General features: G+C 40.7%; 1 protein-coding gene across 1 annotated transcript; it reads right to left on the reverse strand.

The window, feature by feature from the left end:
- Positions 1-1,410: 1,410 nt before the first annotated feature.
- Positions 1,411-33,979, reverse strand: pde1ca (phosphodiesterase 1C, calmodulin-dependent a). Its single transcript, XM_028569288.1, has 17 exons — positions 33,746-33,979; positions 24,661-24,711; positions 24,041-24,200; positions 22,152-22,265; positions 19,226-19,408; positions 18,564-18,630; positions 18,048-18,164; positions 16,265-16,405; positions 15,335-15,435; positions 14,864-14,992; positions 13,370-13,471; positions 11,171-11,291; positions 10,939-11,020; positions 8,811-8,931; positions 8,117-8,280; positions 3,751-3,975; positions 1,411-2,179 (listed from the first exon to the last, which is right to left on the reverse strand). Exons 1-17 carry the CDS (start codon positions 33,828-33,830, stop codon positions 2,019-2,021), a joined length of 2,124 nt encoding a protein of 707 aa, XP_028425089.1. The 5' UTR covers positions 33,831-33,979; the 3' UTR covers positions 1,411-2,018.
- Positions 33,980-72,089: the final 38,110 nt, after the last annotated feature.

A 72,089-nucleotide genomic window follows, 5' to 3' on the forward strand; every position in this document is an offset into this window, starting at 1 on the left:
CTATAGTCCTAATAGCAATATATACAGGCTTATATTGCAATATCTTAGGCCTACATGGTGTAGCCTACCTACATTTAAATAAACACACAGTAGCGGAGTTTATGCAGTGTCTTTTATTTCACTCATGTCAGAGTCAGAATGAGGCAACAGCTGTGAGGGAGAGTACGTGTCCTCTTTTAAAAGCGAAGAATAATATCCTGTCTCCTTGGTATAGCCCCCAGTTGGGGCTGGGCTGGACACTGGGTTACATCAAGTCATCTGGCTCCATCTCTACATTTATGGCACCCTGTTTTCCGAGGAGATGTTGTGCAGAACCCCACAGGCTAAAACAATGTTGCGAGCCATCTGCCCTTAATCAATCCAATGGAGCGCTCCACCGTGGCCCGTGCACGTATGTGTGCACTGGGAAATAGAGGTCTTCTTAAAGAGCCAGATCTGCCCATATTGTTGCTCATAAGTGATCAACTGATGACTTCTCCTTCTCCTGTTAAACTGATTATTTGCTGCACTGCAAGTCCACACTGACTCGAAAACTTGCGTACACAAGTTCAGACCAGACGTGACATTTTATGCAGCCTACACTCACGTTCAAATTGATAAATGCCTTGCTTTGCATAGGAATCGGCGTACACCCGTCCTACGCCTGTCTTAGGTCGTAAGCATGTTTCATAAATGAGGGCCATTTACACTACTGAAATGCTCTCATATACACTACTGGAACGCTCTCATATACACTACTGAAACAGGATTTGGCTTTAATAGTGAGGAGACGCTGGCTTGTTTCTGCCAACATCAAAGTTTTAAAGAATTTGCCAAATTTCTAGCTATGGTTGATTTCTAGCTGGAGTCCCATGCCTCAGCCCACCTGCTGCACCATCTTTTCTTTTACTCACCATCCAGTCGGACATTCGGGTGGTCACATACTAGTTGTGGCTAATGTTGCCTGGCATAGATGAGGAGTGGACTACAGAGGCCTGGTAGGCTCATTTCTTTCTAACTCCACACCCCCAGGTTGGTTTCAACTTTTTTTAACATATGCAGTCGTACTTCCCAAGACCTGTTAAAAGATGATATACAAAATCTGTGGAGTTCCCCTTTACATGGAAATGAGAATTTGTGGAAACACTTTACTTGAAGGTATCTACATAAGAGTGACATTACACTGTCATGAACACATGACACTGACATGCCAGATGAACCCTAATCCTAACCCTAACTCTAACCCTAACTTGTTCATGACAGTGTCATGTCACTCTTATGTAGATACCTTCATGTAAAGCGTAACCCAAATTTCTGTCACCTCTACCGACTAATTTTAAATAGTATAACCCAAAACATTTTTGTATCAATGAAACTTTAATTAATCAAACAAAAAAATACAAATAAGAATTATTGATAAAAATGTATTTTGCAAAAGAAAACTTTGAGATGAGATTTAAAATAAGTGGTTGCTCCACACAAAGGAGTTGGCAGTTATTAAGGGGAGAGATGTCACCAAAAGCGGGTGGTGGTGATGAAGCAGCAACAGTTACCTATACAAGATTAAATCAAGCAGAAGATCAGCCTGCAATATGCAAAATATAAACAAAGACTGATGATTGACGTGACACCAAGCTGATGTCACACTCTATACTATAACAGAGTTTGTGCAGGTTACCCCCAGTCAAATTGAAGACTTTTAAAGACCATTTTCACAGCACCATCTAAGCCCTGAATTAAGTATCGCTAAACTTGCACTTCCCCATAGCTGAAGAATAAAATCAGTTTCATGTCTGTGGTAACGCTGATTTTCTTCAATATAAGTTGCATGTTGGTCTTGTTTGTAGTGTAATACAGCAAAATTATAATTGGACTAGCCAAAGAAAGAAGTAATGAACATAGGAAAATTAAGACCTGTTATTAAATTATTTAAGACCTATACCACAATACTTCAGCAAATTTAAGGCCTAAAATTTAGATTTAGAAATGTTAGACTTTTTACGACTTTTTAAGACCCCCCGCAGAAACCCTGTATAAGGTCACTTTCGGCGACGCAGGGATATGCACTGCAGTCGCCTGGCTTTCCCCCTGGCATCGATGGGTCGCATCTCAGTGACCTTTGACCTGACCCGCCGGAAGGAGCTGGCAGAGTAGCTGGGTCTCTTGCAGTGATGGATCAGAGGGAAGTCAGGCTGAGGGCCTGCAGAGAGAGCAACATCTAAGTTTGCGTGGAATTACATTCTTCTCTTTGAGCTGTGTCTGTGTGAAAGGGGGACCATATCAAATCATAGGTTAGTTAACTCTAACAATAATTAAAATAGCCCCACATCACCACATAGCCTTCACCATACCTAGAGATTGGCATGGGGTACTTTCAATAAGATCATCTCTCTATGCAAATCAAACCAGCTATTAGGCTAACTGAAATAAAACCAAGCCAATCTCTAGGTATGGTGAAGGCTATGTGATGATGTGGGGCTATTTTAATTCCAAAGGCCAAGGGAACTTTATCAGGATGCATAGTATCCTGGATCCATGAAATAACTGGCCTTTAAAAATAAACATCTGCCTGCCTATGGGGATTTAACATAGGGGTGTACTGACTTATGCACCCTGTATTTTAAGGAAGAACATTTATTTATTTACGATACATTATTCATTCACAAAGAAAATTGGTGTCCTTAAAGGTTGGATTTTTCCTCATTTTTTAATTAAGGCATTAACATCAATTTCCAAAAGATTTATTTTTTATTTTTTTTTATTTCTTTTTATTCCTCTTTTTAGTCAACTTTAGTAGGGGTTCATAAACTTATGAGTGTCACTGTACCTATCAGGTTTAGTTTCAAAGCCTTGTAAATGCAACCAAGGAGCATTAGAGACTGATTACATTTTGTCTGTTCAAACCACATTCAGAAGTTCTCAGATTATTTATTTTTATACCACATTCCCACTTCCCCAAAACCATTAATTGTAATTCTGTCTGTCATGCATATTTTCCCCATCGAATTCCTGTTTGCTGCAGAGCATGTTCTGATTTGCTACCAATGCCAAAGGGTATTGATGTCCAAATAAGGCTTAATGAACTATTTCTTTTAAGGGTTGAAGGCACACTGAATTGCCATTGCTAAAGCCTTTTTTAATTTTTTTTATTTAAACAGAGCGCCATCTAGTGGGGTCAACAAATACAACCAATTGTTCATTTGGACATCACTACCAGGAAGTAGTTTCTTTAAACAAAGCAACTTCACAAGGTGAAAAGCTTTGTGTTTGTGATTGCAGTGGTAGCGACAAAAACTCACAATCACAATTATTTATTTACTTTTGATTTTTCGATACTAACCAAACAGTGTACAGGACCAAAACTATGAGTATTATCACCAAAATGTATTTGTACATGTGAAATCCTAATCAGCACAGTAACTAGTAACTTCATCTGTCAAATACATTTTAGTAATTTAAAAGTACATTTTTTTTCCTGTAAATGTAGTGAAGTAGAAGTATAATCAGAATAAATGTAAAATACTCATACTTTTTTTTTTTTTTTAATTTAATTGTACCCAAGCAAAGCACTTTAGTCGATGTACGTAGTTATGTTCACAGTAAGGCTGCATCATATGAGGAAAATATGCAATATGCTGTAACATTGTTGAATATTGTGATGACTATATCACTTGCGATAAATAAACACATTAAAGCCAGTTCACGGTGTGTAATGGTTCCCTTCACACATCACAGCCGGATTGAAAGTGAAAAGGTCATTGGGATGCTTACCATTCTGCCACCGCTGCTGCTTCTCTGTGTGGCCGTCAGGCTTCTTCTTGTCTGTGTTCTTTGGGCGCTCCTCCTTTTGCCTCCTGTTCTCCACGTTCTCCTGTCCCTCCACATCTGTTTTCATCTCCTCCTCTCCTGTGTTGGGTCCCCGTGACTGTTTATCCTCTTCTGTGTCCTTCTCTTCCTGACTGCCTTCCTTTGCCTTCTTACCCTTTTCCTCTAGGTCTACCAGCACACACACACACACACACACACACACACACACACTTTAGAATGGTAGAATTATCTTTATAATATTGCTCTTGTTGCTCTTTTATCCATCACTCAATGTAGTGCACTAAATTAGCGAACCGTCAGGAGAAGTTAGGGTACGTTTAGTCTCTCATTGCCAGACCTTCCCCCACACAGCACTCGGGAAGGGGAGAAAAACCTGGCTCTGGTTTATTGGCATTTCTTTAAAGCAATCCCAATTTTCATGGGCGGTGCTAAGCTCTGGACGGTGCCTCTGCAAAATAGCCTCGGGAAGGAACTTGTTTTGGTGGAACATGTGTAAGTTCAAAAGTAGTTTTAGTCGTGCAACAGAAAACTCCGATTGGACAGATAGTTTAGCTAGCTGTCTGGATTTACCCTGCAGAGATCTGAGGAGCAGTTAACCATAGTCCTCAGAAATCCACCCGAGTTTAAAATTACAACACAAAGAGGGCGGTAATAGACATCCGGTCGAAATGACTCGTCGTCGATATAGACTAGGGTACGTTAGTCTGGCTCAGCAGACGTACATTGCTGGGATAAAGCCTGACATTACTCAGGCTTTATCCCTTGCGCTATCTACACAATCTATATTGAAGGCTACAGCTGCTGCCCTCCAGAGGTTATCAAATGCAAATGGGCCAGAGCAGTTTTTCCCTATCCCAGAGTGTTTTTTGTTGTTTTTTTTAAGATAATTTTTTTGGGGCATTTTTTAGGCCTTTATTTGACAGGACAGTCGGAACCCGATCCTCGCCGCCGCGAGGACCGTTCCACTGCACATGGGGCGCACGCTCCACCAGGTGAACTATCCAGGCACCCCCTATCCCAGAGTGTTAACGTGGCAAAGCTAGACCCAGGGACGTCACTAGGATTGAAAGACGGGGGGGGCTTAGCCCCCAGGCTTTGCAAAACTTTCCCTTGCAAAATCTTACTTACGTTATTCTAGTGTTAGCTTTTAGATACATCAAAGCTGCATGGGGGGGAGGGAACGTACTTGGACCAGACTGTGCTCCTGCTGAGTTATTCTGTAGGCTATGACTTAAATGCTATCCATCTGCTCATGTGAATGTGTGATAAAGTAATACCACCTAATTCCTCTCTCTATTAGATAATTTGCAGGTCAAAATAACACTTTTTAATTACACTAATTACTGTTACTGCATGGTAGAGGATAAAAGTTCCGATGTCTTTGGTATGTTTGTGACAGTGAAAATTGAAGAAAAAAAGTTACGATTATTTTACATACTTTAAAAATAAAAACCGTGGTGACTGGTTGAATTCACATGAATTATTGCGATCGCGACATCACAAATTCCTGAAGGCACTGAGATGTAGTATGTATGTATGTTTGTATGTATGTACTGTATGCTCATGTATAGCCTAGCCTACAACATCTACATAATTGTTTAATTTATTACAGCAAATGAATGCAGAAGGTTAAGTTGGTCAGAATATAGCATATATAATAAATATCATAAAATAATTTAGTTAAGGCTTTGCCTTAGTGTCTAGACCTGCCAAGAAATGCCTGTTAGAAGAAAACAAAACATCCCACACTTTTTTAGCCCTGTAGACCACAGGTTCTCAAACTTTTTGACATCAAAGACCCCTAAATTAGACCACGGACCCCCATTTGATTCGATTTTGCTTTTTAGATGTTTTATTACAGAAAGTCTATGAAACATTTTGTTAAATACGGATGGAATTATAGTGAAAATAAGTTATTTCACTTCTTGCTGGGAACCCACTGGAATCTCCTCAAGGACCCCTGGGGGTCCCTGGACCCCACTTTGAGAACCATTGCTGCAGACCACTTACTGACCTCAATCAAGCCACTTCCCTCATAATCAGCTGCCCTGCCAAACTCCTGCTTCTGTCTCTCCCTCTCTCTCTCTCCCTCTCTCTCAAAATATCTTCCAGTATCCATCTGCTCAATAAATGGAAGGCTATAACTGTACAATAGCATTAACAGTGACACTATGACATTTAGTTTTCAGTGACAACATTCTGTGGTGACTGATATTGGTTTTAATACTAGAGATAGCATAGATTCTATTATAATAGATATTATAATAGAATATTATAATAGAGAACTTTGCATAGCTAACTAGGTTAGTCATTTGTAAAGTGTTACCCTTGTCTTTCACTCATTCACTCTAGCTAGACTATTGTTTCCATAGACAGCTGAAATATCACTTTATCTTTACCTCAAGTAAATGTAGCTAAAGTTAAGCAAGTAAAAGTCATTAACGACAATTTACAATTTTACTCTGTATCACTCTGTGTGTACAGTAGCAAGTTCAGACCAAAGAAAGACACCAATGAGACAAGATAGAACGGTATATCATCTTCATAGCCATCGACTCTTTGTACTTCTGTCTAACTTTCGACTTTCCAGCTTTTTTGTAGCTGGATATATTATTTGTTGTTTCTAAATATGAATTTGGATAACATTAGCGATAGTGAGATGCTTGATACAGTTGCATTTCGAGTGAGAAATCGGCGAAACCGTTTTATTTACTAAAGGATTTACTTTATTGTTTTATTATTTACTTTTAACTTTGTTTTAATGACGCCAGGCGCTCACTCTCTACCTCGCTCATCCATGTACCGTTAAGTGCACGCGGGCTCGTTGAGCCTGTTCGTGAAATATAAATAAAACAGACAGACTGCAGTGTAAGGCGACACAAACAGACAAATGGTGACGGAAGATTGATTCAAAAGTATTGAGTGATACAGAGTGAAATAAAAAATATATTTTTCTTATTATTTGGGTGGGTCTTCAGCACCCCTAAAATAGGCCTAACGACGTCCCTGGCCAGACCATTTGACTAATATGATATGAATTGCATATGCTCCTCAAGTTGTTTGACTTGTAAAAAATGTGGCTTGCATTGTGATGTAATTTCCCTGAGCGGTAGTGTCGCTGCATGTTCTTCCCACTACTTGGCACCTCCTATGAAGAGCAGCACACTGCTTTACACTTCCAGAGTCCCAAACAGGGTTCTGTGTCTGTCAGCCAGTCTGAATAATTAGAGGGGATCCTATACATATCAGCAGGGCTATAATCATATTTTTTATTAAATTCACTCAACCGGTATTTATGAAGATGCATATAAGCCTGGTGTTTCTGTTCACTCATTTGAGAAACTAACTCCACACTGGGCTGCGGCCTTTTGTGAAATCATGTTGCTCCTATTTGCAAATATATCTTTAATAAAATACAAAAACCCAACTTGGTTTTAGTCTCAGACTGTCTTATTTGTTTCAATTTACTAAACTCAAAAAACTTCTCCCATGCTGCAAAGGAAACTTCCACTACAGGGGCCACATTCATTTTCAATGTCGGAGTCAAATTACAAAGACAAAAACAGAACAACACAGAAAACACAATCATAAGAAATATAATAAGACAATAAAACTTGCTGAATTGGAAAATGATTTGATAAATAAATTAGGATAAGAAAGATGTAAAAGAAAATAAATCAATTACAATTAGAATTTTGCAGGCACAATTGAGTTGATTTTAAGAATCAATGAATCATTGATCTAATCAGGTGCCACATGCACATTTAAATGGGTACCTTTTAAAGCTAGCAAGCTACACACTTAAAATGGCAAGATATAATGGAGATTTGGATTGTGCAATAAGGCAGGCCTGCTTAGTTATTTAAGGGAAAGATTTACAAAGAATATGTCTACGGCATTTCCTCTCTAACTGGGATGTCTTGGGACTGATTGGTGGGATTGCTGTTGAGGAAGTACACACCGAGATACACTGGTAAGAGCAAATAACATTTAACCATGTATCCAGCTAATTTAAATGGCTAATATTACTGTATTGTGTCAACAGTTGACTTCATTTAATATTGTATGTGGCAAATGTTCCACCAAAAGAAGTTCCTTTCCGAGACTATTTTGCAGAGCCAAAGAGTTTATTTTTCACCTATCCCAGAAGGCATCTGTTATGTAGCCAGACTTTACTCCACAGCACTGTGGAGATAGGGCAGGCCATGCGAAACTAACTCAGAGCTTACATGCCTGAAAACGTGAAACTCCGTTCCCAGGCTAATATTGGAAAGAGTCAGAGATATAAAGAGGTAACTGCGGAAGCTACCTTTGGCTGCCTGGGCCTTCCATGTCTCCCTGTTGCGATGAATGTCTTTGTTCCATGCGGCCTTGAAGCTCTTGAAGTCCACTGTGGTCAGACAGCAGCTGGCCTCTGAGCCTGTGCTCTTCACACTGGACTTATTTTCATCACTGCCACTGATACTGTTGAAACTGTGGACAGCGTAGACACGTACACACACACACACACACACACACACACACACACACACACACACACACACACACACACACACACACACACAAGCCAGGAGTGATATTTAGTCAAATGTTATTGATAAGGAATAGAGTGCCAGGGCATGGCAATACACACAACAGATTCAGCTGGTATGACCTTGTATTTTTTATTTTTTTTTTATCAATGATAAAGTTCCATAATAAGACAAAATTCTGGGCCATGTAGAATGGAATTATCTATGGGCCCCTCTCCACATCCACAGCTTTTCATTCTAGCATCTTTTTGGGAACTCCTCACATGAGGGCCCTAGGTACTGAGTCCAATTTCCACCCCCAGTCCGACACTCCTGTCCATAATATACCTGGCCCAAAATTACATAGTGACTTTACGACTGAGGTGTGTCAGGAATGATTTTTTTTCAGGATAATGTCAGTAATGTCTAAAAAAAAAATGTGAGCGAGTGTCAGGAATGTCATGCAGAACATGCTGTTATTTTGTTTGTCACCTAGAGCGTCTGAAGCCAGACAATCCAGAGCGAGCTGCCTCCTCAATAAGCGGCGTCACAATCTTCTCGGTCATTTCAGTCAAAACAGTGAATGTTGGCTCCACAATGAAGTCAATGAATCCTGTGGGAAACAGTACCAGCGATCAATTTGTAGCTTTTGCTTGTTCTTGTTAATACCAGGAAATCATTAGATAACTTAAGGCTGCATCTGTAGTTGACTTGAGATGAGAGAAAAACCATCAGAGACAGTAATGATTGTTTCCCATAATTATTCTAATTTAGTATAGTTGACCATGTAAGCGGATATGACATTGGCCAAACTAAAAAAACAAAGTAAACATCAAATTAATGTTTCCCAAACATGGGTTATGCGATTTTTAGATTGGTCTGAGCACGCAGATATTCATTTTGCTGATACGTTTTGTTAAAGTAGTATTGACCAATTATGTTTGTAGTGGGCTTTGGTTGCATGCAGGTGGAGAGCAAAAGAGGCAATGGTCGAAATGCAATCTCGGAACTAGTCGGCTATCGTCTGATGAACATTAAAGGTCCAATATGTAATATTTGTACTGTAATAAATCCAAAAATGACACCAATGCCTCATCAGATATTAAGGAAACATGTTAAACTGAAATACTATCTTTTCTGACAACAATGCTAATGTCAGTATTTTTTCTTTTTGAAATTTACATTCCGTGACGGAATTTATGTTTATGTTTTGATCTGTGTGTTGTTATCAACGGCCCAGTTTGACAGGCAGGCCGGGTTGCCAGATATACCTGTAAAAACGTAAACCCAGCGCGCTACAGCTGTAACGGTAGTACAGCCATGAAAGCAGCAAACAAACGAACAGGATCAACGGAGATAGATTCTACATGACATAAAAAAAGAAAACAGCATGTTTCTAACAGTTGCGTGACCAGAGACGTAACAACCCCCTGGTAAATATTGGAGATGTATTTGAAAGTTGGAGACAGCTTAGATCCCAAAAGGACGCAGAGTTGGCTTATTTTCTCCTGAACAGGTAAGCATTAGCTTCAGGCTAATTTATCACAGCTACTAGGGATGGGCATTTTTTGTCATTTCAACATTTGTGTACTCACATTGAATTATATAGCTAGAGTAACCGAGTTGGTTTCTCGCAAAAACAATTGAGACATAGCCAGTAAAGTGATCCCGACTGGTCCTGGCTAACGCCGCCATGCTAACCCTGCTAACTGCTAACAGTTAACGTTACCGGGAGGACCAGGCAAGCAGCCCATGGCTGTTTACAGCGTGTAGCCTCTTCAGCGGCTGGAGCCGACAACAGTGAGTTATTTTAAGCCACGAGAGGGGGGCTGTAAATCGGAAAGAGAGGACTGTGAGTTTGCAGTGTGTTTAGCAATTGTTGCCGTAATTCTAAGCCAATGAAGTGTGTTCCGTTGGCAAGGTAGTGGTATTTTTAGCGTTTCATATTGTAATTCTAAGCCGAGGAAGTGTGCCTGACTGGTGTGTGGAGAGGACAGTGAGGTTGTTGTGTTTTTAGCGGTTCATACTGTAATTTTAAGCCGAAAAAGTGCGTCTGTCAGTTGGTTACAGAACTCCGTGTGAGCACGGGCTTTTATGCCTGTCAATATAGCCAGAATCTAACGTTAGCTACTCCGCTGTGCTGTGGAGTAATGTCTGGCTATGTGAGACTAGCATCTAACGTTAGCTACTCCGCTGTGCTGTGGAGTAATGTCTGGCTATGTGAGACTAGCATCTAACGTTAGATACTCCGCTGTGCTGTGGAGTAATGTCTGGCTATGTGAGACTAGCATCTAACGTTAGCTACTCTGCTGTGCTGTGGAGTAACGTCTGGCTATGTGAGTAGAGCGTCTAGCAACATTGTTGTGAATGCTGCAGTCTCAGCCTGGCAACCCCCGTGAACTTGTGGTCACATAAATGAAAACAAAATGCAGGATCAATTCTCAAGGGACACAGTAAACAACGGATTATCTAACACAGAACTGTGATCTGTTATGTTGAAACCTGAACTGTACAATTGCTAAACATCACTGTTGATCATTTAGTAGATACACAAACACTATGACCCATCCGGACTACATATAAATTAACTGTATTGCTATGTGCTATTTGTATACCTTACCAATCTGGGACTGGGCCACCAGGGTGGATTTGCGGTCGCAGAGAGGGGAGAAAGGTAGACCCAGCTCTGCTTCTTTATCACCCTGAAAACAAATTCAGCATCACAATGTGCTGTCACCCCGGGGTAACAGGTTCACTAGTCTAGCATTGTCAGACCTTCCTCCACAGCGCTGCGGAGGAAGGTCTGACCTTGTTGATATAGACTATTGGTAGATTAGGATTTTGGTGGCTACCTGTCTGAAGAACTCCTCCAGCAGCGATGTAGTCCAGCGGTGATGGAGGTCCCAGTTTTTGGCAGGGTGGCTGATATCAGCAGTGTGCAGCAACAGGGATAAGGCCTTTGGTTTGTCAATTCTGGAAATACAAACCAGTTAGTCACTGCTGGGCTGCTGTCAATGACACAACACACTGCTGTCCAACACCTAAAAAGTACTTGATGAGCTTGATGAAGTTGATGTTCTTGCATGATTCTTGCAATTTTTGTCGTTATACTCACATGGTTGAAGCGTCAGCTACATAAATGTAATGTATTGTAATGTCATCATGAGATGTAATCATGTGATACCCTGTAGTTCTTTCTTTTTTAAGATTCAATTTTAGGCATTTATTGGATAGGACAACATAGATGTAAAAGGGGTGAGAGAGGGGGAATGACATGCAGCAAAGGGCCGCAGGTCGGAATTGAACCTTCTGCTGCTACTGCAAGAACTCTCTGTACATGGGGCGCGTACCTCACTAGGTGAGCTACCTAGGCACCCCATTCAGTTGGGTTTTTTTTTTAAGTAATGAAGGTTTTAAAAATGACCCCTCAAAACTAATCATTTGGACACAAAAATTCACAAAATCAGTTTGCAGAAAGTGTGTAAGAACTGGCTTAAAAATGAATCACCATGCTGGTAACAGTTGGCAATCTTGTTATCTGAGCATGTCAGTAGTAAAACAGCACTTGTAGTTGACATAAATTGAATGTGCATAATTGCCCATTAACGGTACATCACAGCTTGTTTCGCCACTGCCAACTGCAGTGGTCTTGCTTAATACTGGACCAATGTCAAAGATTGTTGTTCCAATCAGTCTTTTAGACACAGAAACATGAAAAAATAGGATCCAGGTTGAAAAATAAAATATATAATATATGGTCCAAATTTATATATAAAAATGACAATACAAAATGACATAGTAACTAGGGGTGGTACAGTTCATGAAAAAACACCCGAACCGCTCGGTTCGCTAGTCTCGGTTCGCTAGTCTCGGTTCGGAGCGTGTGCGTACCGCACGGTTCGTCAGTACACTGTTAATGTGCACTAACCTCTTACTGCCGTAGTGCCCACTTTCGACACCAATGTTAAAACACTTACTAGAAATGACGAGCGGGATGGGCGTGACAAACGCAACCCATGGCAGCTGATTGGACGATTGCGTCACATGGGTCTGGCTGGTCCCTAATTTCAAAACAGACTGTCATGGCGGCTCGTTCAGAATACGATCTCATATTGTACTAAAATAGTTCACCGAAACGTGTTTCTGAAAACATTTTAAGTGAGAAATAGGCTGTGCAGTTGCTGAATCTGTCTTCATTTCAGATCGACAAAGGTCAGTTTAAAAGATTTTCGTCAGATTTTGAGAGACACCGAGCCGACCGCTCCTCAAGTGGAGTGGGGTGCCGCTGCAGGTCACGTCACGTCACCTGCAGAAATGTCGAGTGGGAGAGAGGCTGCCCCGAGCTGGAGGATGCGCCAGCGTCGTTTATAGTCTGCTGTGTGGGAACATTTTGGATTTCATGTTACGTATGATGAAATAAAACAATATAGAACTGCCACTGTGTGCATGTTTTGTTCAACATGCATTCAATATGCTAATTTTAGCTATATGCTGAAGTATATTCTGGAGTGTTAAAGATTAAAAGAATAAATAACAAGAACCGTACAGAACCGAAAACTGTGACCCTAAAACCGTGATACGAACCGAACCGTGGGTTTTGTGAACCGTACCACCCCTAATAGTAACACATCAATACACAATAAAATGTGACCTTTTGAGATAAAAGCACTGATATAGTAATTATTAGTAGTATTGGTAATATATTATGTTTAAACATATAATCAAGGTATATTTAGAGGCCCAACAAATCATTTTTCTCAGGCAAGGACAATTTTCACTCAACTCATGGAAAAAGTCAGTGCAAGTCAAATCAGATTGTATTCAGCTAAAATAACACCACTACAAAGTTATTCACTTGCTACACCACAAACATGTTCACTGTAGTGATATCTAAAAAAAATATGATGTTAAACTCAACTTTGCCTCATGATTTGATAGTGTCAGCATCCCCACTAAGGTGTTGAGATGTGTGAAGGACCTGAGGCCGGTTTATAACTTTGGTGAATGTCAACAAAACCGACTCTGACTCAGAAGTGAAATACAGTACTCACGCCTCAGGTTGCTGCAGGACGCTTTTCATGGCTTTGACTTGCTGGAAGTGGCAGGACATGTCCGTGGCCAACACCATCTCCACGACCAGTGTCCGCAGCTCTCTGAAGCAGTCAATGAGAGTGAAATATCTCAACAGCTGTTGGATGGATTGCCATGAACATTCATGTTCCCTTCACAATTGATTAATTGCTTAGCAAAAGTTAAATCAGGAACTTTTACATATCTTGGTCAAATTAAATGCTTTTAATGCCGAAACTTTACATATTTTTTAGGCATCACACTCTGAGATTGGCCCATAGGGGGCGCTACAAATGCCAAAAGTTTATATCTTATGAAGGGCTCATCCGATTTTTACATAATTTGGAGGGTACCAACTAGGGACACTCTTGAGGTAACGCCTTCAATAGTATACCGAATAGTCAAAATGGGTGTGGCCTATTGCACCCCAAAAAAGATTTTTTTGGATTGGCCTCTTACTTAATAGGGTAGATTTACAATCCTTCAAAGACCAGGCGCTACAATCAACGTAGAGGCAGTTTGGCAAAACTCACATATTACACATCGCACATTTAAAAACCTTACATTTACACATTCCTTGAATTGAGCTGAAGCACATAATATAGGTCACAGGCATTTCTGTGAAGAAGTTGTTCTGCAAAATCTCGAAAATGTGCAAAACCAACATATTCAAACTCCTCCTAGGCCATGCGTCTGATCTGCACAAAACTTGGCACATAGCATCTTCATGCAAGACTGTCCTCCAGTCTGTTCAACCAGCAATTATGACCTATATTCACGTTTCTAGTGGCGGTGCCCTCTACTGGTCGTATTAATTATGACCGGAGCAAAGTGTGAAGTACGGTGATGAAAAATATGAGCGGCAATTTCCGCGTAAATCACAATCCTTTTCTAAACATAACCTAAGTAGTTTTTGTGCCTTAACATAATCGAGCTGAGACCATTTCACATGGTAAAGACATGTTTAAAATTGCACCCTTTACGTTGAAAACTGCAAAAAACATTCTCTGGTCAAGATATTGTATTGTTCCTTTTTCTGCTGCCATCAGCTGTCATTTCAGTATCAGATTGGGTGAGGGTTAGGGTGGGCCTCCTCCCCTCTAGCCCCTCTAACTGTGGCAAATATTTTCATACATTTTTGACCCCACCTTTATCCCCAAAGAGGGGATATTATTCATGTGCAGTGATATATAAAGTGTAGGTTCCCTCTGAATGAGTATTCTTTTTGTTTATTGTTGTGTGTATTATTAGTCTTTTATACACCCAGACCTATTTGGTACTCCTAAAATCACTGTGGCCCCAGCCTGGCCCCTCCATTTGAAATGGTCTCGAATCGCAATTGTTTCGAAATAAAAATGTATTCAATCGAGGGCATGAATTAAGTTTTATTTCTCGCCATGTCACCTTCCGGGGCTCTGTACGCTTGGGACGAAACACCTGTAAAAATAAAGACACATCAACCTCGGCTGTCTCACCTCCAGTCATCTTTGGAAAGGTTAGTAAGGATGTTCATTTCATCATCACCCTGCAGAAGGCGATAGGCAGCACTAACGTGGTAGTTCTCCAGAACAGCTCGGTCATTGTACAACATGGCTGTGTCTGACCTGCAAATCCCACACAGCTACATTCATCGGAAGGCTTAAAATGAAAAATAGAAATAATAATAATAATAATAATAATAATAATAATAATAATAATGATGATGATGATGATGATGATGATGATGATGATGAATGAAAAATGATGATGCAAGAAAAATATATCCCTGGTGATGGCTGGATTAGATTTGGGTTAAATACTTAATAATTAGAAACTTTTTAGCATTTACCCTCTACATGTCTCTTGACGTTCTAATCATGGAAGCTTTTCTAAGCTGTCCTCAATGTCCTCAGCAATTGCAGTGATTTAAATGATAAAAATGACAATTTCAATTACATGAAAATTACCTGGTCTGAATATGGAAGTTATTGGTGGTCCCTGTATGTTCAAAGTCATGGATGGCAGCTGCAAAAATGATGGCAAAGATCTCCAACTCAGTAAGCCAGTGCTGTAGGGGAAAGAAAAACAGGTCAACTCTTGTTCATGTTCTTTCTTTGCTGTCACAACACCACATTGTGAAAATGAAAGTCAGAACAAACTAAAGTATTTTAAAATCTGCTTGTTATTTGCCTCCAGACCAAACATTTGGAGGACAGATTAAAAAATGTTCAAAAACTGTCAGGCAGAGGCAGAGATATACTGATTTTCAGTCCCTAATGTGGGTCAAGCTTGCCATAAGGCAACTCGATAGTCTTTTCATCAGACCCTACCTCGCATTGCCAGACCTTCCTCCGCAGCGCTGCTAAAGAGGGACTGGCTAGTCCATATAGCTACCCGGGATTGGAGAAAAACATGCTCTGGTTCATTGGCATTTCTTTAAACCAATCACAATCGTCATCGGCGGTGCAAAGTACCATACGGAGCAAAGTTGTTTTAGTCGTGGAACAGAAAGTTGGACATATAGTTTAGCTAGCTGTCTGAATTTACCCTGCAGAGATCTGAGGAGCAGTTAACCGTAGTCCTCAGAAATCCACCCGAGTTTAAAAGAAAGAGGAAGGTGAGGGACATCCGGGCGGCACCTGAACAATTCCTAAAATGAAACAACGTTGATATAAACTACACCCTACCTGCCTGGTAAACACCCATATCTATCAAACTTCACATCTCTAGTTTGTCATGCAAGTCCAAGCTGAGATAACTTGAATTACATCACTATTAAACTACACTATTTATACTGCCCCACATTTCAGAGACACAATCTTGTTGAATTGTTTTTGAATTTTAAGTTATAAAAAGCTCTACCTACTCAGTGGCTGGTAGAATTCACTGAGACTTACAACTATGCCAGTCTTGAGGAGCAGGTAATGAATGGTTTGTGTGACGTCAGCAGCATGCATCAAGTTGTGGTAGGGATTCTTGTGTTTGCTGTAACCCGCCTCCAACGAGTCCAGAAATGATATGAGAGCAGAAATAGGGACCTGCAATAGAGGAAACAACAATGAAGCAAAATAGCAAATTGCAAAACTTCAGTATTAAGTTGTGTAGGCAAAAACTATGAATTATTTCGCAAACTTCAATTTCCCATCCAGACTCTTCTTCACAAGCTTAAAAAAGGTGAAATACAACAAGTCTTGTTCTGAATATTATTAAATTACTTCAAAATGATTTGACCTTTTCGGAGTCCATAAAGTAAGACTGGTAAATGAGTACTCCACCAATAAGGCATTGCATTCCTATAACCGGAGTTGCACGTAACTACGCAGCTAAGCATTTGCAATAAAAATCATAAATGCGTATGCTCAATTGTTTTCAGAACGCGCATTTGTGGACAAGGCAGCAACTGTCTAACCTGACGCACCAGATGGTTTGTTAACACAGATGCATGTAAGAGGCCGTCATTGGAAATGGTTTGGGAAAGGGCACGTACTTTAAAAAAATACCTGGCACATGACTGGACAAACCATATGTCTATGTCCGCCATTGTTGTTTTGAATTAATAGTGGTGGTCATCACACTAACCTAAACCACGTCCGCAGCTCCTCGCAGTATGCCTGTTCAGGCACACTTTGCATTGTTGTGTCCAATGTCCATTGTGAGTCCCAACATTTTAAGTGACTCACAAAGGATGAAATTGATGAAGTTGAACCGGATGTCATCTTTTATTTCTTTTTTGTCAAAACCTACATTACCCACAACATAGTATCGCATTGCCAGACCTTCATCCACAGCACTGCGGAGGAGGGTCTGGCTAGTGCACACAGCAATCTGGGATGGGAGAAAAACAGGCTCTGGTTTATGGTTTATTGGCATTTCTTTAAACCAATCACAATCGTCTTGGGCGGAGCTAAGCGCCGGACGGAGCCACGGTGTCTCTGCAAAATAACCTTGGGAAGGAACTTGTTTTGGTGGAAAAAAAAGTAGTTTTAGTCATGCAACAGAAAACTCAGATTGGACAGATAGTCTAGCTAGCTGTCTGGATTTACCCTGCAGAGATCTGAGGAGCAGTTAACCATAGTCCTCACAAATCCACCGGAGTTTAGAACGCCAACACAAAGAAAGAAGAAGGGGACGGACATCCGGCCAAAAAGAGTGACATCCGGCAGAACCTCCAGCGGCACTGGAACTATCCCGTAAATGAAACGTTGTCGATATAGACTACCCACAATGCAACTCGACCACTAACATGCTTGGTTGTAGATTCAGGTGTGCTGCTTGTAGTGGCTAATGTAGCCTCAAGCTCATACTCTTTTATTTTTATTTTTTTACATATGCAGTCGTACTCCTGAAGATCTATAAAATAGTTTGCTGTGTAAAATCAATTCAATGTTTGTGTCACCAAGGTGAGAGTACATTTATAAGCTCTGTATAAAGTCAGAGATACCTCCACAGAATGAAGAAGCTGTTCTACCTTATGTTTTTGTACATTCTTAGTTCAAAAGATCAAACCATTCTTCTGCAACGTCATTAATCTCTTCTTCGATTCCACTTAGGAGGAGTTTTATTACCATTAATCAATAAAAGAGATGACCATCTAGTTTCCCCTTTTACACATTAAAAAAAATATTGCACAATCACAATTCTTGAGTAACTGATAAAGGCAATAGGAGTTTATTATCATACCTTGAAACGATTGATCAAGCCATATCTGGTGAGCAGGTCATAGAAGACAAATTTCAGAGCGTGGTCTCCACTAGCATCATTCAGTGCAAACACATCAAATGACCACATGTCCACATGCTAGAACAGATACATAACAAACAAGTGTCATTAGCACATGAATATTAATATGCTTGTTCATCTGTTAATTGCTACACTGTTAGAAACATCCTTAGAAATATGGGCTAATATTCTGTATTACTATGAAGGAATTTTCTGTAATGATTTTTTCAATGGTTTAAAGAAAGGAGGGATTAAAGAGACTGGCAGAGTATACTATATAGAATACAGGTGCAGCAGTCATGGGCAGTATGAGAAAGAAATGTTAAAATGTGTTTTGAAGATTAAAGTATGTAAACATGTTCTAGTAGAAACACAAAATACAAGTATGAACCTGAAAATGCTTTATAATAGTTCCCCTTTAATATATTACACACTTTTTCACCATACACAAACAAACATACATACACACAGGAATACCTTGAGCACAGTGATGACATTTTGGGGATAATTAAGACCAGCTATGTTGGAGCTTCGCCGGTACATCCTGTCAAGGAGATATAACATACATAAGACACAACACAAAGCAATGTCAACACAAGCCAACACACACTGAATGCTACACTCACTAGTATGGCTGGTACTGACGATTAGCTGCAAGTGTGTGACAATGTCAGCTTTAGTAGCACATGTTGCATCGTAAGCAGTCACTCTGAGAGTCTGCATGACGGAATGGAGTTTAATCCCTTTTAGACTTACCAGAGTAGTCGGCCATGTTTATCAAAATTCCCTGACCAACCATTCTTCTTACTGGTTGATGACGAAATGCAGTTATGTTGATTGCTACCAGCAATCACTGGGTTTGCTGTTATTGCATTTCCGTGTGGATGGCACACTGCATCTTAAACTCTCTTGGAACACTCGATGTGGATTGAACTCTGTCATATACTGTATGTAAACTGCACTTTCAACTGTGATAGACATTTTCTTTACTAATTTAATTTCTGAGGATACCATTCAATAACTATGCAGTGGCTTAATGGGAAAACCACATTTATTTATAATCATTCATGATTAAATCAGTATCAAGGGCCAACAATACCAGAGGTCTGTTACATCAGGTACACCAAACATAACCAAACCTTTCCACAAAAATGCCAGCCTGCACTGCATGGACGATGCTGCGGAAGCGCGGCTTGTCCTCGTTACGGCGCAGCATCAGACCCCTCTGCCTGGTAAAAGTGGAAGCCAGCCAGTCGCGAACCTCTGACGGCACCGAGTCTGACTGGATGTCACTTAGCTCATCTTCAGGATTGGCCAGCCGCCTGCAGGCGAGAAAAAAACAACTCCATATAATCAGGGCTTTAAATGAACTTTTTTGATCACTTCAAATTACTAGCCAATCAGATTTTCAACTAGCCATGTTTGTTTTAGTTTTTTTCCTAACTTTACTTTAATTTCAACTCCTCGTTTGTTGTGCACCGTTCAGTTTGTCCTCTCCGTTTCAGCGTAGCTCGTAATCAATAGTAGGCATTTAGCCAACAGTCGTAGGACACCACGTCACAACATAGTATGTATGTGAAATGTAGGATTAATTCTACAAGCAGTTTTGCCAGATAAATAATATGTTTCCAAGCCAAACACAAAACCCCCCCAAATTTCTGATTTGTTGCATCGTTTCTGCTAGCCTGGTCCTACCAGACTCTACCAAACTTCCTTGAAGGCGGGTACTCTGTTGAAGTTTAAAACTATTGCATCTGCCCAGAGCCACTCTGGATCTGCCATAACCATGACGTATCTCATGCGCAACAAGAGGAGAGACCGACTAGGCTTTTATTTAGCATTAGCATCGCTTTGGCCAACTCCTTCACCACTAACGGAGCGAGCTGGAAAATCAAACTTTTCCCGAACCCCGTGGGGAGGAGGGCCACGACATCATGGCCACCAACAAAACTCAGCAAAGATTGTTCTTGCTCGGGCTTTAACTTCTGGATATTCTGCAGCGTTGCCAAAATGGACCGAATGGCTTCGCTCGCATCTTTCTCCGCCGCCATTACGGAACTACAACTCTAGCGCACGGCCTCAACGTCATCGTTCTCAGCCACTCCCTCTGTTCGCCGATTGGACCACCAAAAATTTGGCTGGAGAAAGCCCAAGACTATACCGCAAACCCAGACGTAGTACTGATGGAAAATGAAAATTAAGCGTAAGTACCTAGGAGGGCGGAGCCAGGCTACGTTTCTGCAGCCGGCCGATTCAAGCAGACGCAGAGTTGTTAGCTTCCTTATGACTGACCAAACTGGATACTAACTTTACAATGTTACCCGCCAAGTTATATTTTTACCCACATTTGGTTGGTGGTGAAGCCCTGCATACAATGTATCATTTCTGCAGGCTACTTTACGTTAACATACAAATGATTAGCTGACTTAACGCTGTTGCTCTGCTTATTTAATACACTCTCTCCAAAGCTATTGATTAATGATTTAAATTCATCAGGAAAGAAAATGTTTTTTGTCTTGATTATCTGTTCTGCCTTTGTTGTTCAATGAGTTGAACAATTAAGCATAATTCAAAGATACAGTTTATTAAATTAAACATTTCTTTTTGGTTAAGATACATTTCTCATTATTTCTAACAGGTATGGATTTGTCAACAGTTTTCGAATTAATGCAGCACTCATATCACACTCATGATTTTGTGCTTTATGTTTGGTGTTTAACCCTGAGCGCAGTGTTGCTAGGCAACTGACACAGTAAGTACTTTTTTTTTTTTAAGTGTGAATGAGTTTGTTACCTCAGTGGGCTCTGTGAACTCTGCGTAACTGTATCGTAAATCATCTTCATGCATTCGTGAGTGTCATAAATAATGAGGAGCTGAGCTGTTTGAAGCTTTAGGTAAGCAATGGTTTGTGTATAATATATAAGTATAGTATATACGTAAGTATATACGTCCTAATCTTTATTTACTCACAATTTGATTACATGTGGGCAATTTGTTCAAGTGTCCCTAGTGGCCTTGTGTCCCAAATGTAGACATTTGTGTGCAGTATGGTGTCCAAATTCTGGAAGTGTCTCCAGAGCATAGGTGTAGATTTTTGGAGAGATACGGGGAATATGTCTTCCCCCCACCCCCCTCCCCCCCCAATATGTAGAAGAGGTAGATTTGTCCCCCCACAAAAAAATATTAAATATGAAAGAAGGTAAAAAAAAAACAACGGGACGGGCCGCCACTCGCGATCCACCCGCGCAGGGGCACACAACAACGGGGAAATGAAACGCCGCACGGCGGCCAAAACAACGGGACGGGCCGCCAATCGCGATCCACCCGCGCAGGGGAAATGAACCGTCACACGCAGGACACGCCGACAAAGGAACTGCAACACGCGGGACAAAGGTACTGCCACACGCGGGGCGCGATCCCCGGTCTCCAGGGTGAAAGTCCTGTGTTTGCTGACCCATCCACCACCCCGACCAACCTCCCTACGCGGACTTTCGCTTTATCAACTACTCGTTACCGTCAGCGTTCTGGGATCACGAAATATGCTTCCCATTAAATAGCATTGCTTTCAATTTTGTAATCGCCACATGAAAAAAATGGCATTTACGTAACCTGTCCACGACTTAATAGATTACAATAACGTGACTATATAACGACCTGGCATGAGACTGGGCTGGGCACAGCATAAGTCCATCCATCCATCCATCCATCACCATCCGCTTATCCATGGTTGGGTCGCGGGGGCAGCAGCTCCATCCGGGGACACCAAACTTCTCTTTCCCGAGCCACATTAACCAGCTCTGACTGGGGGATCCCGAGGCTTTCCCAGGCCAGGGTGGAGATATAATCCCTCCACCTAGTCCTGGGTCTTCCCCGAGGCCTCCTCCCAGCTGGACGTGCCTGGAACACCTCCGTAGTGAGGCGCCCAGGGGGCATCCTTACCAGTTGCCCGAACCACCTCAACTGATGCCAGCTACCCTTCTATGGAAACCCATGTGAGCCAATTGTACCCTATGTACAGTGTAAGTGTGGTTTGATAAAAGCAGAACTGCGATGAAATTGTCTTGCCTAGTCTCCTCATTGTATAAAGATTCAAGGACCGAGGCGGCGTACTCCAGGTTTTTCTTCAGGTCTGCCACAGATGCCTCCCCCCTCTCCAGCTGCTTTATGAGACATCGCAACCTGCAACACATAGCCGCCACATCAACATCAGCATCACCACTTCATTTAAATAATGCCATAAGCTTGATTAAGGGCGTAGAATAAAATTTACCAGACACCCTACAATTGTTCCTTACATTGACATAAAGGGCTTCAACCTTTCATCTTTTATCCATAAGGTAAAAGATTTTAGGTGCCTAATCTTAGAATACCTTTCATATACTGCTGAATATGCTTGTGTCCTTATCTCCAGAATGAGCTATAAGCAAGGAGGCATGGTTGTTGGCCTTTTAAATTAAAAAGTCTCATTTAAAATGAATCTAATTCCGATAGGAAATCTGTATCCCTAGGCCACTTCACACGTTACACAGAATTTGGGATTAATTGAAACGGGGATTTGTTTTGAGGTAAGCCTACAGAGTCATGACATGCCTCCTTTCCTGCAAATAAAAACTTTGCTATGCATTTTACAGAAGACACCTTTGAACCAAACTTTTTTAGCCATTCTAGCATCATGGCTCTAGGAATGACAATGTCCAGCCGTCGGCCGTTACGCCACTTGGATATCTCAGACATCTATTGTCTACAGAGGATGAATTCCAATGACTTTAGGGATGTCTTGACTTTTTTGTCTCTTGCTAAAGAAACGGCAATTCTACGCCATTGTTCAAATTAGTGATAACCAAATGAAGCTTCATGAAGCATTTTCTTTATTTTCTGAACACTAGATGGGGCTCTTTGTTCAACAAATGGTTAAAAGCACACTGAATTGCCATTTCTTGAACCTTTTTCTTAAACAAATAGCTTCTTCTAATGGAGTTGACAAACACAACTAATGGTTAATGAAGCTTCATTCGGACATCACTAGTTAGTTTTTTTTTTTTTTTTTGCTAAACGACAGTGTGCACAAATGGAGCCACATGTGCAAAACTTTAACATACATTCATGTGAACCAAACTCCATTTCGTTTTTCATTGGTTGAACACAGTTTTCAAAATTCTACACACTTATCTCATGACTTTAACCACAACAACACAACACTGTGGATTCACAGCACTTTGTTCAAATGCAAACACACTGCTGTCAAAACTGTTAACCACACATTCAAAACAGAATGGATTTCAGCCCGGTGCATTGCAATTTTAACTGAAAGCCTAGGCAGGTGTCTTGTTTTAGGCTTGTTAGTGAACATATACTTTATATAGTGGGAAAGCTCAGAAAGCCGTTTTTCGCAAATAAAGAAACACCAAATAAGAATAAAGCAGTTATACACTGTACCATTCTAGAGAAACAGTGAACAGGTAAAAGAGCAAAGACACCAATATGTCCAGGTAAGATGTCTGTGATCTAAACTGTTTAGCTTCGGTGACTGTTGGTAATGCAGACTGTAGTTAAGAGTTTTGGCTTCAGTTTTGGCTTCAGTTGTGACCACTGTGGTTTAGCAATCGGAAAAAAACTAAATCATAGACCTAGACCTGCAAAAACATCCATATTGTCCGAAGTGTCATTGTAAGCATTTAAGCACTCTGCATTCAGCTTAAAGCACTGCCACAGTGCTGCTAGCATGGCTGTAGAGTTTTATAATGCCTTTGATTCATTTTAATCCCGGCGGTGTTGGGCTACAACACATTTGCCTTTATCACGATTTCATATGGCAACTGTACAGGACACATTTACATAGAATATATAAATAATGATAAGGAAAACAAAGGCCTTATGTTTATAACTTTCTGTTTCTTTAGGAGTTGTATGAGCTGTACGTGTTGTTTCTATGTGCGTGTGTGCTTGTGTGTGACCTGATAGCAGTCTTCTCCATGGCGTCAGGTGCATCAGGCGTTGGCAGGTGATCAGCCAGGATCTCCGCGGCGCTGCGCGGGTCAATCTCAATTCCTTTGGGTTCAGTGATGCCAATGGCGGCTGTGATGGCAGTGGATAGTGCATTCTGGGACTGTGAGCCTAAATAATTTCCATGCAAACAAACATCCTTTGCTTGCTTTTCCATTTCTTTAACTCATAGGCATAGGTCGGAACATGCCCCCCCAATTGCCCTCCATGAAAATAGCAGTATATTGAAGACCCTAGACCCCAGCCTAAAGCCTTTAAACATACTCTTTTTGCAAACATACTTTTTGCATAGGATACTAAGCTATTCAAATAGCCTAATGATTGTTGCCATTTTATAGTAAATCATTGTTTTCATGTTAAACATACATGTGGCACAGTGAATCCTTAGGATCGACTGTATCTGTGGATGGCTACCTCAGTGACTACAGAACTACAGTGGGGGGGTCCATTGGAGTGGGGGGTCCAATGGAAATCACAGTTGTCAGATTGACAGCACTGACAACTGCAATGGGTGCCTGACATTAAATGAACTTGTAATAGAAAAATGATAGAAGTTCTTTGTTGAACTCACGTGCAAAGCGGGCCAGTGGATGGCGGTTGCTTTCCCCCGCCTCATTTGCAACTGTAAAGAGAAGAATTAGACTTTCTTTTGTTTTACAGATGTTTACAGGCCTCAAACAGCCATAGGTCTGCACCACAGGTGTGTACAAACTAGAGTGTATAGACTGTTTATGACTGACATCCCTCATACTCTCCTGTTGCACCTGTTACAGTGAAGTTGGGTAACTGGCACCTTTACTATTCTTACTAGTGCATTACGTTTAGTCACCTTACCCCAGGATACCTCTACGCAACATTAACCTGTGCAAAAGTTTAATGCATAAACCAGAATACCTGAAGAATGTGCAGGACCGTGTGTGACTGAAGTCACAAATTAAAGCTGCACTCAGTTTTAGGATTTCTAATTACTACTAGTAGTAGTAACTAGAAATCCTAAAACGGAAAGGACGCAGATCTACTGCGGGACTGCAATAACAAACTTGCAGTCAAGGCCCAGACCCCTTTACGGAGGTTCTGGATAATCCTTCCCTTCCTTGCAAAAAAATGTTCAGAGTCAACTCAAGAACATTTTGCTGTTTTGTTAATGTTACTGCAAGGAAGAGTAGAAATGTCTTCCTTGCCCATGTTTATGGGTGAACAAATTGGAAGTCTGGATGCAGAATGTTATCATGTGTATATAGTTACAGTGTTCAAGTTAATGTTTTATTTTACAACATGGGATATGTATAACAACGAGCCTCAAGGTCACTTAGTACTGCAAAGTGTGAAATGGTTTGCATACGTAAGCGTTAATGGATAGCATAAAAGTAATTATCTATAACGTTAAGGGCTTACATAGCCCCATGAAGAGGAAATGAAATTTAAGAAATTTAAGATTCTTAAAACAGCGCTATTATGAGCATGGGAATAGGGCTAGTAAATTATTAACATTCCAACTTAAAAAAAATGATGAGCCTAACAGTTGTACAGAAAATTAAAAATAATGACCCAGATAAACCCTTTCTGTATAAACCGGATGAGATATTGGGAGCTTTTGCCACTTTCTATAAAAAACTGTTCTCAAATATGGACACATTCAGAGAACTTGAAAAAATCAATGCCTATTTTGAGGGCATAAACCTGCCAAAGCTGTCAGAGGAAGACTCACAAGCTATAGATCAACCCATTACAAGAGAAGAAATTGTGGAGACAATCAAGGGGTTAAAAAACAGAAAAAGTCCGGGCTCAGATGGATACTGTAACAAATTTTATAAAGCCTTTGTAGACGACATAAGCCCTATTTTAGAGAAAGCTTACGCTTATGCATTTGAAAAGAAGGAATTCCCACCAAATTGGAAAGAGACAATAATTTTGATTATTCATAAGGAGGGAAAGGACCCTACAGAGTCCAGTTTATATAGACCCATAGCACTTCACAATTCGGACTGCAAAATATTGACCTCCATACTGACAAAGAGACTTAAATCGGTTATTACTACTCTAGTGCACCCAGACCAGACAGGCTTTATTACTGGTCGCCAGCTGTCTGATAATATCCGTTGGTTACTGAATGTTATGTCTTATGTCTTAATTAACAGTTAATACGAGATAGCACAGATATAAGTGGTATTGAGGTGAGCGGAGAGGAACACAAGTTGTTGCTATATGCAGACGATGTAATTGTCTATATCTCCAGACCCTATAAAGTCTGTCCCGAATTTAATGAAATGTACTGAGAACTTTGGATTTTACTCGGGTTACAAAATAAATGTGATTAAGACAGAACCACTCCCCGTGAACAATGTAGTTTCCCCACAGATGAAATCTGCTTTCTCATTTAGGTGGCCCAGGGAGGGAATTAGGTATTTGGGAATAAATATACCCCCTGACCTTAGTTTATATCAAAGTAACTATATTAAATTAACAGATAAAATTAAGCAAGATTTGAACCGCTGGACTACACTTCCTCTTACTTCTTTTTCAAACTCTACCAATCTCTCCACCTAAATCTACTTTTGGTCTTATAGATCATCTCATCTCAAGATTTATATGGAGACCCAGAGTCAGATATAAAGTCTTACAACTGGCAAAAACTAAAGGGGGTTTAGGCTTACCCAACTTGAAGCATTACTGGTTAGCGTCACAACTACGTGCAATGATAGTGTGGTTATCAGATGACACAAGTACAAGATGGCTCAGGATGGAAAAAAGTTACAGTCCTGATATGCCTTTGTCAGTGATCCCCTTTAATAGGATCAGTGTTGGGGAGTAACGGAATACATGTAACGGCGTTACGTATTCAGAATACAAATTATGAGTAACTGTATTCCGTTACAGTTACAATTTAAATAGTTGGTATTTAGAATACAGTTACATTGTTAAAATCAATGGATTACATGACAATACTTCTCCGTTTCACAAGTTTATTCACTCTGAATAAATTAAGGCAACTTAATGCATTTTCCAGAAGCCCCGATATGAAATAGAAAAAAATAGCTATTTGCGTGATCAGTCACAATGGAGTCGGAACCGGCACGACAGAGCCAGGGCAGCAATAAGTTTCTATCTTGGAAATTTAAACAGCATTTCACATTAAAGAACGAACAGGGAGAATGAAGTACAGCTAACTGTGCCATGCAGCCTCTGCTTGCCAGCAAGCAACCTCCTTTTAGTGTCCAAATTACTCCAATTCCAACCTGAAGAAGCATCTTAAAGTAAGTTATTTTTTTAATTAGCCAAGGGTAGTCGTCTGCTGTAGTTTTACTGGTCACCTTGCTATTTTAACATTGACGTGCGACTTTACATTCTCCTAGGTGCTGATTTACTAGCTCCAGAGCCGTTTAAAGACTATAGCCCCGTTTGACATGCTAACTAACGTTAGCTAAAATTAGCTTGTGGTAGCTTAGACTGCAGTTCGATTTTTGTAGTAGGCTATGCAGTTCGGGACTACCAATACAATAATATATCTGCTTGTTCTGGTACACATTCAGCTAGTTGGAATAAAAAGAACACACCATTATAGGCCTGTTTAGTAAGCTGGATGTGATAGCCGCATTCCTACACTTATAAAACGCAATTCAATGTGGAAGTAATCTTGAAGTAATCCAAGTATTCAGAATACGTTACTCAGATTGAGTAACGTAACGGAATACGTTACAAATTACATTTGTGGGCATGTATTCTGTATTTTGTAATGAAATACGTTTTGAAAGTATCCTTCCCAACACTGAATAGGATTAAATCCACCAGAGATCTTTTGGGAGAATGGTCGAACACAACATATGTAGCTTGGAAATAAATACAACAAATGTTTAAGTTGACAGGCGATCTCTCCAATTCAAGCTCAATTACTTACATTTTAGATTTTCTTCCCTTAAGACTTGATACAGGATTCAAAAATTGGAAACTTCTGAACCTTCATTATGTACACCAATTATTTAGTAATAACAACTTCAAATCATTTGAACAACTGAGAACAGATTTTAATTTACCAAGAACCGATTTTTTTCAGATATCTACAATTAAGGAGCTTCATACTCAAACATCCAAACTGGAACAGATTAATAGAGCCCTCCCTTTTAGAACAGTATCTATTAAAAAATTCAAGGTGGAGAACATATGAGGAAACCAATATCCAATGTTTATAGAATCATTGCTTCAATGACAAAAGATAATTCATTTTATGTGAAAGACAAGTGGATTAGGTAGTTACGGCTCGGAATAAGTGAGGAAGTTTGGTTGGAGATATGTACTCAGGCTCACAAAGTCACAAACGCCAATTCGTGGAAGGAATTTCAATGGAAGATGAATAACAGATTTTTCAGAACCCCACAAGTTGTGGCTAAAATGAATCTGAATAAATCAATCAAGTCAATGTTGGAGGGGGTGTGGACAATGGCTACTCATTCACATATTTTTTGGCAATGCCCATTGTTAGATGACTTTTGGAAATCCATTTTTACATTTATTAATAAAGTATTGAATGTTGAAATGCTAAGAGACACTCTGGTAGCAATTCTAGGGATGAAAAAAGTGTTGTTGTTGTTGTTGTTGTTGTTGTGATACAAAAAGATGTTTTTCTTACAGATATTACTGGTAGCAGCAAAGAAAATGATTACAATAAAATGGCTTAAAAAGGAGTCGCCAAACGAAGCTGAATGGCTAACAATTTTAAGAAATATCTACACTATGGAACAAATTACATATTCATTGAGATTACAGAGGGAACTTTTCATTGAAAGATGGGCACCATTAATGATGGTGATGGAGGACCGTTGGAACTAAAACTCAGTTTATATCTGCCAGGTGAACCTGTATACAACCCATGTTTTGTTTTAAGTTGATGTTTGTTCTATGTACAGTATTGCTTATTTTCAATGTTAAATATTTTTTATTTATTCTCTTCCTTGTACTTCTGGACATGTTCTCCTGTGGACTTGACCATATACGTAAGAGCGTATGAATGTTATGACCCTTTGTAAAGAATATTATTTCCGAGTGGAAGTAACTGTAAAAGGAGATCTGAAGAATATTCAAAATAAAAAAAAAGTATAAAAAAAAAAAGAGTATATAAATGTACGTGTGTGTGTGTGTGTGTGTGTGTGTGTGTGTGTGTGTGTGTGTGTGTGTGTGTGTGTGTGTGTGTGTGTGATTGGGGGATGGAATCAGGAAGAGGAGGAAAGAACAGCCACTTCATTAGTGATAATGACTCCCTGAGCTCAGCACCCTAACAACTGACAACACACACATTTAGTTGCACTAGTCAAAATGATGTCACAGTCTTTTCCCAATCTCTTCTGGTTCCCATAGAGACAGCAGTCACTAAACATAGACACAAACACACACAAAACACACAGTAGAATGAAATGGCCTTCTGTTGTACATGCATTCTGAGGTTAAGGCTAAGGAAAAGTAAACTTTAATATCCGTGTGTGTGTGTGTGGGTGTGGGTGTGGGTGTGGTGGGGGAGGGGCGGTTTGTTTTACAGCTAGCAGAGAATAAAAGACAGCTGTTTATACTCAGGATACACAACATAATATATACAGATGTACTAATACTAATATCCGTTAAAAAAAAACACCAAGCGATGTAATGAGACCAATGGTAAAAGGGACAAATAAGCTCTTAAATCTCTTATGCCTACCATCCACTAGAAGACTCTGAACAGACTTTGAAAAGACTAAAGTGTTACACCATCTCACATCTGAAAGTGCATACGCTGGTGGACCTTAGCACAAACCATATCTGTGTTGGCATCAAATGTTGTGTTATTGTGTATAATTGTAGCCAGATATTTGTACTGCTCTACAATTTCAACAGCCTGGCCATGAATAAAAGCAGGAGAACATGGCGGAGGCTTCTTTCTGAACTCAATGATCATTTATTTAGTTTTTAAGACTTTTTTTGTTCAGGAACAAAACATAAATGTCTCACAATAATGTTTCCTATTATATTATTATCATTCTATATATTGTGTATGGGTTATATTCATATTTGTGTGTCACAGTTGTTTATCTGTGAAAATACAGATGAAGGGTGCAATGTACTTTGTCAATTACTGTAAATCAGTTTGCTCTGTAAAATAATTTTTTATGGTTCAGCAGTTAAAATACCTAATTACCCTGAGCCAAAATGTTATTTGTAGGGCTGTCAAACGATAATTTCTTTCTTAATCGCGATCAGTCGCTGAATTTCAATAGTTAATCGCGATTAATCACATGTTTTACAAAAGTATAGGGAGAAAGGCCAGCACAGCCTGATCCGGCAGGGGAGAGTTCAAAGCCCGAACAGGCCTGACATGACCTGTCTCTCTTAGTTACGCTGTTATAGTTTTAGACTGCCGGGGGACTTCCTTCCTTCCTTTGACACACTGAGCTGCTCTCTCCTCTCCCTTTCTATTACCATTTGTGTGCATCCCATCCCAGAAATGATTGTTACTAATCCTAGCTTCTGGGGAGTTTACTCCCCGGAGTCCTTACGTTTTTTCACCCAGCGTATTTCCTTGGAGAACGTTGGCACCAAGATCCTGGTTCCAGCTGTCACCGTGGTCCTGCTGCACTCCCTGCTGAGCTCAGCGGTGCCCTGCAATGTCATGCTGCTTCCTGCTGAACCCTGCTGCTTCCTGCTACGTCCATCCATGCTCTGCTGGGCCACGCTACATCTTGTAACGCCCTGCAGCGCCCTGATATGACATGAACTACTACGACTACCATTTGAAGTCACTGTTCCATTATTAATGTGACTATTATCGCCACTGTTCATCATATCCCCAACCAGCCCGTCAGACACCACCTACCAAGAGCCTGGGTCTGTCCGAGGTTTCTTCCCTAGAGGGAGTTTTTCCTCGCCACTGTCGCCCTGCTTGCTCTTGAGGGAATTACTGTAATTGCTGGAATTGTTGGGGCTTTGTAAATTATAGAGTGTGGTCTAAACCTACTCTATCTGTAAAGTGTCTCGAGATAACTCTTGTTATGATGTGATACTATAAATAAAATTGAATTGAATTGAATTGTCTTATCACATGATTAAAATTTAATTATTTAGCATTTCTTAACTGCTTTTAAGTCATTATGTCAACTTTTTCTTCTTGGTTAATTAGTATGCTTTTATGCTGTTAGTATCTGTACAGCACTTTGGGGCAGGAGTGACTGCTTGTAAGTGTGCTATATAAATAAACTTGACCTTGACCATTATCAATGTAAACCAATATTTTCTTACCAGTGTTTCTTGATTAGGAATCAAATGAATGCGAGGAAAGTTACTTTATGAATTTGACTTTTAGATTTATTTGACTATTTCAAATCAAAAGATGTGCAACGAGACTGAGGTAACACAATCAATGTCTTCAGAAATATAGCTTGCCGTAAGGTTGTTTTTTAAAAATGTAAAACTAAATTATACAGCAAACGTGCATGCCAAAGATGTCAAGATGGTCTGCGGTTAGTTGCCACCCATTTCGCAAGCGCTGCAGTAAATTTTTTTGATTTGGTTTCATCCACAGGTCTGTGGCGTCTTGCACTCTCCAAAATAGTCCACTAGCATCAACCTGACTAGCTGTATTATCTGCATGCTTAGCTCATAGATGGTAGCTTAAACTTGAAGTGCTATGTGTTATATTTTAGTTCCATTTCACACAAGTAGCATATTGCTTTTGACTTGTCGACAGAGCCGTCTGGGAATTTTTTTAAAGTCAAACATGCCATTTAGAACGCCATTTGTGTTGTTCATCTCCATGGCTGCAGAAGGAGGTTGGAACTGTCTGTGGCAGCTTGACAACAAGTAAAGGTGCCTCAAAGGGTCAAAATAGTAGCAACCAAAGATTCTAGAGCGTAGTGATTTTTCATAGCAAAGATTATTTGGTAACAACACCAGTGACAGTGTAAAATAAAGAATCCGTGGTGTACGCGATTAACTTGATGAACACAATAATAACGCATTATGCTCTGTCTTTAATCTCATTGCGATTAACCGTGGATTTCCACCAGATGCAGAACGGCTCCTAAACGGGGGCGGAGTCATTAGGTTTCCATTAAAGTCCCTGCACCACACCTTGAAAACACACAGCACAGAGTTGTTTCCCCTGTACTCCTCTGGATGGAAACAAACTGTTGTTGGTTTTGGGGCTCTATTCTACGTGAATTTGCGAGAACTTGTGGGTCCTCGTGACTTCAGCTGTCAGTCATGGCCGCAGCCGTGCCACAACAAATCTGGACCCGGTGGGTATTGAAATCTGGAGTCACGCATGCTGACAGCCCTACTTATTTGTATTAATAACTTAACTTTAAACCCATACTATGATCCATACACAAAAAAGTTAGTGTTATAAGGTTAACATTGTTCACACAGTGTGTCATCATATTAGACTAAGGCTAAGACATTGTTTGTTCTTGTTATAGATCATTTTTCATTAAGTGTTTTAATCAGTGTTTTTTTGGGATCCTAGTAAACACACTGTTTTGTACTGTAGCCTAATGCATGTGTCCGTGTTGCTCTCTCGTTTTCTCGCTCTTCTTTTTACTGTCTACAGATATGAAGAGTACATCCAAACCAACAGGACTTTGGATTGATATTAACCAGCCTCCTATCTCCCTATTCATCGAATCGCAGACTGTGCAGCTCTACAACTGCAACCATCCCCAGCAGAAAGCAATAAACTGTCATACCTAATTGTAAATTGCAACATGCCATTGTCCATTATTGAACATCATAGCTTCCATCACTTTTTGTCAATAGTGGCCAGCAAGTACTCCCTAGTGAGTTGGAGGACTTCAAAACTTGACCGTCTGATGGCAGATAGGCAAATGCTGCTAAAAAATAAATTGTTTAGACGAGAGGCTTTCTTAGAGTCACAGCACACTGGATCTTTCACTTGGTTTTCATTTAAAATCCCAGTTGCTTGCATGCCACCACTTCAAAGGTTCCCATATACGGGGAAAAGAATTTGTGAAGAGTTTGAGAAAATATGTGAAGAGTATGAGATCAGGAAAAAGGTTGACATCATCTGTGACAATGGCGCAAAGCTTTCACTACACGTTTTTGATTAGTTCTACTAGAGATAAAAACACTTGTTGCACGGAGATCGCTTTTGGCTCAAAATTCCGCTTAAAAACCAAAATGTGTTGCCCTGCTTATTAAGCTCTCTCTCTCTCTGTGTGTTTGTGTGTGTGTGTGTGTGTTTGTGTGTGTGTGTGTTTGGTTCCCCAAGCCAGTAAACAACAAGCCTAGACCAAAGTCTGTGGACCAGGGTGTCCACGTTCACCATGTTTTACAAAAAAAAAAATGAAGGACTCAAATGGGCCCCAGTATATAGGCTTCTCATTCAACTAGATCTCACATTCATATGACATCACAGGTCATGTTACGGATTTGAATGAGGACACTATGCTGCAGACAGAGGAAACTGTACCAGGAGAGTGATCCCCTTCTTTTCAAATATAAATATAAAGGGAAGGGGCCAACTTTGAACGCTGTGTTTATAGTTAGCGATACTCATTACATATTATGCCTTTAAGCAAAGAACACCACCTGTTCAGCAATACCATAGCACCAAGCAAAACCTCTCCCCCCCCACACACACACACACACGTCATAGCGCTCTGTAAAAACCAGTCTCTTACCGATGGTGAAGCTGAAGCCATCGATGCTGAAAGTGGCACTGCGGCACTTTTTAAATCCCTGTTTTTTAGATGTTGGCTCTGTCATTGTGGCTATTGATGCACACTCTTCTGCTCTCAGTCTGTCAGTAGTTAAGTGAGGAGAGCAGTGCACTGTTTCCCCAGGAGAGGAGTGAACCCAGAGGCTGTTCCCCTCTGAGTGGCTGTAACCCTGGCAGTGCCTGTAGTCCCACCGGAGGCTGCAGGTGCTGCGGAGCTTTCAGCAGTCGTATTCAGAAGGAATGCTGGCCTCATTCCCCACCCCCTCCTCATTCTCCTCGTCTTCCTCCTCCGCCTCCTCCTCCTCCCAGGTTTTCATCCATCAAGGCCACTGTGGCCCTGTTAGAGCCCTCACAATAGCCGCTCTCTGATTCCGTCTCTCTTCTTTTGCTCTGTTACCTAAATCATTCACAGCTGACGCAGCAGCAGCTACAGTATGTGTTTCTTTCTCCCCTGTGGTCTGCTATTCTATGATCTCTATTCTGTATCACTCATATGCTGAAGCCAGTTGATTTGTCAACCTCCGTGTTCATCTCCCCTCTCTACCTTTCCACCTCTCTTTGACTCTCCACAGAACTCATTCCACTCATTTGTCTCCTTTCATTTTCATGTTTCTTTTAAGGCAGCTCTGAACAATATTTCTGTTCAAAGATTCTCACACTTCTGAATAATTAGTCTGCATATAATTGTATTTCATGTGTATATATATATATATATATATATATATATATATATATATATATATATATATATATATATATATAACATACATGTATTATGCCCATAGTGATGTCAACGTAATGGAATATGTCATCGATTTGTGTTTGTTACAACACTCACTGTGATTTCATTCTACAAACCCCAATTCCAATGAAGTTGAGACGTTGTGTAAAACATAAATGAAAACAGATGCAAATACTTTTCAACCTCAATTCAATTGAAAACACGACAAAGACAAGAGATTTCATGTTCAATGTTTTTTTGCAAATATTCACTGATTTTGAATTTGATGCCTGCAAAACATTCCAAAAAAGCTGGGACAGGTGTAGTCTCGCTTTGCCAGACCCTCCTTCAAAGCACGCTGAAGGAAGGTCTGGCTACTCCACACAGCATTCGGGAGATGTGAGGAAAACATGCTCTGATTCAATGGCATTTCTTTAAACCAATCAGAATCGTTATGGGCGGCACTAAACTCGACAAAGAGCATGCTGCAAAATAACTGTGAGAGAGAAAACTCAGATTGGACAGATAGTCTAGCTAGCTGTCTCAATTTACCCTGCAGAGATCTGGGGAGCAGTCAACCATAGTTCTCATTAATCCACTGAATTTAAAAATGCAACACAAAGAAAGCGGAAAGAAACGGAAAATGCATGCATCGGGCGGAATTTCCTGCAGCACCGGAGCAATCCCGGAAGTGGAACGTCAAGGATATAGACTAGGACAGGGGTAACAAAAGACTGGGGGGAACATTCCACAGATGAACAGGTTAATTGGTCATGATTGGGTTTAAAAGAAGCATCCCCAAAATGCTCAGTTGTTTACAAGCATAGATGGGGCGAGGTTGTTTAAAGGTCCCATGACATGGTGCTCTTTGGATGCTTTTATATAGACCTTAGTGGTCCCCTAATACTGTATCTGAAGTCTCTTTTATATAGACCTTAGTGGTCCCCTTATACTGTATCTGAAGTCTCTTTTATATAGACCTTAGTGGTCCCCTAATACTGTATCTGAAGTCTCTTTTATATAGGCCTTAGTGGTCCCCTAATACTGTATCTGAAGTCTCTTTTATATAGACCTTAGTGGTCCCCTTATACTGTATCTGAAGTCTCTTTTATATAGACCTTAGTGGTCCCCTAATACTGTATCTGAAGTCTCTTTTATATAGGCCTTAGTGGTCCCCTAATACTGTATCTGAAGTCTCTTTTATATAGACCTTAGTGGTCCCCTAATACTGTATCTGAAGTCTCTTTTATGTAGACCTTAGTGGTCCCCTAATACTGTATCTGAAGTCTCTTTTATGTAGACCTTAGTGGTCCCCTAATACTGTATCTGAAGTCTCTTTTATGTAGACCTTAGTGGTCCCCTAATACTGTATCTGAAGTCTCTTTTATACAGGCCTTAGTGGTCCCCTAATACTGTATCTGAAGTCTCTTTTATAAAGACCTTAGTGGCCCCATAATACTGTATCTGAAGTCTCTTTTATATAGGCCTTAGTGGTCCCCTAATACTGTATCTGAAGTCTCTTTTATATAGACCTTAGTGGTCCCCTAATACTGTATCTGAAGTCTCTTTTATATAGACCTTAGTGGTCCCCTAATACTGTATCTGAAGTATCTTTTATATAGACCTTAGTGGTCCCCTAATACTGTATCTGAAGTCTCTTTTATATAGACCTTAGTGGTCCCCTAATACTGTATCTGAAGTCTCTTTTATATAGACCTTAGTGGTCCCCTAATACTGTATCTGAAGTCTCTTTTATATAGACCTTAGTGGTCCCCTAATACTGTATCTGAAGTATCTTTTATATAGGCCTTAGTGGTCCCCTAATACTGTATCTGAAGTATCTTTTATATAGGCCTTAGTGGTCCCCTAATACTGTATCTGAAGTCTCTTTTATATAGACCTTAGTGGTCCCCTAATACTGTATCTGAAGTATCTTTTATATAGGCCTTAGTGGTCCCCTAATACTGTATCTGAAGTATCTTTTATATAGACCTTAGTGGTCCCCTAATTAGTGGGAATGCTGTTCAACAGCATACCAACTATTGTTTTTCCTGTCGGCCATTTTTTTATTTATTCTTATTCCGTACGTTTTTTGGCTCTCTGTAACTTCTGCATACTTTCACCTATTTAAACCATTCAACTTTTCAAATGTTCACCTCTTTCAGCTAATGATGGGACTTCTTCAACTTTTTTTCTACTATTTATACTTTTTAAAATTTTAAGCATTTTAACACTTTTTTTTAACATTGAAGTGAATGAGAGCAGCCTTCAACTCCTTAAAATCTTCTTCCGCTCCCAAAATTTTCAGCTCCTTCATACTTTCACCTACAGACACCAAACAAACTTTAAAATGTTCACAAAATATTCAGCTATCAGGCTATGGCTTTTCAGTTTGATACCTTTTACAGTTTTTGTTAAAAAGCTGTTTAAGTTTAGTGATCATTTCAAGAAATTTTATCGATTAAACAGAGTGTGTATTGCGCTGCTTAGAGTGGATGACATCATAGCTAGAGCACAGAGCCTTAAAAGAAATATCTTTGTCCCTTCTCCTTAAATTGCTCTCACGCGCACATTTTCTACTTGTCATACACAATTTATACATCAAAACGTAGGTATTTTTGTCTAGTTTCAGCAAATCTGCTCGGTTTTTTGATACATTTTATACCTTTGGCTCAGCAAGCTTCCAAATGACAAGAGTATGAAATCTTTCTTCATTGGCTCCCATATTAAAAATTCTCCTCAATTCCCAGCGAAACGCACAGCGAACCACTTTTTTAGATCGCTGATATGCCCACATTTTTAAGTTTATCAACATAAATTTTATACCGATACGTTCACAAAGGCCTTGTGGTGCTCAGGATAACATCATTTGAGTGATATCAGTTATAGTTTGGGCAGCCTGAGCCTTTGTTTGAGAGCTCGCTCTCAGGGACTCTGAATAGCTGAAGCACAGCACAGCTGACAGATTCAGCAGGTGACAGGCTCGTTAACTTGATTACAGACATCAAAGCATGTTTATAAACATATCCACTGGCCATTCGTTACCATGACAACACTTTCACAGACACACCCAGATACTACAGGCAGTAATATGAACAGTAGTCTAGATCTGTTGCCTTCCACTTCTGTCTGTCTCCTAATCTGTCTGTCTCCCTCTCTCCCTCCTTTTCTCTCTCCGTCCCTCCTCTGTTTTTTTGTTTTTGTCTCCCTCCTCCTCCCTCATTCTCCGTCTCTTGCTGTCTCCTACCCTACTTCTGTCTTCCTCCCTCTGTCTCCCTTCCTCCATCGGTCTTCTTTCCTCCCTCTGTCTGTATCCCTCCCTCCCTCCTTTTTCTTTTCTGTCTCCCTCACTCCCTCTCTATCTCCTTCCCTCCCTCTCTGTCTCTCTCCCTCCCTCATCTCTCTCTTTCCCTCTATCTCTCTCTGTCTCTTTTTCTTTACCTCTGCCTCTCTCTCTCTATCTCTCTCTTTCTCTCTCCCTGTCTCTCTCTCTCTTTTTCTCTCTCTCCTTCTCTCTTCATCCCTCCTTCTCCCTCCCTCTCTTCCTTTCTCTCTCCATCTCTTTCTTTCCCTCTCTCTCCCTCTCTCTCTCTCTCTTTCCATCTCTCTCTCTCCATCTCTCTCTCTATCCCCCTCTCTCTCTCTTTCCTTCTCTTTCTCTCTCTTTGTCTCTCCCTCTCAGACCTCACAATGTTCTACATATTTTGTCATTTTTCAACTTTTGAAGCCAACAGTTCAGTTTAGCGTCAACTTTTAGCTTTTTAATGAAATTCATACTTCTTAAAACGATTTCCACTTTTTCTACTACTCTCACTACTTCAACTACTACAAACATTCACTGGCCAGTCGTTACCGTGACAACAGATACACACCCAGATACTACAGGCAGGAATATGAACTTTAGTCTGTCTTCTCTCTTCTATTCTCTTGTTCTGCTTTGTCTGTCTGTCTTCTCTCGCTCCCCCTCTCTATCTCTCTTTTTCCACCTGCCTCACTCTCCCTCTCTATCCGTCTCTCTCTCTTTCTCTCTCTATCCCTCTCTCTCTCTCTTTTTCTTTCACTCTCTCCATCCCTCCTTCTCCCTCCCTGTCTCTACCTCCCCCTCTCTTCCTTTCTCTCTCTCTATCACTCTCTTTCCCTCTCTCTCTCTGTCTCTTTCTTTCCCTTTGCCTCTCTCTCTCCCTCTCTATCCTCTCTCTCTTATTCTCTCTATCCCTCTCTCTCTTTCCCTCTCTCCCTCCTTTTCTCTCTCCGTCCCTCATCTGTTTTTTTGTTTTTGTCTCCCTCCTCCTCCCTCATTCTCCGTCTCTCGCTGTCTCCTACCCTACTTCTGTCTTCCTCCCTCTGTCTGTATCCCTCCCTCCTTTTTCTTTTCTGTCTCCCTCACTATCTCCTTCCCTCCCTCTCTGTATCCCTCCCTCACTCCTTCTTTTTCTTTTCTGTCTCCCTCACTCCCTCTCTATCTCCTTCCCTCCCTCTCTGTCTCTCTCCCTCCCTCATCTCTCTCTTTCCCTCTATCTCTCTCTGTCTCTTTTTCTTTACCTCTGCCTCTCTCTCTCTCTATCTCTCTCTTTCTCTCTCCCTGTCTCTCTCTCTCTTTTTCTCTCTCTCCCCGTCTCTCTCTCTTTTTCTCTCTCTCTCTCTCCTTCTCTCTTCATCCCTCCTTCTCCCTCCCTCCCCCCCTCTCTTCTTTTCTCTCTCCATCTTTCTTTCCCTCTCTCCCTCTCTCTCTCTTTCTCTCTCTTTCCATCTCTCTCTCCCTCTCTCTCTCTTTCTCTCTCTCTCCTTCTCTCTTCATCCCTCCTTCTCCCTCCCTCTCTTCCTTTCTCTCTCCATCTTTTTCTTTCCGTCTCTCTCCCTCTCTCTCTTCAATTCAATTCAATTCAATTCAATTCAAAGTAGCTTTATTAGCATGACTGTAGGTACAGTGTTGCCAAAGCACAAGTAAAACAGCATAACATTTTTTATAGTAACAATTGTAACATAAGGAACATTGACAGCATTAAGGAAAAAAGTAGCATGTAACATGAAAAAATGCATGTACACATTCACTTTCTTTCTCTTTTCCGTACACACACACAATCGCATGTACACATATATATACATAGACAGTCTATGCATTTAATACATTGGGCTAATACAGACATTAGGTCGGGCATTGTGGCGAGGTGTCCGACTCCCTGTCCCTCATGTCATGGCACGCTGCAACGTATTTGGCAGCGAGCGGAGCAGCCAGTCCTTCTCCTAGCAGCTGGGCCACTTTATCACAGTCTTTAAGTGAGCTAAAATTGGCAATTTTGTTTGAAAATTGTAGAAAATATCCTTTTCTTATCTGTTCAAACTTTGGACAGTATAGGAGACAGTGCATCTCTGTCTCAACCTCACCAGTCGTACAGTGACCACAGAGCCGCTGCTCTCTTGGAAGCCATGTTTGTTTGTAGCGGCCTTTCTCTACGGCGAGGCTGTGGTCACTGAGCCTGTACTTGGTAAGGATTTGTCTCTGCTTTGTATCTCTCTCTCTTTCCATCTCTCTCTCTCCATCTCTCTCTCTATCCCCCTCTCTCTCTCTTTCCTTCTCTTTCTCTCTCTTTGTCTCTCCCTCTCAGACCTCACAATGTTCTACATATTTTGTCATTTTTCAACTTTTGAAGCCAACAGTTCAGTTTAGCGTCAACTTTTAGCTTTTTAATGCAATTCATACTTCTTAAAATGATTTCCACTTTTTCTACTACTCTCACTACTTCAACTACTACAAACATTCACTGGCCAGTCGTTACCATGACAACAGATACACACCCAGATACTACAGGCAGGAATATGAACTTTAGTCTGTCTTCTCTCTTCTATTCTCTTGTTCTGGTCTGTCTGTCTGTCTTCTCTCGCTCCCCCTCTCTATCTCTCTTTTTCCACCTGCCTCTCTCTCCCTCTCTATCCGTCTCTATCCCTCTCTCTCTCTTTTTCTTTCACTCTCTCCATCCCTCCTTCTCCCTCCCTGTCTCTACCTCCCCCTCTCTTCCTTTCTCTCTCTCTATCACTCTCTTTCCCTCTCTCTCTCTGACTCTCTTTCCCTTTGCCTCTCTCTCTCCCTCTATCCTCTCTCTCTCTCTCTCTCTCTCTCTCTCTCCCTCTCTCTTTCCCTCTCTCTCCTCTTTCTCTCTCTCTCTGTCCCCCTCTTCCTTCCTCTCTCTCTCCTTCTCTCCATCCCTCCTTCTCCCTCCCTCTCTCCCTCCCTCCCTCCCCCCCTCTCTCTCTCTCTCTCTCTATCTTTCTTTCCCTCTCTCTCTCTCCTTTCCTCTCTATCCCTGTCTTTCTCTCTTGTTTGTTCTATGCAATGGATATGGCTGATAATAAGTCTTTTTAGTCAATTTATTGAAACTTCCACTTTTGACAGTATTACAGTTTAGCTTACCGCTTTTCTACAAATGTATTTCAAGGAATTATTGTATTATTATATATTATATTATATTTTATTAGTGGTGTTCTTCAACTTTTCAATGAAATTCATATTTATTGAACCAATTTCCACTTTTTCAACTATTCTTCAGCTAAAGACCTCACAATGTTCTACATATTTTGTCATTTTTCAACTTTTATAGCCAACAATTCAGTTTAGCTGTCAACTTTGAACTTTTTAACGATTTCCACTTTTTCAACTATTCTCACTACTTCAACTTCTTCTTACGGATTTGAGCTATTCTAGTTTATATATCTGATAATAATGAAAATATTTCTTCTTTCAGCCTTTTCAACTTTCATCTTTAACAGTATTACAGTATTAATTTGTTTCATATTTCTGCATATGTTTAAAGCAAACAGTTCAGTTTAGCATAAACTTTTAACTTTTTAATGAAATTCATACTTATTAAAACAATTTCGGCTTTTTCAACTATTTTCACTACTTCAACTTCTTCTTACGGATTTGAGCTATTCAACCAGTTTAGCTTTAGCAATTCAGCTATTCAGCATTCCCACGCATTTTCTGCAGGAAATGCATTTTCTAGTACTGTATCTGAAGTCTCTTTTATATAAACCTTAGTGGTCCCCTAATACTGTATCTGAAGTCTCTTTTATATAAACCTTAGTGGTCCCCTAATACTGTATCTGAAGTCTCTTTTATATAGACCTTAGTGGTCCCCTAATACTGTATCTGAAGTCTCTTTTATATAGACCTTAGTGGTCCCCTAATACTGTATCTGAAGTCTCTTTTATATAGACCTTAGTGGTCCCCTAATACTGTATGTGAAGTCTCTTTTATATAGACCTTAGTGGTCCCCTAATACTGTATCTGAAGTCTCTTTTATATAGGCCTTAGTGGTCCCCTAATACTGTATCTGAAGTCTCTTTTATATAGACCTTAGTGGTCCCCTAATACTGTATCTGAAGTCTCTTTTATATAGGCCTCAGTGGTCCCCTAATACTGTATCTGAAGTCTCTTTCCTGAAATTCAGCCTTGGTGCAGAATTACAGCCACTAGAGCCAGTCCCACAATGAGCTTTCCTTAGGATGTGACATTTCTGTGTCTGTAGTTACTGAGGAGGAGAGAGGGGGGTGCAAGGTAGAGGGTGGGGGTGTGGCCTTGACCAACTGCCACTTTGCTCCTTTGAAAGTCATGATGTCTCTCTCTCTCTCATGGGTGGGCCAAATTCTCTGGGCGGGCAAAGCAGAGAAAGGGGAGGTAACCTTGCTCCATATGACCTCATAAGGAGCAAAAGAGTGTGAGTACTAGACTGGCCGAGTAAGCCCTGACTGCAGTATGCAGATCGAGGAGTGGCTCAACGTGGGTGGAGCTAAACGGCCTGCCTGCAGTCCAGACCTGTCTCCCATTGAAAATGTGTGGCCAGTATGAAGCGCAAAATACGACAACTGAGACCCCGGACTGTTGAGCAACTGAAGTCGTACATCAAGCAAGAATTCCACCTACAAAGCTTCAACAATTAGTGTTGTCAGTTCAGAAACGCTTATTGAGTGTTGTTAAAAGGAAAGGTGATGTAACACAGTGGTAAACATGCCCCTGGCTTTAATAGAACGTGTTGCAGGCATCAAATAAAAAATTTGTATTGGCAAAAACACAATAAAGTTTATCAGTTTGAACATTGAATATCTTGTCTTTGTAATTGAATATAGGTTGAAAAGGATTTGCAAATCATTGTTTTCTGTTTTCATTTACTTTTTACCCAACGTCCCAAATTCATTGGAATTGGGGTTTGTTTTTCTGTGAAATTCAATTTCGAGAGCATGTTTTTGGGACAAAGTGATCTTATTGTTTCAAAGAGAGTTGTTATAATGAAGCCAGGTATATTATTGACATGTAAATGTGGCAGACTAAAGTACTACCATGTGACGGGGATGGGATTCAAACCCACGCGTGCAGAGTACAATGAATTAGCAGCACATCGCCTTAATCACTCGGTCACCTCGTCTATATACCTCTTTTGTGTAGTGAAAGTCCAACCAGGTCACCCCCGGTGTATTGTAGACATGGTTTTACAAGGAAAGGATTCACTTAGCAGGCCGGAGCTAGAGGAGTCAATGCCTGCAATCTCCACATGACTTTAGTTTCAGTTTAGTAGATAATGAAGGAAAAACAGTGAGATAAAAGACAGTAGTTGAACGGACTCAGGCACATACTGTGGCTCAACTCATTTGACTGCCTGAAATGATGTCCTATGTAGACCACAAACAAAGATTGCCTCATCCACACAGCAACAGTCTACGCTAAACGGGGATCTCCAGGCACTTGTGGTATTCATCTGCATATTGTATACGGTAGTACTCAAGACTGTTTGAAAATTGGCGAACTAAGCATGGATGGATAATGTATAAACACAGAAGAGGGTGTCCTTTTTGTCATTTTTTACAAGATGCATACCTACTGTAAATTAATTTATAAATTGCAGCATCTAGCACACAGCTGTCACATTCAAGGCCCGCGGGCCGAACCCGGCCGCTCACAAATTTTGATCCGGCCCGCATATCAATTTAGGTTCACGATAAGTTTTGGCCCGCCTAGCACCAAACCAAAAGGACAGGAAAATGCTATTTAAACTGTAATAAAGCGACACTCAAAGCAGAATTTGTCGACTTTGAGATTCCCCCAATAGCAGAGAGTTTTCCTATTCAGGCTGTGAAACCAGTTGCTGGGAGTCAGCTGTGTGGTAGCCTGCTTTTAAAAATGTTATCTTTGTTTTGCTTGATTTGCTAAACTCTAAGATGGCTAAGGAACTTTTTTGCTGATTTTTTTTAGGGCATTATGTCGACAAAAGTCGAAAAAAGCAAGAAAAGTGTAAAAACAAAGCAATGGAAAAGTTGAAAAAAGCAACAAAAATGATGAAAAATGCGACAAATGTCAAAAAAGAAAGAGAAAAAAAAAGATATTTTACTTTTTTCTATGAAACAAAAGCATGTCAATAAACTCTACAAGTCTGGCCCTTGATGTGATTCTCATGTGCTCGGGTAGTTTTTGCCATGTTAATGCTTTTATTACTGTGCTCACCCACGAGTGAAAGACAGCAATCTGTCCAGAGCTGACAGGGTGGAAGAGTTTTACTTCCAGTTACTGAGGTATAAATGTGAGATGGGGTGGGACATCTTTTGTAGAGAAACAACTGTCGAGAGTGCTGAGCAACCAAGCAGAAATGAAGCTGTATGCTCTTTTGGGGAGTGTGTAATGGCTAACAGGCTAAACGACTGCTGCAGTAAATGTTTCTTTATATTCTGTAATTTCTTTGATCATGTAGGAGTTGTTTGTCTCAAAGATGTTGGACACTGTATACCATGTAGGGGGGAAACGTGTGCATCGCCTCTGCTCTATCACATACTGCCACATCTTTGCAGCCTCTCTTTATTGTTTCTTCCTCTGAAGCAAATTTGTCAGAACTTTGAAGGGTCATGTGCTTTCCTGATAATCAAAACTGGGCTTTTTCTTTATTTTTCTGTTCCTTTTCAATGTTTTTGGACACTTTTTTGATGTTTTTATCGCCTTTCTTAGTTTTTTTTCAAATTTTTGGGGGCTCTTTCTGACCTTTGTCACCATTCGGACCTCACTAGATAGTTGGAGATCTCAACTCCCCCTCCCACAAAATTACGCCCTTTCTCTGAAGTAAATTGAATTAAGGCGGTTTCCTTTTCAGGAAAGCACATGACCATCCTGTGAATTTCTGTCTCTCAGTCAGCTGAGCTGTTGTCAGTATGATTATTAAATCCTGGAGAAACCTTGCTGAAGCAGTTTGGAGCAAAATGCATCCAGTCCGTTGGTTTGTCGCAGTGCTCCTGACAGTTGGCGCCTCTGAGCTTTGTTGTGCCGGACCGCTCCATGCTCAGTGCAAAGTAGAATGGTATGCTTTATTTTCTAATGTACTTTGGTAGATGTGTTACGTTTTGGTTTTTGGTTTGGTTTCATACAACTACTTAATATTGCCTAATTCTGCACAAATCTTCAGTATCTCTACCATATAATAATTCATTAAATTGCATCTGCAAACAGGTGATTATTAAATGTACTAAAGTATTAATGTCCTCTTGGTATTGACTTTTTGTTTCATGGCTAGAATGAATTTAAGCCCCTGATTTTAAAATGCCTTTGTACTCCACTCTGTATTGGTATGAATTGAATAGATACTTTCTGTGCCAGTTTGCTCAGTTCATATTAAGCACTACTGCAGTGCACTAATCAACAGGAATGCCTTGCAATACAATGCTAGCCCTGTAGGAAGTTCTGCCTTTGTCGAGCTTACATGACAAGTATTTGATTAGTCTGTACCAGAGGTTTTGGTTCAGGTTCTAGTGAAATTTAGCAAATATTCTGTTAAGTGTCATTCAATCAGTGTGGATAAAGGTTATGTGATCAATGGTCCACTTTTCTATTGCAGTTTTACTGTATTTTGCTCATTATAATGTTACATAACACCTGTGGTTAATGCATTAATTAATGAGTGCAAAAAGTGACCTGTCACTTTTTAACTTTCAGTATTTTATTTGGTGTTGAGAGAATTTGCAGTAACAAATGTTTACCATACACACTATCAACTGCCTCTGATACAACAGAGCTCTGTAAAGGCTGTCGCGAAGCTCTGTATATATATATATATATATACAGTACAGGCCAAAAGTTTGGACACACCTTCTCATTCAATTCGTTTCCTTTTTATTTTCATGACTATTTACATTGTATATTCTCACTGAAGGCATCAAAACTATGAATGAACACATATGGAATTATGTACTTAACAAAAAAGTGTGAAATAACTGAAAACATGTCTTATATTTTAGATTCTTCAAAGTAGCCACCCCTTGATTTTTTATTAATAAGGGAAAAAATTCCACTAATTAACCCTGACAAAGCACACCTGTGAAGGTAAAACCATTTCAGGTGACTACCTCATGAAGCTCATTGAGAGAACACCAAGGGTTTGCAGAGTTATCAAAAAAAGCAAAGGGTGGCTACTTTGAAGAATCTAAAATATAAGACATGTTTTCAGTTATTTCACACTTTTTTGTTAAGTACATAATTCCATATGTGTTCATTCATAGTTTTGATGCCTTCAGTGAGCATCTACAATGTAAATAGTCATGAAAAAGAAGAAACACATTGAATGAGAAGGTGTGTCCAAACTTTTGGCCTGTACTGTGTATATATATATATATATATATATATATATATATATATATAGACTCTTTCGGGTTTCGTATCGCGTTGGTCGGTAACTATGTGGTTTGTCCATGTACTGTTGCCGTAGCTAGCTGTCATAGATGGCGGCCGTTCTACACATGCGCAACTCACATTGTGTAGAGACAGTGGCCTACAAAAGCCATTTGAGGCCATTTGTATTGCCCGACAATCTAATCTAATGAACAGAATGGAACTTTATCAAATTATCATCGTGTTACAGTAAAATCAACTCCTATCTGACACTTTCTGAACATAAACACAATATACTGAACTTTATTTTACACGTTGTTTCAATTCTATATCAACTGAACTTATTTAGACATTTCTGATGTGCCTAGTCATAACAACTGTGAATGCATTTGGGGACATGTTGGGAAAAAAACATGAAGTCATGTGATCATCTTATTATGTAATTAAATGAACCAGCCAGTCAAATCAAAGAGCAGGCCACTGAGATGTCATTTCCATTGTGAATGGAAATTATCCTTCAGCTGAGCTTCAGCCCTGAACATGGACTGGACTGAGACAGTAATCCTCATAATGAAGAGCGTTGGTCTCACTTTTACACTTTTTTTAATTGGCTCAGGCCATCTTGACATAACCTTTTTAGATAGCCTGCCTTAAGAGAAGTTACACAAAAACTGACAAAGCTCCTACGTGCTTTGAAATGGCATAATTATGCAGCTTTTTTACATTAGGATTTTATTGTATTCATTAAGTTCAATAAAATACAAAAGGTTGAAAATTATGTTGAGCACAGCCAAGTACCGTTGTCACTAAAATTCTGCTGTAAAATAAGCAGTAATGATAGGTCAGCCTTTCAAAGGCTTCGTTATAAAGACAGCAGAAAGCTGTCATGTTGTTAAAGAACAGCACTCACAGCTAATGTCCATTAGATGGCACTACTTCCTTTGCAATGCCCACTTGAGTTGTTTCAAGGCAACCAGCACATGGACCTAAATAGTGGACTGTGCTTGTTTCTCTCATGCAGGTACTTTGGGATCCCATGCCAAGTGGTTTATGAATCCCTGGTCTCACAGATTAAGAAGTGGAGAACCATGGCTGGCTGCACCCTAGGAGGACAGCGGTGCCTTTACAAGGTGTGTGTGTGGGTGTGTGTGTTTCAGGTATACCCATTTGGTTGTGTTGGAAGGTGAAGAGCACGTGTGTCAAACTCAAGACCTGCGGGCCAAATCTGGCACCTCGCAAACTTGGATGCGGCCCCCATTTCAATTTAGGTTCATAATAAATGTTAGCCCACCTAGTCTTTGTTGCTTTTTCCAAAATTCTTGGTACCTTTTTTGAATTTTTTGACACTATTTCTGAGGCTTTGACAAAGTTTGTGTTGGTTTTTTAAAGGTTTTTGGCATTGCCCTACCAAGCCACGGCCAAGCCATGATCCTGCGTCTGTGATCATGATATGATAGCTTTATTGTTAGACTCAATTTCTATTTCAAAAGCATACAACACAATAAAAGGAAAATTACCAACACAAATTAAAAACAGACAGCTATAACAATGCTCCCACATAGAGTAGGTGATCAGATCAGACAATTACAGTTGTACAATTACATAATTGCAAGAAGCTTTTAGACAACGTGTTAAACATCAAATTCCTCAGCATACCAGAGAATGTGTGGACTCCATCATGAAAAAAAAATTCACTCTTACTACACCACCTTGGTTTACTGTGCAATACACGCATACAGTCATTATAAGCGACTCTTAGCTTATTGGAACTCGTCTTTTTAAACTTAATCACATGGGATAAAAGGTGGTCTGAGCAGGTTTGAATGCAACTGCAATGTCATACCAAAATGATTACCAAAACTGCACTGTGCCACCTAATGGCAAGGTGCACCTGAAGAAAATTGCATACAGACTGCACTTGCTGTAGCGCTGGCTATTATTTTTCCTTTGTAGGAATTGGTTAGTTGCAAATTAGTTTGCTACACTCAAGACAGCCCATTTAATTAAACACCACAAGTTTGTGTTGGTTCATGGTAGCCTTGATGCCAGCCGAACTTAGCCTCGCCCACAACATTTGAGGTCAGGAAGTTGGACTTGATCCATTTTGAAGCAACTATGCTCGAACCACAGCTGTTTGGACCAATCAAATTGTCAGGGCGGGCTTTATGCTATGATGAACGGATGATCAACAGTAACGTAATCAACCACATCACCAAAGAGTGCTTGGGTTGAATTTGTTTACAGCAAAGATGGCTGCCGCTGGAGAATTGAGATGTGTAGATTCCGCCATTGCGTTTGTTATAGACGATATCGACAGTGCGTTCATTTTAAAAGAGGGACAGAGAACCGTGAACACGTATCTATACACTTTGCCACACCTGTCCGCACGACACGGAAACCCTTTTTTTTACAACCCTTTTGAATCATGCGCCCGGTGCACAGATCCTTTTTTCTGCCGTCAAACTAGCAAAAGTGGATTTGGACACGCCCTAAACGCACCTGCGCCAGGCGCTTCACGCCGTGCGCTTACATCGTTAAAATAGGGCCCTTGGACTACATGCATGTCTTTGGTGAAATGTATCTTAAGTTTCTGCAAATATGTTGTTTTGTCTCTGCAGCTGCAGTCTGCCTCGGTCCACTTTATAGCAGCTAAACACACCACGCCCTTTAAGAGGTATGTGGACGACATCAACTTCCGGCTGGTCTCCTATCACTTCTTCACTTGCTGTCACGTTTCGGTAGGTGTTCACTCTCCTCTTGTTCATTATCCAACTGAACTAGCTAATTGTCCGTTGTCATTCAACCACTGACAACTAATGGGAAACAGTGCTACCTCCTTGTCCTCTCTGTACCACTTTCTCTTCTCTCTCTATTTCTGTCACCATCTGTTTGCTCTCTGTCTCAACCTCTTACTGTAAAGTTTTTTTCCTTTCATGCTATCTGTTTCTGTGCAGCTTTGTCTTTTATGTAACACATATAGTTGTACATCTGTCTGTAGGCCATGTCCGTCTCTGAGACCTGGTATGCCATCAAAGACCACGGCACCAACTACTGCAACCTCTACAACCTCATAGAAGGTAAGATCAGACAACAGTATGGTGATTAAAACAATTGACAGCCTGCCAAAGGGTCCAATCATGCCCACTGGGTGACTTTGCAAAGTATGAAAATTGCAAAGAAGTAATTAATTCCTATTCCAAATTTACCACTTTAATCTCAGAGAATATCCAACATCATTTTTCTTTAAATTTACGACTTTAATCTTAGAAATTTGAGTTTTGTCTCGGAATATTACCCCTCTCTCTCGAGTCCTTAACATTATTATTTTTTTCTACAATGGCATTAGAGCGCTGTCGGAGCAGAAGCAACTTGCGTTTGTCAACATCAAGCTGGCAAAAAACTCTGTGGCAGATAAAGTTTCTGATCTTTCTGGAGAGGTGTACTGGCCCTTGAGATCAGATTAGGGGGATGTGGCCCATGAACTGAAATAAGTTGGACACCCCTGGTGTAGGGTGACCTAAAGCCTTTATACATACGTTGTATTGTCCCCTACGATACTAAGCTACATATTCATATATCACCATGTTTTACTGTCAAACATACATGTGGAAGACACAGTGAATCCTTAAAGGACAAATCCGGCGCAAAATGAACCTAGGGGTTAATAACACATGATTACTGAGTCAACCGTTCTCTGGGATAAGTTTTAATGCTAATCGAATGTAACCAGTTTTATCGCAAACCGCTAATTAGCTTATAACGCTAGTCATCGGGGCATGGGTAAAGTGAAAAGAAATCGCTATTTCTATACCACTAACAAGGCTCAAAATAGCACCACACTTCCACGGTAGCATAATAGGGTAACTACATGTAAACCGAAGCATTGCGAACTTTGTAAGTGTACAGTTTATTAAAAAGATAGTTTTGAAAGAATGTACCATTCACGTATACATGCGGGCGCCATCTTGGGAAAACAGTCAAGACCAGTCGGACGACGAACGCCGCGCAACGTGAGCTGAACTGAATGCACGTTACACGGCGTTCGCTCTACTTCTTCCTTCATATAATTAAACTTTTACCACCGGTGCCTTATTTCATGCAAACACACATCTATTTCCGTAAAGGTGCTGTCATGTCAGAATGAATCCATTAAGGGACATTTACATGAAATTAAATTATGTCTGAATGACAAAAAACATTATTTCAACAACTTTGTGAAGCCGTATAGCAGTATATAATTTCAATTCAATTTTATTTATAGTATCCAATCATAACACAAGTTATCTCGAGACACTTTAAAGATAGAGTAGGTCTAGACCACACTCTATAATTTACAAAGCCCCAACAATTACAGTAATTCCCTCAAGAGCAAGCAGTGCGACAGTGGCGAGGAAAAACTCCCTCTTGGGAAGAAACCTCGGACAGACCCAGGCTCTTGGTAGGTGGTGTCTGACGGGCCGGTTGGGGATATGATGAACAGTGGCGATAATAGTCAAATTAATAATGGAACAGTGACTTCAAATGGTAGTCGTAGTAGTTCATGTCATAGCAGGGCGCTGCAGGGCGTTCCAGGATGTAGCCTGGCCCAGCAGAGCATGGATGGACGTAGCAGGAAGCAGCAGGGTTCAGCAGGAAGCAGCAGGGTTCAGCAGGAAGCAGCATGACATTGCAGGGCACCGCTGAGCTCAGCAGGGAGTGCAGCAGGACCACGGCGACAGCTGGAACCAGGATCTTGGTGCCAACGTTCTCCAAGGAAATACGCTGGGGGAAAAAACATAAGGACTCCGGGGAGTAAACTCCCCAGAAGCTAGGATTAGTAACAAGCATTTCTGGGACGGGATGCACACAAATGGTAATAGAAAGGGAGAAGAGAGAGCAGCTCAGTGTGTCAAAGGAAGGAAGGAAGTCCCCCAGCAGTCTAAAACTATAACAGCGTAACTAAGAGAGACAGGTCATAAGGAGAGGTAGCCTGTTCGGGCTTTGAACTCTCCCCTGCCGGATCGGGCTGTGCTGGCCTTTCTCCCTATACTTTTGTTATATATTATTAATCTAACAATTATGAAGAGAAGCAGGTGGGCCAGTTAGGTGGACACTGCAACTCCTCACTTCCTAACTATAAGCTTTATCAAATAGGAGAGTTTTAAGTTCATTCTTAAATGCGGTGACAGTTTCTTCCCCCCGAACCCAGATCGGGAGCTGGTTCCATAGGAGAGGAGCCTAATAATTAAAGGCTCTTGCTTCCATTCTGCTTTTAGAGACTCTAGGTACCACAAGTAACTGTGGGAGCGCAGTGCTCTAGTGGGACAATAAGGTATTAGCAGCTCTTCTAAATATGATGGTGCTTGACCATTTAGAGCTTTGTAGGTTAAAAGAAGGATTTTAAATTCAATCCTGTATTTTACAGGAAGCCAATGCAGAGAAGCTAATACAGGAGAAATATGATGTCTTTTCTTAGTTCTTGTGAGAACACGCGCTGCAGCATATTAGAAGCAGTATATTTCATACCTGAAAGGGGCTGCCATTTATCAGTGTGCGCCATCAGCCCATCCTCTGAGGTCTGCAACCCTGATGTAATCCTGGACTCCACCCTATCTTTCCATACTCACATCAAATCCATCACCAAATCCACCTTTTTTCACCGTAAAAATATCTCCAGACTCCGACCATCACTCTCTTACTCCGTGCAGAAACCCTCATTCATTCATTCATTCAATGGAGTCCTTCTGGGGTCCCCAGCCAAACCCTAAACAGGCTACAGTATGTCCAAAACTCTGCCGCCAGGGTCCACACCCACACCAAGACCTGGCAGCACATCACCCCAATCCTCATCCACCTTCACTGGCTCCCAATTAACTCCCGCATCACATATACAATCCTCCTTCTCACCTACAAATCCCTCCATGCCCTGGCCCCACAGTACCTCTCCGACCTCTTCCATCCATACACCCCACCCCGAAACCTGCGGTCCTCAGACGCTGGCCTGCTTTCCATTCCCCACACCAGACTCTGTACCTTCAGAGACAGAGCCTTTACTCCGATTCTCCACCGGGGGCATCTGCGCTGCGTTCCCAGCTGCGATAGGGTTTTGTTCCGTCCTCCGCCACGCGCCATACCACACCGGGATTGCTCAGAAGCGGAGAGTTTTGCCTGCTTGACTGGCAGATTATATTGTCTCGTACTCTCGTCAAGTACTTTACAGAACAATCAGGTGTTTATTAAGCTAGTATCTAACCTTCCATTCCAAGCACTCCTACAAACTCCATGCCTTCTCTTTTTGCGTGAAAATAGACCTGGCGCGTATCTGTAGCAGAGCAGAGAGCCGCTTCACGCCCCCTTCTGGGACGCGGCTGGTGGAACATCAAGCATTTTCATTTTGATTTTTCAGCCTGGTGGAAAATAGGGGTTAGTGTTGCATTCCAGTCACTCTTGAACACCCTTCCTGCAGATATGGGCAAAGCTACATCCCTGGATATACCAGTGGCTAGAGCAGGTGGAAACACCACCTGTTCACCACAGCCTATAACCTCCCTTAGCTTAGCTTAGCTTAGACCCAGTAATTCTTTAAAGTGTCCTTGGGTTTGGTGAAAGGCGCTATATAAATAACCACAGCCTACAACCTCCCTTAGCTTAGCTTAGCTTAGCCCCAGTAATTCTGTAAAGTGTCCTTGGGTTTGGTGAAAGGCGCTATATAAAGTTATTATTTGAACATACAATGACATTCACATTTAGACATTCTTGTACAGTTCTGCCAGTTCTTGTCTTCAGCTCCTCATACCTGTTTCTCGTTGTCATGTCATGTCGTTTGCTGAACAGGAAGTGGTCTAACCGAAGCCAGAGGTTATAAAGAGGTCACCAGTGATTTCCTGTGTACCCAGCGCTCCTCTGCTAACTGCACCGTCTACTGACTGAATATCTAGGATTACCAGAGACCATCACAGCCGAGTTGGAAAGTAACGAATTACAAGTACTTATGTTACTGTAATTGAGAAGTTTTTTTGTGTACTTTTACTTTTTAAAGTAGTTTTTAAAACCTGTACTTTCACATTTAATTAAGTATGTTTTGTTTGAAGTATTGTACTTTGCTACATTTTAAATCACATCCGTAACTAAGTAGAAAAAAAAGGAAATAAAAAAAGCTCTCTAACGTTTTGGCAAAACAAACTCAAATTGAAAGGATACTGTGTTGTATTCTCTGACGTTTGACTGTGTTGTGGTTGAATAAAGTGAGACGTGCAGTTCCGTCTTGGTTCCAGCATTGGAAGCCTGTGTCTTTATTTTACAGCCAAACCTGAGTCTAAACAATATAAGAAACGTTGTTTTGATTTTCTTCTCTATTTTTTTTGGAATGGCTAAAAGAAGACAAAACAGACGTTACCTGGTTGCTATGTTGTATTTGGGGGTCTTGTCTTTTTTCCTTATGCAATAAATACACAATGAATACATCACTTATTCACTAGTTTTAAAAAGACTTGTAATGTATTCTCACACGTATTCTTATACAATACTAAATTCATTTAAGCTAAAGGACTAGTTTAAACATATTCCAACTAAGACATGAAATCTGCCTGATGATGATGATGATGATGATGATGATGATGAATTATTTTATTTTGGTTAACATACATGAAAGAAACAATTATTTACCACAATTTGCCTAAGTATCTAACCCAAAAAGGAAGAGGCTGAAGCCAAGGCTTATTTTTGGCTATCCTAGCCCATAATCCCTATAGAATCACCCAGAAATTCAACAGAACTAGCCAATTAGCTGACACAGATGATGAAAGGCCCTTAGAATAACATATGATTATAAGACTGACTCAGATATAACTAATAGTAACTATCAAGTGTAGGCGGTTTAGAAGTATGTAGCAGGTACAGTGTTTTAAAAGACATTCCAGTCTGTTGTGATTTTTCCTGTTTATTTTTTGTATTCATTCCCTGTGGGTTAACGTTTCCCCGTTATTTCTTTCATGGTTATGTGTTACCTGTGTTCTTTCTGTGTTCTCTGTTTGGTTTTTCTTGTTGTTCCTTGTTTCCTTGGTTATATTTTCACACTTCAGTTTCCTCTTTTACTTTGTAGTTTCTGTTTCTCCTGTGTTTCATGTTCAATGGGAAGTGCCAATGAAACGAGTAGTTAATGTGCTCATTATATGTATATGGAAGCATGTTTGTGTTGCATGAGAGTATGTGCTGAGAGATATTTGTATTTGTTGTCTTTTCTGTATTTGGTGTTGTTTTTTCTGTATTTGGTGTTGTCTTTTTTGTATTCTGTGTTGTCTTTGTAATGCTGCAGAATGGACAGAGTCCAAACAAATTTCCCTTCGGGGACAATAAAGTATATCTTATATCTTATCATAGGCATGATTTACAGGGGGGTGAAATGAAAAATGGAAAAATGTAAGCATTTCTTATGCTTACACTGTTTACAATCCCCCCCCTCCCAACAATCCATTCTGGGCTTTTTCCAAATGTTTTGCTGGTTTTTGGTCCGTTTTTGTCTCATCTTCAATGTTTTTGTTGCTTTTTTTTGAGTTTGAGTTTTTTATTTTGAAGTTAATGGCACTTTGTTTAATGTTCCTCGCACTTTTTTTAAATGTCTTTTTTCACATTGCTTTTTTCAAAGGTTTTGGGACTTTTTCCAAATGCTTTTCGCGCGTTTTTTACATTTGTCGCCTTTTGACAATTTTTCGAAGCGTTTGTCTCTTTTTTCGAGTTTTTTTCTACAATTTTTTCGATGTTTTTGTCACTTTTCTCAATACATCAGACATGTCCCGGGACCTCCCTAGCTAGTTGGAGATCTCAACCCATGCGCACAAACAACAAGTTTGAACATGTTTTCGTTAAAAAAGCAAGACAGCGGCTGCGGCTGTTGCTGCAAAAGAGAGAGAATTGGTGTGGGAGAAAATTGCTGCTTGAGTCAATGCGTAAGCATTAACAGTGTATTAATTTCATATTTAATCACAGTTAACTTATAATATTACTGGTGAAAACTGGAATTGTATTACACCTATAATATCATTTAGGTGTAATCCTGCGGGCAAAAAATTAAGCTATGCTATTCCTATTCTGAGGCTGCAGCACCATGATCATTAAGAGAACTATAATGTATAATCATTTATTTCTTTTTAATGGCTCTCACTGGTTTGCGTCCAGGGAACACTACAAAAATGTTTAAAAAACGTTTCAGAGCGAGTCACACTTTTCTGACGGCTCTACAGTGGCTTTACTATTACAGTATGATCCGCTCGATGTTCTAAAGAAAACTGCCGTTTGCAAAAAACGTAATGCGACACAAAGAATCTGCTGGGATGTTAAAGCCTGTCCACGATGGCTGATGTTAGTGATATGAGGACGGATAAGGTATCTACATATCTAATGGACTGTGATTAAAAAAATACCTCTCAAATCGATTATGTGGAAATGAAAATACATCTATAGTCGGGACTCAATATCTCCCGACGTAAACTCTCTGTGAATTAATACAGCTTTTTCAGAAACGGGATCATCGACAAAAGGACATGACATGTTTGAGAAAAAAACGTTTTATAATCTGCCTAACATAAACCAATAAGTTTTTTTATTCATGCAGATAACAAACTGCATTAAAATGTGCCTGATACAGACTGAATGAATGAATGAGGAACTGGGTGAGAAGAAGAACCTCGAGTTTCTCTCGAGTTTTTTGAAGAAAACCTGCTCCCGACCAGGTTAGGTTCACAGGCTCAGTTCCCATAGTAAGTGACTCTGAGGTTAAGTTACCTCTCTTTCTGAAACGGAAAACCAAGAGGTTCCCTCATCTCAGGGTTAACAAACTCAGAGTTTTCACTAAACCTGCTTTCTGGAACAGACCCCTGTGCAGTTCTGAATCATTCCCTGCGTCCCTCCCTGTGTAGTTTTGTTCCTAGTGTGTTTTTTTTGTTTTTTTTTCAAAAAAATTCATTTCAAAAAGATTCATTTTGAAAGATTTAACCAATCACCTGTTTTCAGTACCCAGAGGTCTGTGTTTATCTGCCGGTGAAACGGTGTCATGTCATTTCTCCGAAGCTCCATTGTTCCGACCTCTCAATAACCCGAAAAATTCCCTTTGTTCTTACAGCTCACTAGTCCGACGTCCACCAGCGATATTACAAATCCCACTATGGCCACACCAAGACCCGCCCTTCAATAGCATTTAATGGCATCCATGCTTACGCAAGTTAATGTAACCCCATTTGTACAGGTCCTATCCCCTGACCAATCAGCTTTACTAACCTTAACCACTCTAGGTCAAATGCGTAACCCCAACCAATCGAGCTGCTTCGTAGGGTGGGTCTTGGCATGGCCATAGAGGGATTCAGGACGTCAGATTAGTAGGCTGTAGGACCAAAGGGAATTTTTCAGGTTATTGAGAGGTCGGAAAAATGGAGCGTCGGAGAAATGGGCAGTCCCCTGGTAAAACTCCCGTTGGATGAAAATCAGCAACTTTCCCTCTTTAGTGTTTAGCTTATCGTGGCGCCATGGCAACCATAAACACCACTGGCTCTAGCAGTTTGCTGCTTCCTGGTTTGTGCTGGAGGGAGCGCACCCATTGGATGTTGACAATGTTCACGTGATTTAACTTTACTACCATGACTTAAAACTTAGGATGATATAAAACATGTTAGATTTTGTCTGCACGCCCAGACAGGAAAAAGACTGACTGGGACTGAGTTTTATGACCATCTTACACCAAACGATGGAGACGACTCTAGCAACTCTAGCCTTCTGATATTTGAAATGAGTCTGTGACAGTGGAATTGCTTGAAAAGTGATTTGGTGTAAGGTCAACACTAGTGTGAATACTGCAGCAAGCAGCATGGACGGGAGACATTCAAAACACAGCTGGGTTCACGAACAGCAGCAAACACTAAACTAACTGTTCAATCAGCACACAATTAGTAGCAGTAATTATCAACTAAAGGTTTAAAGTGAACAAACATACCTGACCTTTGTTTTAAATGCAATGAGGCTAAAAGGACATTTATGCACTGTATCACTGTCACTTTTTGACAAAATTAAAATATTCTTGAGGGAGGTGATCAATGTGTTCATTTTGTCTGTTAACATTCCACTTGACCTTAAGATGATTTTGCTGCACCTGTATCCAACATATCTTAATCTGAAACCCCAAAAATATAAATTTATTGATTTTGCTATACCACAGGCAAAACTGACTATAGCTCTCATCTGGAAGAACATGGAGCCACCTCCAATTGGTGCTTGAATCAAGAATATGGCACAATGTATGTCAATGGAGAGACTAACATGTATTAAGAGGCAAATGGGTGGTGTATGAGAACATGTGGAGGCCATTTGACCAGTTTGTAAAAGAAGAAGAGACAGGAGCTGGTCCGTGCATCAACAATTGTGAAAGCTGTAGTAACATACAGTTATAAGCCCTTCTATGTTATTTGTGTCTCACTAAATCAGTCTTACACACAGTCCTGTCCAACTTCTATCTGTGGACAAAATCAGTGTAGCAGGTTGTTATCAACTGGCATTGCTAACAATGGCTAACCTGGCTAGAGCTAATGAAAACAATGAAAATCTGACTTGTAAATGGAACGCATTCAACTCTGGTGTGACATCATTCCCAGCTCCGGCTTCAATGTTCCGAGGTAGAAATGGAAAACACTATTTTTGTTTTTTGACCGTTGTAGTACGGCAGAGATTGAGAGAGAAGTGAACAAACACATTGGAGACTATAACAAAAGGCAACATTTACATTATAATACCGCAAAGGTATTTAGCTAATCAGTTTAGCCCTAAGCATGATGGGAAATGAGGGCTGCGGCTACAATGTGTTGGCAGGTTTGATCTTTAGAACATGTTGTTGTAACAACAGCTCCAGGTTTGAAGAAGTGAAAAGTCCAGGTGTGTGTCACATCATTTTCCATCAATCCAAGTTAGAACTCAGTTCTCCACGTCTAAAGAAGGGTCTAGCTTTTGTGTTTATGAATGATTTCAATCTTCCTGGTTCATGACCACCAGCTCACCATGTATTATTTTCAAATAAAGACAAAAATTTAATTTTGGGTCTGAAGTCACCAGGTGAAAGTTTGATGATGTCTTCCGCCTTTCCTGTTTGTTCTGGGCCCTTGGTAAAAAAAAACAGGAGCGAAAAAAGAAAATAGTGCGCACCAACACGAGCCACCTGATGTGAATCTAGCTGTGGATGCCGCTCAGAGGTGAGTCGCAGTCTGACGAGAGGCATCATTCTTTCTGACACTTAAACCAGTTTTCGCTCTTAAAAATGATGGTGGAGTGAGGACGGCCGAGGGAGCGACCGAGAGAAAATACACCCTTAGCTGCGTGTGGATTGGAGGGCAGCTTTTATTAAGGGAGCAATATGCTCAGCTGGGCTTTGCCATCCATCACCATCCCCCCCGCCCACACCCTCATCCCCCCGTACCACCCCCTGCCCCTACACACACACCCTCATCCCCCCCCCACACTGTGGCAAGAGCACGTGGACTGGCTCTCTTTTCTCAGGGCTAAGCAACTGACTGGCAGGCACCTGTAACATCCTACACAACCTGCACTGTATCATTACAGAATTATTGCATAATTGTATGTTTCACAATGCACAATGATACATTTCATCCTGTGTTAGTGAGCAGTACATTTAAATCAATCTGCCATGTAATAATGGAGCTATAATAATGATTTGCGATGCTATGTAACCCTCTGTATTGTTAATGAACTAAACCCAACTGCCCTAAGGTTGGTGTATGATGCTGTATTTGCTACAATAATGATAATAATTATAATAATAATAATAAATTTGATTTGGCGGACGCCTTTCTAGATACACAAGGACATCTTACATGTTTAAGAGGGCATAAAAGAAGAAAATACAATAGGATACATTTAGCTTCATAGAAATACATTTAACAAAATAGACATCTGAAAAGTGCTAAAAAAAAGCAGTAAAAGCAAGTGTGTCTGGAGGGTTTCTATGGCAATGCAGTACTATGAAGACTTAAAGATTAAAAGCTTTCTTAAAAAGGTAGGTCTTTAACATTTTTTTAAATGAATTGACTGTGTCTGCCTGTCGAATGTGGGAGGAGAGGACATTCCAAAGTCTTGGGGCAGAACAACTGAAGGCCCTGGCCCCAAATGGTGGAGATGCGGAATGTGGGGGTGACAAGGAGGCCAGTCTAGGAAGAGCGGAGGGGAGCGAGAAGGGACATAGCCTGGTAGGAGGTCGGAAATGTAGCTGGGTGCAAGCTTCTCATGTGCTTTGTAGGTGATGAGGAGGGTCTTAAATTCAATACGGTAGTGCACAGGGAGCCAATGTAGATTGATAAGGATAGGTGTGATGTGTTCAGATGATCTGGTACCAGTGAGGAGTCTAGCAGCAGAGTTCTGAACAAGTTGGAGTCTGTTTGTAAGCTTAGAAGGGATACCGGTGAGAAGGGAGTTGCAGTAGTTGCAAACATACAGTTGTGCTTACTGCCCTGTTTCTTTAATGTTTTATATTTGCATCAATTTGGTAGAATATTAAATGTAAAGTGTGTGTTGATATATAAAATATATTTACATTATAAAAATGCAATACAATGTTGCAGCATCGGTTTTATGCGTGTTATGTTTTACGCTGCAGGTAATACGCCGCTTACAACTCAGAACATCAAAGAGACGCAAATAAATGTTTTTTTTCACCAGAGTTGCTCAAAATAACCAAAAACTCCAAACTGACTGAACTGAACGACACACAGTGCAAATTAGTGTTCCCCAGACTATAACTGCAGTGTGGAAATATTTGTTTCTAAAAATACATAGCAAAATATCACAATATACACTGCTAAGGTCTAAGGGTACACACTGTTAGATGTATGGGAGCCGTGTGTCTTGGTTGCTATAGAGATTAACGCAGCACTATAGAGATGGAAAAGGAATGACGCGTTAATGGCCCATTAGCCTAACAGAAGTATACAGACACCTTTGGGTGATTATAGTATCCCTAAAGTGCCTGGCTGTGGCTGTGACAGGGTTAGGGTTAGGTATAGTGAAGGGTTAGGGTTACAGTGTTCCAAGTGAAGGGGTTACAAGTGAAGTGAAGCCAAAGTGCTCACTGAGCTTACTGACTTCCAAAAGGTTCTCTCCCAAAGAATCTCACTGTATTCTGGAAATTCTCCCAGAAGCTGAACATCCAGTATCATGTTGGTACTGGATCTTTCTGAAAATGGTCAGTTCACTGCTCACTGAAGCAGGGAACCTTCGGAGACAGAGTGCGCATGACTGTGTGGCATTTCACCAGCCTTGTCCCTCAAAATATCTGTTGGCGCCTCGTCTATGAAATCCCATTCAGAGGTCTTCTGCATGCTGCTACAGACGGCCGCGTTACCGTGTTTGACAAATTTTTCGAAAATGTGCTGTTACTCTATATTACTTTCAAAAGGTTCCAACGATAAAACAGAAATTTGTGTCTCATATAACTTACTCTGCTCATCAGACTTACATTGGGAGAGGGCAGTAGTAGGTCTGACTTCAAAATAGCTTCGGCTTTCAGAGATCATTTTTAATTGACAGTTTTCTGTCTGGCTGACACGTTTTATCTGCCCCTTCTGTGTCCACATGTGAATGCATTTCACTCCACCCCAATCTGTCCAATTTGAGGGCTACTTTGCATGCGACGGGCATTACTGCACATTTCAATATTGTTTATTCAAGAGTAAAATGAATACTGTTTACATATGTCAGTGTTATCCCTGCATGTGTTTTTGTTGTTTTCTTTGGATTAAAGACAAAGAATTTCCCGGAAAAGATACCCACCCATCCACACAAACACTGTCTCCACCTCTCCCCTTTCTCTTTCTTTCCATCTCTCTGCCTCACTCTCCACTTTGCTCTGTCTCTCTTTAGTTCAAAGGCTGACAAATCCTTCCCAAACCAATTAGAGTGTATGTAAGGTCCTCAGGGGGGCCCCGCGGTGACAGTACAGAGTATGGAGTGGCAAGGGGTCTGAAGAGGCAATCACAGTCTGCAGTATTCAACAATATCAGAGAGGAACAACAATAGCAGGCCATAAATCAGCCCTGGAACAGTGAATAGACATTGACTTGTTTGATATGGGAAGACAAGAATATTGGCTGCTTGAAGCATCAGGAAACATACACATACAAGAGCACAGTACCAGAGGAGGCCCTAACAAATGTACACAAACATGCACGTTAACAGAAATCACTGCGATAAGACGGTTATCACACACACACACACACGTTCATCAGATTCCTATTGTTAGGCATTCATGTTTTGTAGTCATAACCACAGGAAAGTGCTGACATTTTAAAGAGAAGTTTATGAAAGCAATTTTTTAGGCATGATTGTGCATGATGATGATTAGCTCGCTTAGCATGCGAGAGGTAGTGGAATCAATGCCTACATTCTCCAGATGACTTTAAAGGGGTAGCTTAGTCCGTAGGGACTTAGCTTGGGAAGGTTGCCGGTTGAAGTCCCTGTATGGACCAAGTATGGAGTGTGGACTGGTAGCTGGAGAGTGTACTGTACTGGGTACTGCCACAGTGCCCTTGAGCAAGGCACCAAACCCACCTATGGGCAGCCCCTTCCCTTTGACATCTCTCCATTAATGCATGTATAGGTCCTGTTTGTGCGTGTGTGTCTTTCTGGGCCCGTATGTCATGTAAATTCCCCTTGGGGGATCAATAAAGTATGTCTTCTGCTTGTATTACAACACCCTCCAATACCAACTGTGAAGTAATTACAACACAACAAGATCAATTGTGGATTTAAGCTGGTGAAAAGAGCTATATAGAGTTAAGAGTTATTTTGAAGCTGTGGAGTTACAGTGTGTTCAGTCAGCATGAATAAAACTAAATTGTGAAATTGAGTTTCTGTTCATTATTCAGGAGTCCTTTAGTGGCTGTTAAGCAGTGGAGCTGGATCCAGCAGGCTCCCTGCAGCACTGCTCTGATCCATCACTCAACCCTCAACAAGCTCATTAATCCTGACAGAACATGAGCTTAGCCAAGGAGGGTAGGAAGACAGGGATGAAGTTCCACCATGACCCAGTGATGCCATCAGTGTTTGTGTGTCTTCGTGAATGACAGCAGTGCTGTACTGGACACAGAGACGACTGAATATTCTTATAACAGTTTGTTCTGTTTAGGAACATCTGATTTTGTATGCATGTGTACACATTTCCACTACACATACATGCTTTGACAGTTGGATAAAGCGCTGTCTCCCAGGAATTAGTTTCATATGCAACTTTTCCGCCTCAGTGATTTATGTTCAGTGACAGCTTTTAGTGCCAATGGAGGATGTAGTGGGACATTCATAAGTACCAGTGAAATGTGACTGGAATGTGACTGATCATATCAAATGTTTGCCTTTAGGAGTGGCGTCCACTACTTTCAGTTTACATTCAATATGTGTGATAATTCTAAAAGGACTAATAGGACTCTTCATAGTTGTCGGATTCATCTACCAACCATTTGTAGGCTGGCGCAGGTTTGCCTTTGACCAGCTCTTAGTTATGCTGCTACAGTTTTAGACTGCTGGGGGACTTCCTTTGACACACTGAGCTCCCCTCTCCTCTCTCTTTCCATCTGTGTGCATTCATGTCCCAGTAATGCTTGTTTTTAACTTAGTTCCGGCGAACTTATTCTCAGGAGTCCTTTTGTTTTCTCACTTTGCAGATTTCCTTGGATCGTGGTGACACCCGGATTGTTGTTGCAGCTGCTACCGTGGTCCTGGTCACCCTGCTATGCCCTGCACTGCTACTACTGTTATTTCTAGTCATAGTTATAGTATCTTTATTGTTACTATAATTGCCAATATTTATCATACCAACTGATATATCTGTTATGCATCATATTTCTGTGTTTCTGTATATGTGTGTCTACGTCCCAACCGGCAGCGACAGATGGCCACCCACCAAGAGCGAGGGTCTGTTTAAAGGACGTTCTTTTTTCCACTGTTGCACCAAATGCTTTCTCTTGGGGGGGAATTGTTGGGTCTCTGTAAATTATAGAGTGTGGTCAAGACCTACTCTATCTGTTAAATGCCCTGATCTTGTGACTTGACACTGTAAATAAAGTTGAACTGAATTGCTCTGTGTCCACAAAAGATATTTTTGTGGACACACAGATTCTATTTATAATGTGGTTACAATAACTACAATTAAATTACATTTAATTTGAAAATGTCCTTACTTAAAGTAATGCATATTTCTTTTTGTGTTTTTGCCTTTAAAGGTTATCAACCTATTAGTAATTATTCTAGTGCTTGTACGTACCATTGCCTATGAACTGAAATCCATCTTAAACAAACTAAACTGGAATTAAATAAAGAAGAAGTTAAGAGCTATTTTTCAAGTTTGGGCAAAGAGCCGAAGTGTGAACTACATAAGTAAGTAGGTAGTAATTCATTGATCTTACTGAGAACAGTTTAGCAGAGGTTCACCAGAACCTCTTGAGGCTGTCTAAAAGTAACTTCAAGTGTGGGCTTCCCTTGTGCAACTACAGTAGCTGGACTTCCTTGAGGCTTGGAAGGCCTCCTTCTTTGTCTTGACAACCTCCCTCATCACAGGGCTGTATATGAGTTTTGGTTCTTGGAGTGCTGCCATGACAAGCACCCACAACCTTCAACTCCCAGCTCCGTGCAGCTGCCTCTGTGATTTTGAGCAGGGTCCATTCTGACTTCATGTCCTGATAAAGATGAAGATCACCAGGAGTAGATCTTAACAGGATCATCCACATTTGCAGCGAAGCCATTCGGTCCATTGTGGCAACGCTGCCAAATATCCAGAAGTTAAAGCCCGACAAGACCAATCTTTGCTGAGTTTTGTTGGTGGCCATGATGTTGTGGCCCTCCTCCCCACGGGGTTCCGGAAAAGTTTGATTTTCCAGCTCGCTCCGTTAGTGGTGAAGGAGTTGGCTAGCAATGCTAATGCTAAATATAAGCCTTGACTGTCTCCCCTCTTGTTTCACATGCGCATGACATACATAACGACCAAACGTTAACGATTGGTTATGGCAGATCCAGAGTGGCTCTGGGCAGATCCAATAGTTTTAAACTTCAACAGAGCACCCACCTTCAAGGAAGTTAACACTTGTCAATGGAGAGTGGCCAGACTCTCTGTACAAATGAAATGTACGAGAGTCTGGTAGGACCAGGCTAATTTTACCTGCTATCTGATCCAACTTAATGGTTGTAATAGGTTAGTTCAAACTTCTCTTCACCTGATTGTCTCATACACAGGGACCAACTTCTAAAGGAACTGCAAATATAATCATGGACATTTGGCCCAATGGTAGCATAACCTCCTTGGGGTTGTTGCTCAGTCAGCATCTTAGTGGTGGCTAGATGCCATTCTCAAACTCTCTTCGCTTCAGGAAACCTAAACAACATTTGAGCTAGCAAGCTACACGCTGAAAATGTAAAGTTTTTAAGGAAATGTGGCTCACGCAACCAGACAGGCCTTGACTGGTTGAATGGGAATGATTGGTGTGATTGCTGTCGGTGCACGGTGAAACACTGTCGTTTCGACCAGAGCTTAGCGCCGCCTAAGACAATTGTGATTGGTTTAAAGAAATGCAAACAACCCAGAGGTTTTTTTTTTTTTTTTGAACCCAACAATTGCTTATCTCTTCATTACACTATACATGTGTTATTATTGTCCTGTGCAAATATATTAACATGCTTTACTGTGTATGACATAGTATAATGTACACATATGCTTTGCCAAAAAGGAAGCTTGAACGTAATGTAACGGAGACTCAGAGGATCTAATAAAAAATCATCTACAAGTGCATGGGTTTGAGAACAAACCCTTACTATAAGAATTATCATGTACTACATGTACGCACAATTGGGGTATATTTTAATATGCAGAGCTGGGGTGGTCTATGGATTATCCAAGCAGGGAATCTTACCATTTTTAAGGTCAAGATAATCAAATGTAGTGTCCTTAAGTGTTTAGTGTATGTTATCACATACTTTTGTGGCAAAACTGGATGGCATTGTGCATATGTTTTAAACAATGTCAATTGTTCTGCAAATAAAAAAATGTCTGAGAATCAACTGACACATTTTCACTTTACCATCATTTAGATTTGTTTTGAGCTTTGGAAACGGGATTAAAGTGATTGTATAAAATCCAATTCCATCAAACAAAACAATCTTTCACTTTGCCATTACTTTATGCCTCATTTGATGTTAGCCAAATGACAGCAGATTGACCAAATGAATCACAGGCAGAGCACCTGCTCAAGATAATGACATCTGTCCTCATTAGGATGCAGTACCTCCTCATCCCCAACAGCTCAACATATCCAATCATTCTTTCATTTGGCCAGTAAGTGATACCACATCCTCCAGTTCTGTTGAAGCTTTAATGAAATACCTGTGTATTTCTCATTCTCTCTCTTACAAAGACAATTTAATTTAGTATGGTCAGTAATAGCCAGGGAAGTAATGATTACATTCAAATATTAATCTCTCTTGTTGGGACAAAGCGATGAATCAAAATCCTTGACTTGTTCTCTTTCCAAAATCCTTCCTCCTATGTGATTGCCTCCCCTTACACCCTTCTCAACCCTGTGCCGCCCAGCTGATTACAATGACAAATTGTTGTAATTCCCCTTCCGTGAAGAGGGTTGGATTTGAGGCGGGGCTTGGAACAACAATGTTCAGAAGGTGTGGAAATGAGTGGAGGGAGGTGGCAACTGAAACATAATAACCAGACAATGTGTGTGCATATGTGGTCAATCTCAACAAGTGTGTGTCTACTTGTGTGTGCTTAAGATGGGCTGAAGATAGAAGAGTGTATGCTAAATGTGGAGAGACAACTTTACAACGTTTTAATTCTACTGCTTTCACACATTGTGGGAAGTGAAGTGATGACATTATTTTATATACATATTAATTAGAGAAGCTTTAAGTATGGTCCAGTAGAAAGAATTCACAGCACCTAAAACTACTGCAACACAATGCCAAATATTCTAGTAGGCCTTGACCGAGTCCAGCATTATATGCTTTTTTTCTAAAGTAACTTCCTCCTTCAAAACAAAACCATTGATGAAGCGTGCTTGTTCAGAAAACAGGTGTTGGTTTAATTCATAATCCATCTACAACAAGCATTGACATTGGTCCTCGGTGTCTGCCTTGCTGCCTCATATAACTCAATCATCAGGCTTCAATAATTTTCATATTCACAAACACAATTTGGACTTGCTCTTGACTTGGACTCTAACCTTTTTGGACTCGGTCTTGACTTGGACTCGACTAGTCCTGGTCTTGGACTTGTCTTGAACTCATCAAAGGTGAACTTGACTACAGCCCTGGTTACTGCATATAGATAACCCTTTTTTAAAACATATGTAAACGTCATCTAGACTGGGTGGGGAATCAGAATCTCTGGATCTTCATCAGGAAATAGAGCTTACGGTCATGGACAAATTGCTTTGATTTACATAGGTTTTCATGTCACTTTGACCTCTAGTCACCCACACTGGGATATGGCTTGCCCATTAATCACACATAAATGGTTGTCAAGGCTGGATTCTGTGCTCATTCAACATGGCGAGCCGCTGTCAAAGGGTTGACAGTAGGACGAAAGGGGGAGCAGGGAGACGGAGCAGACAGAAAGGAGATTGGCACCCCACTGGGTTATGTGGGTATACATGGTTCTTTAACAAAAGATGCAATGATAAAGTACTCACATCTCAACAGATTCTCACTCCCAGCTCGTAAAATACGGACGCTTGGTCAGGTGCCATTGGCATTATTATTGGCACTAAAAGTCTCCTTTAGTGTCATATCTAAACGTGCTTTATCTAAACGCGCTTGGTCGGGACTATTGGTTTCACTTTTGATGCAGTTAGGTTAAGGAAAAGGTCGTGGGTGGGCTTATGTTTCCATGACACGCGGGAAGAACGGGACAGTTAGGTTTAGGAAAAGAAGAACGGGACGGTTGGGTTTAGGAAACGTGACACGCGGGACACAATCCCCGGTCTCCTGGGTGAAAGTCCTGTGTTGTTTGACCCATCCACCACCCCAACCAACCTCCCTATGCAGACTTTCATACTACTCGCGACTGTAGTCGTTCTTAGTGGTACGTCATCTTCAAACCCCATGTAGCTTCTGCTCTCCCTGGTGTGTTCTACAAACACGCTGATGGCCACTTTTTGCGTCACTTCAGACGCTGATAGCCACTGTCCAAACGTTCGTATTTTACGAGTTCGATGTTGGGTCAGATCTGATCTGAGGTCTGGATGTGATTTTTTTTTCTTCTGTTTTTTACCTATGATTATTGTGAAGGTATAATGACAGAACAGGCAAAATTCACTCAGAATGTTGTTGCCACTTGCACTGCAAAAGCAAATTAAAACATCTGCTTCCAAGTGTAAAATGACAATAATTGGCTTCAATCAGATCTGCCACTTTACCGTGTGTGTGGTGTGTGTGTGTGTGTGTGTGTGTGTGTGTGTGTGTGTGTGTGTGTGTGTAAAAGTAGCTGCTGTATTGGCCTTTTCGATTGTGTTTCTATTCTTTATAACACAAATACAACCTGTTGGTCTGCATGAAGACCACATTTTTTTTTCTCTCTGTGCCTCGGTGATGCCAATGATCTACTGTGTGTTATTGCTTTAAGCATTCAATGGCATAGTTGGATGACCTACACCAAGGTTACACTGACTAAAATCTTTTTCTTATGACAAATTAATTTGTAAGCATTATATTATAAAATTCCCTCCTTATTTGATATAACGCTACTCACTGTGTTACCACCATGTTAGTCTTTAACGCTGATTCAATAAGAGGTGCAACAGTTTGTCAAGCTCTAGGATTCATGCTCCGCTGTTCAATAGAGTAGGTCAGGCTATATATACAGTTCCAGTGCAGGAACTTGGTGGCACTTTAGATTCAGGTTTGACAGCATTGGAGAACGTTTTTTGATGTAAAATAACAACCATTTCTTAAGATTAAATGGAGAAAAAATCCACAAGACACGTTGTACAGATTCACTAGTGTGAATACAGCATCTTGTTGAATAACAGTTGCTGTTCCCTGTGGACCATAAATCATTGCTATGAGTAAATACTATATTGACACAAGGGACACAGAAATATTGCCTCTACAGCCAATATCTAATATTAGTCTGTTTGTTGACTGGACATCTGCCATAAAAATTGCATATCCACTCTTGGAAAGGGGAACACCACTGTGTGTTCTCACATTGTCCTCAGTGGTCTTCACCCATACTTGGACCATTATCAATTGATCCTTGTTTTACCAACCAAGGATCACAATCTAAAGAATGTGTACAATAGGGTTGAGTTTTAATACATCAGCTATTTGAAGGATGCTATTTGGCACTAATCAGGGAGTGGCAGTGAGAGAGTATCTCCACCGTATCACACAAAAAGGGCATAAATTCAAATTAAAGATATTTTTATTTTTATTCTCACTAACCACCATATCCTACTCTTCACTGGCATACAGCAAGTACAGAACTCTTTAACAGGTCAGGCATAAGGGGGTAACTTACTTGGAATGTATGCAATCCAAAATTCCAATAGCCAGTTTAGGTTTATTTGGATACAGCAAAGATACCTCGAGGATCTGTGACAGAATAATGTTAACACCATGTCCATTTACAATAATAGATTTTCAGAGCTTTCAACTGCATCTCAGGGCGTTTTCACACCTATAGTTTGTTTGCTCTGCTCTGAATCAATTGATACATTTTGTAAACTCAGAGCGATTTCCACTCGGTTCGGTTTCGCTTCACAGCAATGCGTCACTACAAACAACGCAAGAACGTTCACTCTGCTTATTGGTCAGATGTGTCTGGTGTGGAAGCAAGAAAGTAAATACAGGATTTGTTAAATATGGATGATGCTCAAAGATTGAAATGGCTGTTCACATGTGAAACATGTAAATTTGGTAGTTAGCTTGAGAAAGCCTGGGAGAAGAGGAAAAAAGTTATTTACCGAGATGACCCGTAGATGAGGATTTTTTGTATATACTATGTATCAGAGGCAATTTCTTTAAGACTGCAAGGGAAGCTCAGCTTCCCCTAAAATCTAAAAAAAAATAATATTGTCGACCTGATTTTGGCAAAGCCATTTGAAAGTCTTCCTTACGAGGAGAAACTTAGAATTAAACAGCAGGGCTGATCAACACCTAAGATTGATTTAGTGCAAAAGATAGGGCAAAATAACAGGTCTGTTCAGCTCTCCTGGTATGACATTTGGCTGGCTGACTGGAAGTCCCGTGACAAAGAAAATGTACTACTGGCCATGCCTCTTGATGAAACCATCTCACAGATATTATAAATTATTGTTATAATAATGATTATATTATTATTATTATATAGTATTATTATTATGTATTTGTATTATTATAAATAAATGGACAATTTTTATGATGTAGGCCAAAAAGGAGCTTCCCCTCTTTGTAAGACCAGCAGCCACCAGTGCTGTGTGTGTGTGTGTGTGTGTGTGTGTGTGTGTGTGTGTGTGTGTGTCAGTGTATGTGCTGTGTGTATGTATATGTATGTATACTATATATACACACAGTATATATAAAAAAGACGTTTACTGAATAAATTTGTGGTGTCTTGTAATCCCATGTCCGATGGGCCAAATGTTTGGCATGACGCAGAAATAAAATTCAACAGAAAGAAGGTCCTGTATGGACTAGTGCATATTCTTGCACCTCAATGGCCAAACCACCTCTTTTCATTTAAATAATTCTGCAGACATTGTTTTGCGTGTGACCTTACTGTGTCTGCTCTACACACAAGACTTCGCTCTGCTCTGCCGGCGTCTGTCTCCGAATTTAGCGGCGGCTGGTTTGACCACGGAAATGCGAATAACCCCAGGCTATATCTATGAGAGAAACATTGCAAGCTGCTAGAGTTTGCATGTTCTGCCGAAACACAGATTGCTAAGCACACCTGACTACATGAGCCATTAGCTCAGACTGGCGGAGTACACATTTGGTGCAGTTCAAGGTCTGATCACGTTCTCACCACAAACAAACCGCTCTAGAGTTAGATTAGATTCTAGGAGCCCGTCCAGACTACAAAGCAACCCCGGAGTTTTCTAACCAAAACGGGGCAGCATTCTTTCCAAATGTCTCTATTTGAGGGGCTTGGAAACGTTGGAGTAGTGTGGACGCAAGATGTAAACGTAGCAAAAGATATTCATTTTTAGAAGCAAAACATGTTGGAGTTGTAGCCACAAAAAAGCCAGAGCATTTTTCCCCATCCCAGAATATCCCGCTGACACAGCGCTGTGGTGATATGCCTAGCAATGCGAGACTCCCAACGAGTGTCACCCAACGCATCATCCAACGCATCAGGAATATCAACCCACATGTTGGTTTCAGTAGTAATAGCAGTAGCCTTTCATGGGGACCTGCATTCATGTAAAGCTGATGGGAGCACAAAGAGCACAAACCCACTCACTAAGACTAATATCTCACTTTAAACTCCAACCACCACTCACAACATCAACGATCAGCGTTGAGGACCCCCTTACACCATGCACAACATCATTTCAACAAGGTGGAACAGAGAGATGGAGGCACACCACATCTGTGAAGGGGTAAAGTGGGATGAGAGTCACGATGCATTCCAGTGGGACTACCTGGTCAAAACATTTAGCCAGAGTCTTCAAGGCACTTACCACAAACAATCCAACCATCCAACAATCCAAACATGTGAAATCTAAAAAGAATGGTGATATCAAAGCATGTAGCATGGAGGGGTGAGAGTGTGCAGGTATTTTTCCAAGCCAAATCCACTGATCAGCGCACTCATAATGATCTAACTATTGGTCTTTCATCGCAAACGGTTTAAGGCATCTGCTAAGGCACCATTTGTCTTTTTTAATTTTGTCCATTTATATTGTTGGATGCAATAAACATTGCAGCCTCAAGGGGCCACTATCTTTAGACATTTAGTCTTGTTGTAGTTGGGTTTTTTTTTCGCAGCCAGCAGAGGAAAGTATCAACCAACCCAATGATAGATTGGGATATATGAAATGCAATTTAAAAGCCAACGGCATCTTCATTCTTTCCGTAACCATCACCCCAAAGCCCCAGGAGTATCTCTTCCGCCTTTCCTGGTGAGTCATTCATTAAGTCCCTCACACATGCTAGAAATATTACCTTTACCCCAACCTCCTGCCCAGAGTGAACCCCCCCAGACAAAATTGCTTAGAAGGGACACAACTGGTTTGAATAAAGCAATGGAGAACTGACACTTAAACCGGCAAAAATGAAAGAATTATGTGGTAATAAGCTAGTGTAAGTGAGAGACATTTAGAGCCAAAGGATAAAAAGAAGTAGGTAATGTGGAATAGAACCAAGAACGAGGGTATACACTGGACTCAGAGACCATGATGAAATTGAGGGCCTAGGTAGGATGGATTGCCTCTTACAAGACATATCTGAGTCGTCTGGCTTCGGAATTGGCCGCCGGTCAGGGTGAATGATGCAGTGTGACATTTAGTGGAGCCCAGAGACCTGAATGTGCTGATAGAGAGAAGCTATGGAAGAAAGGAGAAGAAAAAGAGTAGTGAATGGGTGGCAAAAGGGACACAATACACAAAAAAGAGAGAACGGAAAGATAAGAGTGAGTAAGCCACAAGAAAACTGTGGTTTTCTGACGTAAATGTGCAACCGCTATCATTACAAAGACCGACCAACTGCTACAGAATACATCCTCCAAATGTTTCCTTCTTTATGCTAGCCTCATCTTTCTTTTTCACTGCCTCTTTACTAGGCAGAGGAGAAAAGGAAAATATCTATCAACCATTAGCGGTGAGGATGAATACTTTCCTATCCAAGTAAGTGGAGGGAATTGGGCTTGAGTGCCACGTCATCCATTATGTCTCCTCCCCTTTCCTCTACTTGCAATCACTCACTGTGGCTCGTCAAATCCCAGCC

Source organism: Perca flavescens, chromosome 22, assembly GCF_004354835.1.
Source record: "Perca flavescens isolate YP-PL-M2 chromosome 22, PFLA_1.0, whole genome shotgun sequence".
Taxonomy (NCBI): Eukaryota; Metazoa; Chordata; class Actinopteri; order Perciformes; family Percidae; genus Perca; species Perca flavescens.

Excerpts from the sequence above, each read along its gene's own strand:
- pde1ca (XM_028569288.1), bottom strand. The coding sequence starts at position 33,830 with ATGACAGAGCCAACATCTAAAAAACAGGGATTTAAAAAGTGCCGCAGT. Across the intron at positions 18,165-18,563 it reads ATGTCATCACTGTGCTCAAG|CATGTGGACATGTGGTCATT; the intron begins GTATTCCTGTGT and ends TATCTGTTCTAG. Across the intron at positions 8,932-10,938 it reads GGTGGCCCAGTCCCAGATTG|GATTCATTGACTTCATTGTG; the intron begins GTAAGGTATACA and ends TGTTTCCCACAG.